This window comes from Uranotaenia lowii, chromosome 2 (assembly GCF_029784155.1).
Source record: "Uranotaenia lowii strain MFRU-FL chromosome 2, ASM2978415v1, whole genome shotgun sequence".
Classification (NCBI taxonomy): Eukaryota; Metazoa; Arthropoda; class Insecta; order Diptera; family Culicidae; genus Uranotaenia; species Uranotaenia lowii.
Genome location: NC_073692.1, coordinates 290,810,700 through 290,882,788, shown reverse-complemented (window position 1 = coordinate 290,882,788; position 72,089 = coordinate 290,810,700). Strand labels below are relative to the sequence as shown.

The 72,089-nt window shown below is 34.3% G+C and overlaps 1 protein-coding gene across 1 annotated transcript; it reads left to right on the top strand.

Annotated features, from left to right (window-relative positions):
• Positions 1-43,955: 43,955 nt before the first annotated feature.
• Positions 43,956-63,947, top strand: LOC129740928 (tubulin beta chain-like). The gene is made up of 3 exons (XM_055732573.1): positions 43,956-44,064; positions 61,449-61,693; positions 61,760-63,947. The coding sequence occupies exons 2-3, from the start codon at positions 61,517-61,519 to the stop codon at positions 62,711-62,713; spliced, it is 1,131 nt and encodes a 376-aa protein (XP_055588548.1). The 5' UTR covers positions 43,956-44,064; positions 61,449-61,516; the 3' UTR covers positions 62,714-63,947.
• The last annotated feature ends 8,142 nt before the right edge of the window (positions 63,948-72,089 follow it).

Sequence of the window (72,089 nt, the reverse complement as noted above, 5' to 3'; positions counted from 1 at the left end):
ACACCGGTGTGTGAGCTGCTCTAGGATTATTTGCGTTGCGTTGTTCTTCATGTTACATTGACGCTCTTTCGGGGGCACACGAAAAGTCTGTTTGTGTGTTATATTTACTTCGCATTTGGTTTAATTCGTTTCTTTTTTTCTGTTTCATTTTAGGTATGTTACTAACTGTTCATCGTCAGAATTCAGTGAACAAGCAGGCAGCAGTGCGCGTTAAAGAAAGAAAAAAAGTATTCTCTAAACAATGCAACGCCGAGAAGTAACAAACGGCAAACGAAGAAAACTATTTTAAGTATGAATCAACGAAGTTTGGAATATCCAACCGCTACATAGGGTAAGTAGCCCAATGGTTGGATTGATCTAGACTAAAGAAGCCAAATTCTAAGAACGATAGTTGCTCCTCACAAATTGTAGTAAGGAAACTTGATCTTTGCATATATTAAATCAGTTCCTTTTCAATGGAACTTGGTCAAATACTTAGGCCTGGCCATGCACTTTGGCGGTCAGCTACCGGTCTGGGAACCCTATATGGCAGCAGACGAATTCTAGGTCGACAAATTAAGATCTTTTATGCTCACGACCAGTTCCAAAATTGGTATACTGCGAGTATCGGTTCGGGCAACAAAGTTTTGGAACGAAACTCGAAGCCAGAAGTAAGTAATTAATTGAGCCAAATTAAATTAAACAGTTGCGCGTGCCCTGGTACGAACGTATGTTTTAATTTAATCTTTCTTTTTTTTCGAAACCGTTTGCCTTATCTTTGGCAGGATCCAGAGCTGAGCAATGTATTTTTTCTCATCTCAGCCAAGCTTGTAGAACAATTCACTGAGCCAACAGAGGAATGATTCAACCCAGATAAGTGGCTTTCGAGCAATGCAGCTATTTAGTTGAAGTAATTAAAATTGAATCATTAACAATGTGGTACCCGTGAGCGATTGAGCAATCGCAGAAGTTGGTATGATTCAGAGGTTTTCACTCCTTATGACTCGAGATAAGAGCGGTGTTTTCACGTTTTCTGGTACCTTTAAAAATTGTGTTTGATAAAGAATTGCGTAGAGAAATTTTGATTAAAACATTTCAGCCTCATACAGTTGCAGAAATTTTAAAATTGATGAGTAATGGTGAATGTTCCAAATTTTTCGGTGCTATTTTTTTTATCGAGAAAACCGGTTGAATCTTGATGACTATCATCTTGTTAGAACACGAACGATTTATTTTCGTAATCGCAGTTCCAAAGAAATGCTGGTCCAATTTTAGGATCCAACTCCCCTGTTTTTTTTTTTTTCAAAACGATAACGACGCCACACATTTAACTTGCGTGTACCCAGCTCCTGTTTTCGTGTTCCAAACCGAAAGTGACAAATACCGATCACGGTTTATCGCTTTTTTAGAGTTAAACACCGTGTTAGGAGCGAGCGGCGGTGCATTTTCTCCGCACTAAGGAAGGTTCTAAAAATAAGCAACCCCACAGAAGCTGCAGCATAAGCATCAACGGTAGCATTAGCAACAATCACTGCCAAGGCGGGAGTTGTCGGATGTTCTTGGAACCAAAAGTGCACGTTAGAGTTGTTCAAATTTTAATTTTGTCTAATTTAAAACTGATCACCGTCATAAAAAAAAATTAAAACGCTCGTTTGGTTAGACAATCATGCATTTTTTAAATTTTGGACCAAATTACTTGTAGGTTTTTTTAAATGAAAAACATTCATAAATCAGTTGAACCAGTCTTGTTGGTGCATAAAAGGTATCGGAAAAAAGTATGTTCGATACTAAGTGTCACTTCGAAGAAATTTCCTGCACAAGATCAAATGCCCAAGGTGATAAGTGACACGCCAGTGTGGTCTGTTCTAATTTAGAACTCTCTTACATTCGTGCTAACCTTTTTGAATATACCATGTTAGATTTCAAGACTATTTTATCGATAAGTTTTCAACTTGGTTTGAAGATTTCGTTTTGATAGATACTTTCTAGCTGTATAAAACTGAACTTAGAAGTTTTGAATGAGTTTATCAATTAATGAGAAAATTGATAGCTGGATTCAATAAACTTGTCACTGCAATTTTCCGCTAAAAAATCTGAAAAAAAACATCCAACTTCACAAATTGAAAATTAGCAGTCTTTATTCTTCTTTTCTATGAGAAATACATAGGTTAATGAAAAAAAAAAAAAAAACATTAACTGTTTTCGCCTGATTTGATTTGTTTTCGACTTCCTGATGAATATACTACAGAACTATATATATAAATTTATACCTCTTATAACTAATGATGTAATACCTAGAAATGCTTAATGGTATTGCCAAAATATTTGAACTATTTGAATGTTTAGATATTTTAGGTTTTTTTAAATAAAAATTCCATATTTAGTCTTTGACCTTACTTGGCACGCCTCTTTTCTTTCAGCGGGGAGATAGAAAGGGGAAAAGAGGACTCTTACAATTTTTTATATAGCTTGAAACAGGGCCGTAGGAAGAACTGCCACATAGGGGAGGGGAGAAGGGGGTGGCGGGGTTTGGTGACAAAATGTTTCCTAGAACATTTTTGCTTGAAAAATGCATACATAAAGTATAGTGAAAAAGTGATACTAAAAGTATGTATCTCATTATTCGGGTTTAAGTTCTTATTTATTATTAGTTCTTCATTTCAAATCATTACTTTCGAAAATAAGTCCTAAAAGTGATAAGATTTTTTTTTTGAATTTTGAAAAAATGAATGAAGGATCTTGAAGACTTTATTTGAAAATGAAATTTATTTGGGGTTCAAAACATCTTTATTTTTAACTCGATATATTCTGATTTGAGTTTTTTTTGTAGTATCTAGAAAATAAATAATGTTAAACAACGAACAAATAAAATATATTCGTGAACCCGAAGATGAAGAACAAGTTGTTTTATCAACATTAAATTACCATTAATAATTTATTTCATTATTGAAATGCTTTGAAATATTAAAACATAAATTTTTCAAGGAACGCAATTTAGAAAAATGAGTTCAGATCTTATTACTTTTTACCTGTTTTTTGTTTTGTTTTGGGAAATTTTGAATATTAAACCTGAATCTGAATTATGCATTTTGAACCTGCAAACAAATTTTGAATTCCTATCCCGACTGAAAGTTCCGAATGATGAAATGAAACTCTAATATTTTATTTCTGGATCACCATTATGGAATTTTGAAAGTTTCAATTCATGAGAGTCACGAGTAAAAATTTCAAATCCAAATTTTAAAAATGGTTTGTTATTTTGTATATTTTTTTAGTATTCCGGAATAATGAGTATCGAACATGTCAAATGAATCTTATTTTAGTTTTAAATTGCAAAACCAAGATTCGGATCATGATTGTGTTCCAATGATGAACCGAACTGAAAATCAAGAACTATCAACTGAATTCAGATTCCACAATCTGGACACGGGCAACAAATTTAGATTTATGAGAAAAAAAATGGTACCAGATTTATTCGCACTTATCCGGGCAGGAAAAATCTGGGCTATTTTATCTAAAAACCTCGCAAAATCCGGGCACACGATTTCAAAGTTTACAACCCAAAATCTGGGCAATATCCGGACAAATTTAGGAATTCTTCAATTAAAATCAAGAAGAAAAAACTCGAAAAGTAGTTTGTATTGTACCAGCTGTAAGCAGAATGTGTTTAAAAAATTTTATCGTGAGATATCAAATTATTTTATGATTCTATTCTGACAATGACAAGTTTAATGATTCATTTCAAATTATTTTCCAGACTGAAAAGTTCAACGTTAATCAAATCAATTACTCAAGATTAACTAGGTTTGAGCAAGGTTATTAAACTTTCAAGGCTTTTTTAAGTGTCAATCGGACTTTTTAAAAAATAAGGCCATTCTTGTGACATATGTTATATACCACAGATGCACAGATGTACAGGCTAAGCCTTGAAACGTGTGTAAAGTCCCAACGACCATTTTAAATCCATTTTATGATTTTAGGTTGAGCCACCGGATGTCTTCAAGGGCACCAGAGAGAACTGTCAAAAAGAAAATTCAGTGTGAACAAAATCAAATTCAAACATGTCAGTTTTGAACGGTCGTATGAGGTAATTGTAATAGTATTTTTTTTAACTGATATCCTTTACAAGTTTCGATAAAATTATTGATGAAGTTTTGAAACACATTTATGATTAAGCGAATGCAAACTAATATTTATTTATTAGTCCAAAACTTGTTCGCTTTTGCTTTCGAGCTTGCTGTACAATAAGAAAAACAGAAGTCACACATGAAAGTGGAAGATGCCTAGAATTGGTACTGCTACGTGGGAATGTTCGTCAGTAATGTTTCCATCGAATTGGACATAGCTAGGTTAGGTTTAAAGACCGATGACCGTTCGGAAATTATTCGAAGCTGTTTGTCATTGGAGCAGTCTATGTTGTGAGAAAAAATTATGATTGAATTCTCAGCTGAAAGTTATTCTTATTTTTAAAGTTTATAGCCAACAAACATAAAATTAGAAATGATAGATTCAGTCGTTAATAATGTCAATGCGAATTGCAATTCCTTCAAATTAAGTAAACGATCGTAAAAATAGATACTTAAAGTCGGTATAAATCGAATAAGATAAAAACGTCCGACATGTTTGCAAATTTGTTTTCCCGCGCGGGATTCAAGTGAGAAAACAATCTGTTGCCCTTTGCGATTTGCAGTGCAACCAGATAACCTGAAATCAGATAGTCCATTTGCAAGAATTGTCCTAGTCCTATGCAAGGTTGCCGAAATCACAGAAAAATCTGTAATATCACAGAATTTTGAGCAAAATTTCGTCACAGAATCTGTGTCACAGATCACAGAATTTTCAAAACTTTCACAGAATTCACAGATTTCCTAAATTGGGTTCATATTCCCAAAATTATATTTTTTTTTTGTCATTTTCGACTTTTTATTTCTGACTTCAATTCATTAAAAAAATGAAAACAAGGTAATGTCTATTGATTTTTTTCAATTAAAACTGTAAGAAATTTCCAATTTGTTGATGTTTGACATGATTTCTCTATGAACTTCATAGAAAAAGCGTCACAGAAACCGTCACAGAATTTTTGGTTCAAATCACAGAATTCGAGAATTTTTTTTGTCAAAAACACAGAATTTTTTTCGGCAACCTTGGTCCTATGGGAGATGCAGCAAATATTATCGCTGGCAACGGTTTACATGAATTGAGAGCAAAACTTGGGATCACTCACTTACTTTCAGGATGTACGAATTAGGTGTTGAATATCGTCCAATATGTACAGTTCTTATCGCTCTTGACAGATATTATAATATGTAGGGGAGAGTGGGGTATCGTGGGCCATGGGGAAACGTGGGCCACTTTTAATATCTCAGATGTGTGTTGAGATAAAAATCTCAAACCAACTGTCATCGTCGTCGCTTTGCGTGAGCATATATTCTCATATGTTGTTGACTGAAATACGCATCATATACTTCTTTTATTTATCAAGCTAAAAAAAGTTAGAAAAATTTACTTATATAATTAAAAAAACACCCGCTAATTTCATCGATGGGGAACCTAAAGTGCATAACAAAAATATGCTCATACGCTTATGATCTTAGTTTTGTCATGATCTTTCACGTGGAAAAGAAATTGTTTATGAAACATCAATAAGTCACACAAACGCAACCAATTTGCAAATCATAGCTTGTGGGGAATCGTGGGCCACACATCTTGAATCACCTATATTTTTATGTTTTTATGCACATAACTTAAAATACGTTTTATCTATCTGCAAAGTTTTCTTATGCCAAATGAAGAGTTATGGAAAATATTTTGTCCATCCTATATAAGAAATTTTGCCAAAACGTTCGCGAGCCAGGTTTTGAAATCTATGCGATCATACACAGCTCTCTTTTTTATTTCATCATCTGGAATTGCTTTTAAATAACGAGATGAATTATGGAATCACAGTTTTGGGTCAACTCATAAACTTTGCATGTTATTTGGTCCATTTGGATTTGGTGGCCCACGATTCCCCACCATTTTTCAAAATCCAAAAAATATTGCTTTTTTTCAAACAGTCAGAATTTGGGGGAAACAACTAATTGAAAAATTTAAAAAACTACCTTATGATACCTTGATAATGTAGAAAACCATACCATTTTTTATTTTCATTTTATCTTTTATAGTAAAAAAGTTATGGAAAAACGAAAAAAAGTAGCCCATGATTCCCTTCTCTCCCATATCTATGTATATTGCCTCCACTTTGGTAGGTAAATGCTGTTTTTCGCATTTTATACGATCATTCTATAATTGATATGGAACGCCCAAGGCCAAAAAATTTACATTTTTCCGAGGTGCTATGAATTTAAAACTTAGTTTTGACTTATTTGGGTGTCCTGAATATGCAATTTTTCTATCAGCTTTTGTTACTGAAATAACTTTTCAACTAGGTACTTTAAAATTATTTTAGAAAGCTCTACACTTTTTGACAAAACTTTAAAACAAAAACATACCATTTTGAAATAAAAGTTTCAAATCAATTATAAACTTTCCTCAAGACTTCAAGTAATTTTGAGCTCTGTGAAAAAAGCTATAGAAGTTTTCAATTTGTTTATTTTTTTTTCATTTAACGAATTTCTAAAGAAGTTTTTTATCCAAATTGAATTTTAAATACTTCTTAAAACATAAATATAATCGTTTGGAAAATTTCAACAAATTTCCAATGAATTCAAGTTATTTCATATTTTTCCAAATTTTTAAAAACAATTGAGCTTTACTTTTTTAAATCATGCATCATCATCATCAAAATATTATTCCTTAAATGAATGAACAAAATCAGAATCAGATTTTTTCCAAGTGTAGGTTTGATAGTTAATCAGTTATCAATAATTGATTTCACTTAGAACTGTCGCATTTTAAAACTCCTATCACCTAAACTAAATATATTAGTTCAAATCTGACATAGATTTGAGTAAAGGACGCTAAAAAATCTACAGCATCGAAATGCTTCTCTTTCAAGTTATCAATTAAATTCTATTAATAAGTTTTCATAATGGTAAGACGTGTTTATAGAATCAAAAAATCCTTCTTAGACGTTACAAAAATTGTGTTTTAAATCTTCAGATTTTATATTTATTTTCAATTGAATTTACCGAATTTCAGTTTTTTTTTCAATTTTTAATTAAATTTACCGAATTTTTAAGCCAAACTTTTTGAATTTTTAGGAATATTTTTGATAAGAATATCTATGCTTTACAATTCTGAATTTTTAGCGTTCTAAAAACATAAAGCTTTAATTTTTTTCATAATAAAAATTTACATTTCAAAACGCAATGATGACTACAGCGGAATTCTTCAATCAACCATTTAGTTGAAAATGAAGAAAAGAAATATAAATTGCCATCGGTTGAAAATTTCTCAATTAAAAAAATGCTGTAGAGCTAGAATAATAGTTTTGAGATAATTTAAGCTTTTAGGGCCAGATCTACCGGTTTTTTCTGGTTTTGTACGGTTAATATAAAATTTGGGAAAAAGCCCGGTGCGTGCCATTTGCTCGAATTTCATTGAAAAAGTCCGGTTTTTCCTGGATTTATTCACTTTATTTTCCAAATCAAACAAAAAACCAAATTGTGATGTTAAAAAATTTGTATTTCGGAGTGCAAAACGAAATTTTTTAAGCAGGTTTTGCAAAAATAATCATCTAAGGAAGCCTAAAATACGATTTAAAATCTGCTGTTAAGTTTAGAGGAAATACTTTTTTTCAAGTTTTCTTTCTTGATTTTTGTTGAGTTATTACTGGGTCCGGATATTGCATGAATTTTTGAAATCAAATGCTCGGATTTAGCTAGGTTTTTAGATAAAAAAAACCCGGGATTGTCCGGCCCGCGTATGTGATGGAAAAATTCTGGTATTTGTAGGGATGAGATGAAGAATATACAGAAAATAAATCAAATTTAATTAGGAATAAAATAAAATAATAGTTGTATTCGGCAACACTGTAGATGAATAAAATAAAATAAATTTCTATGAGAACATTTGGCAGCACTTGACAAACAAACAAAACAAAGTCAGTCATTGATCTATTCTTGCGAGCGACAGACGTGTTTAGGTGAATCTCTGAATTGAGATTCGTAAAATCACGACAATGGCGTGGTTGGTAGAATAAGCACAAATAGCGCAGATATTTAAGGCTGCTGCTGCTGATTGTTTTGATTTGGCCTTTCGGTGGAAATAAGACGGAATTGCCCCTAAAAAGTGCAGATATTTAAGGCTGCTGCTGCTGATTGTTTTGATTTGGCCTTCCGGTGGAAATAAAACGGAATTGCCCCTGAAAAGCGCAGATATTTAAGGCTGCTGCTGCTGATTGTTTTGATTTGGCCTTCCGGTGGAAATAAGACGGAATTGCCGTTAAAAGCGCAGATGTTTAAGGCTGCTGCTGCTGATTGTTTTGATTTGGCCTTCCGGTGGAAATAAGACGGAATTGTCCCTGAAAAGCGCAGATATTTAAGGCTGCTGCTGCTGATTGTTTTGATTTGGTCTTCCGGTGGAAATAAGACGGAATTGGCGTTAAAAGCGCAGATATTTAAGGCTGCTGCTGCTGATTGTTTGTTTTGAATAAGCCTTCTGGTTGGGCAGGCTGTTTCTTAGAATACTATCGAATTATTCCGGCTCTTGTAAACAGAGACAGAGTAACAAGGAAAGCACAGTTTGAGAAAGCTGTTGCTAAGAATGTTTTTTTGCGGATTGTTCCGGCTCTGGTAAATAAAAGCAGAGCGACAGAGAAAGCACAAATTGGGAAGGCTTTTGTAAAGAATATTTTCAGATGAAATGAAGAATATGCTAAAAAAAAAAGATTTGAAAAGCTTTTGCAGAGAATGGAATGTAGAATTGAGATGAGGGATATTTGGGATATAAAATTTTTAATTTAAAAAGAAACAAAAGTCGGTAAATTAAAGATTCTATTGAGAATAGGGTTGAGAAGGAATGTAGAAATGTGATGAAGGATAAGAAGAAATTAAATAAAATTTGTAGGATGGAGAATAAAGATGTGGAATATGGAATAAAAATTGAGGATATTTGGTAAATAAAACTTTGCACTAAAGAAAAAAAAAAACAAATGTTGATGTGTGAAAAGTTTTAATTAAGAATAGAGGTGAGAAGGAATGTAGGGATGAGATGAAGAATATACAGAAAATAAATCAAATTTAATTAGGAATAAAATAAAATAATAGTTGTATTCGGCAACACTGTAGATGAATAAAATAAAATAAATTTCTATGAGAACATTTGCTATTTTGGCAGCACTTGACAAACAAACAAAACAAAGTCATTCATTGATCTATTCTTGCGAGCGACAGACGTGTTTAGGTGAATCTCTGAATTGAGATTCGTAAAATCACGACAGTATTCTTAACTTATAGGTTCTTGAAAAGCAGTTGTCAACGTAATCTATTTAGTCCAGTTGTATTTACATTTCCATCAAGCTAAACATGCTTTCCCTCCGAAGCTATCTTGGATCAAGTTTAACCACAAATTATAATAAGTATCTACCTACTAATTGTTTCCATGCGGGGCTTCCTCGCCGCCGAAAATGTAGAACGCTTTCTAATTAGAACACCATTGACAAATCGATTCCTAGCTATTATTCTTTTCTCGAACGCCACGCCAAGTTAGCGGTAAAGACAGCTACAATTTTTTTGTCTGGCTCGCTCGATTGGAAACTTCGAAAAAAACAAACGTCCCATCACGCAATGTGGTTTTTCTGTTGTTGGAGGTATGGAAATAATTGGGTTATCAGACGAACACGGAATGCCTATACGACAATCGATTCTTCGATGGAAACCTCTATCCTCTGTTTCTAATTTGTCCCCCTACTAGCTAGACAGACAAAACGGTGATTGAAGTTTTTAGAATACTGGTTCGAGATGTTCTTTCTATTTTGTTTTGTATTCCCCATCACTGGAGTAGGTACGTGTGGTCAATGGTCCCTTGATTCGACAAATTGATAAATATTTTTCTAATAACAGAAATTATACCCACCATTTAAAGAACTCATCAATGAATCTAAATTGGTGATGGATTATTCACTGAAGAAATAAACATTGGAATTGAAATTAAGAATTCTTATCGTATTATTTACATTGAATCTATGTAAGTCTCACAAAATTCCTTAAAATTTGTCTTTTGTATTGAAAGACACAAGAAGAAATATCATACGAATAGCATCTTGGACCGAACTACCCACATTGGTGTTCACGGGTGTTATTAATTTTTCTCCGAAGAGACGCCATATAATCGTCTAACGGAAATGAAATTCGCTTCGGAATGTTTAAACACCGGCAACCGATTTGGGGTGGCTCAGCGGCAGGTTTCTGAAACCGGGAGTCCCGTAAACTATTGTTTTTAATTTCGTTGTGTATAACTCTGGCGAGTCAGATATTTGTGCATCAGATATTTGTCGATACATGAACATATGTATACGATGATGTTGGACACCGTGTCGTTTGACTTTGGAGATTTAGAGTCAACGGAAAGTGTTGCGTGTAGAGATAAAAATCTGTCTCCCATCTTACGACAATTATAATAATCGTCATACGAGCTGCGGTAGAGAATTTCTTCTGCTGTTTATGTGATTAATCTTTGAAGATATAGGAAGTTATTCGAATGTTCGTTTTGAGCAGATATTTGCTTGCATTGTACAGATTTTTTGAAATATGTATGGTAGTTTATTATTGGAAACGATAATTTAAACATGTTGTTGAAAGCAATATAAGTAGGGAAGAATGAGGATACTTAATATATAGCTCAAATCCGGAATGACTTACAAATATCAAATGTTCTTGAAAAATGTGCAAAACAGATAAAGACAACAATCGTATTATCTCAAAAAATTTTATAAATTTCATTTCGAGTTATTAAACTTTGTTTGAAAAATTTAACAAAATGTGATTTGAACATTTTCTTTATTACTTTAAAACGTTTTTCACATAAAAATAATTATAATAAATATACTTATTCCGATAAATCAGTTGTTAGGATGGTCAGTTGTTAGGATGAACTTCGTAATGCCAAATTTTAAAAGCAATAGTAAACTCTCATTTTCTTAAGAAAGACCTTTCGAAAATGTATTTTATGCGTTTAGTTGTTTAATTGATCTATAGAGTTCGAACAGATGTATTTTTTTTTATTGGATCGTAGTCATTGGTTATCATGAAATTACAAATAGGGTAAATGATCTTGAGCGGAACTAGTTGAAATCTGATCTTGAGCGGAACCATTTACTTTTCCTAAGATCTAGGCAATGATTGTTTATGAATCTTATCAAAATGTTGAAAAAACACTTTTTCAAGATCTTTTCCTACAAGCATTACCATTTTTGCTAAAAATTTTTAACTTAAATAATGTTATTAGAAGATTTTAAAACATACGCATTTCTGCTGCAATTTTCATCAATCTACGCTGATTTGAACGTCAATTTATGTCACCCTTGACCGTTATAAACTTTTTCTTAATGAATAAAATGGTAGAAAAACTCATAAAAAGCATTATTAGGGTTTTTGTAACAAGATTCCTATTAAAATATCATTTAATCGCGTAGTTTTTAAAAGTAAAATATGATCTTGAGTGGAACTACTAGCTTCCGAAATAAACCGCTAGGTGCGCTGCCTTATGCCTAATGTCTCACATGCGGTTTTTTACCCCTGAATGTATGCAGCACCTTTGTATATTTCTTATTATTTTAGGGAAAGAAAAGATGTAAAATTAAGTTCGAATAGAACGAAAATTAATTAATTTGTGTCACAGCGCACCAATCTACGCACACAAAAAACTTAATTTTTGGAGGTACAAGAAATGTGTTTTTGATTTTTTCTTTCAGAGGGACAACGGATAGGAAGAGGATGGCTTTCATACATATTTTTTGACATAATTCAAGAACTAATGAAGTTAATAAAGTTAAGTCATTATTTCAGAATAAGAATCAATATATTCGTACTTTAAGAAGTAGCTTTCATTTAAAGGGGTTGTTTTGGATGTTCAAATTTCAATTGAAAACGATATACTACCTAATAAACAAAAATTCAAATTGTTTTTTTACACACGTTCCTTCAGTTTTACAAAGTGTAGCAAAACACACCGGGTTAGCTATTTAATAATACTCCACGATTCAATTGGTGGCCTGGTATTGAAATCCTATCCGATTTCCTTGTGTTTGATTTTACACTTGAGCTCTAACTCGAAATCGGTTTGAGAAATAATTGTTTTATCGATTGTGCTAAATAATTAATGTTTTCATAGATTTTTTATTTAAATAAATTTTATCGTGATTAATTAGAAACTGGAATTTTCTTATAAACTTTATTCTATGAATGAGTTGCTTAGAGCAAGAAAAATCCGTTATTTCACAGAATTTTGAGGAAACTTTTATCACAGCATCTGTGTCACAGAACACACATTTTTGAAATATTAACAGATTTCACAGAATTTTCTAATTTCGATTGGATTTCTATGATAATAATTTTTTTGATCACTATAAAATTAAGATTTCTTACTTTGAATTAGAGAACTATTAAAAGATTTTCAACGTAAACTGATTTTTCCCAACTATAATATAAAAATGAGATTTTTTTCTCAAAAACATTGATTTAGAGCAATGTACAGTTTTTTTTTGCAATAAACAACTTTTGTATAACTGACTTAGTCGTTACCTTCACAAGTTGTTCGGGGCAATATGACCCTAAACACACACAGTAAAATAATAAATCAAATATACTAACAAATTTTATTTTTGAGATAAAAAAAACTAAAATTTGAGTTTAGAGAATCGATTCTTTCAAAATAGGATAAAGTGAATCAAAGTGAAGATTGGACTTTTCTAAGCAAGAAATAAATTTGAACGGCTATTTTGAGAACAACTCTTGAACGCTAAGTTTTTTTTTAAATGGAAAAACATAAATTTTTTAACTTTAAAATCTTCAAAGATGAAATTTAATTAAAGTTTTCACAGTTACACAAGCTCTGTAACTGTGAAATAAGAGCTATAAAAGATGTCGACAGCAGAAAATGGTTCCGCTCAAGATCATATTTTAGTTCCGCTCAAGATCAGCGTGGTTCCGCTCAAGATCAGAATTCTTACTTCAGTAAAACAGCTCTAAAGTTATCAGAATTTACTCTAAAATATTCTAAAAATCATCATTAGAAAGCAGAAACCAAGATCTATCCGCTGAACTGGAAAAAAATTTGTTCGGATATAACCCATAGCAATACCGCTTGATCAACTGTTCAGAGTTGCGTCGAATTGAGCCATTTAGTTCCGCTCAAGATCATTTACCCTATTCGTTTAATAAATGATGGTTATCCAGTATTTATTTGTTAAAAAGGACTCAATACACTGTATTTATCTAAAATTTAGAAAATTACGCCTTGAAGTATGCAATAACGTTGGCGTAGTAGTAAAACTTTTAGAATTTTCTTTGGATCTACTTATACGGCAAAAAATAGTCAACGGACCTTATATCTTCAGATTTTGCATGATTTTTGCCTATGGTCAGGGCACTCTTTGTTAAGGCGCAAGTCAGCTTTAGTAAAAATCTCCATCCCATCTCTCTCCTAGTCTCCATTAACTTAAAAAAAAATATCACATTTTTTTCGTCTCACGAAAATGCTTCTAGTTTATCTATGGGTACATGTATCGTTCTCACTTTTGGAGCATATAATTTTGAAGTTGCACGCTTCAGATCCATTAACCACAATACAGATTTTTTTTTTAAAGAAGAACCGCAAACTGGAGGATCCACCGGGAATTCGGGTAATACTGATAACATTGATAAACTTACAAAAAAACAACACTCTCGTTGGTTACAATTTATGTTGCTGAAATTTTTTGTTCATGTTCAATCGTTGAGCTTTGCGTGATAGGATTGTTCGATCTTCAGGAAAAATCCGAACCCAAAATCGATTCGAATGGATGGGCTCATGATCGATCCATCTAAAAAGCGGAGGTTGAGGATCGGTCTCTGATAGATCGATCTGTTTCATTTTTTAGAAAAAGCAACTTTTTGTAAAAAAAAGCTCAAAAGGAAACGAGGTTTTAAAAATAAATTAACCTAAGGTTGAAAAATACTTCGCAATTGCTTTAAAGAAGGCACCGAAAAATTATACATGATACTAGGTATACCATCCTTGTGGTACCTGATTTTAAGGTTGAACAATCGCTCAACAGTGAAGAGTGTGAAAACCTTTAAAAATCATCAAAAAGGATGCAAGATTTTCATTAAGGATATTTTGTTTTGGTATCTAGGTGAATTATTTAAAATTTGAGCTTAAATGTAAAAGGAAATTTAATTTTGAAGAAAAGAAGGAGACTTTTTTCATAATAAATCCTCATGAACCGCATGAATGCTCACTACTTCCGGTTATTCTGATCAAATGTATAAACAAGATTATTGTTTATGCAAAATAACTGCTTTTACATTCTGAACAGCCGGCAGGATGCTAGTTGGTGCAATGAGCGATGAGAAATTTTATAACATTTTTAAAAACAAACAATAATCGCTCTGTTTGCGACATTAAACTCTTTTCTCTAAATTTGTATCACTTTGATGGTCTTGACAATTTTTTATCCAGGATTTTTCCTATTAAATGACTTTATTGACATATGAAGTGAGACTAATATTAAAGATGAGACAAGTGTTTGAAAAAATCTAAAAAAACAATGTTTTATACCTCTTGATGGATTTTTTTTCAAATTTCGGCTCAAATAAAAGAGAAAAACCCCAGCTTTCGAATGGTGCAAAAATTAGCGATGATTATTTTTGAAAAAAATAAAAAAATTCTTTCGAAGACACCGTGCATATAAAGTGGAAATATCTCAGTTATATGTGGAACAATTTTAACAAAAATATATTAAAACAAAGCGATGAGTCTGTCTTAACATGTTTCAAAATGAAGGAAAAAATGGTAGAAGTGTTTGAAAAACTACAACCGAAAATGTAAAATGAAAGTCAAATTCGTTTGCCCTGTGAATATGGGTTTTTTTTTTTAAATTGACAATTTTTTTTCTTATCTATACAGTTTTTCGATAAACAAAAGTTGATTTTAATCATATAACTTAGCTTCTGTGATTTCTAGAAGGTTAAAATAATAAAAGTGGTTAAACGCGAAGTGCATTTTTAAGAATTTTCACCAGAAAAAAAAATGTTATCAAGATTTTTAGAGACTCAAACAATCACCGGTTTTATCTTTCAACACCCAAAGGTACATCAGTTAACACCGTGCTTGATCCAAATATGGCCTGTGCGTAAGCCACCGATTTATGGGCCCATTCCTCGGCAGCTTTAATTTGTATTTTTATTGAAATTGCTTGCATTCCAGGGTGCTCTAAATTAAATTAGCGGCCTCAAAGAAAAATGGGTCCACCTCGGAAGCCCCCTTCTTTGCTTTGTCGACAGACGGAAATAGCTTGTCTTGTTGCGTTTGAAAGTATTTTATGCGTTTTTTTTCTTACATTTCCCGAACAGAGATCGTTCCGACTGAGACGACGACTGAGGTTCGCTCGCCCTTGGGATACTTTCGCGAGCCCCGATTGATTTGGAACCCAGTCGTGTATGCAGAATGTTGATTGGTTTATTTTTTCCTTGTTTGTGTTTCGACAAATTGTCTTAAAAATCACGGCACCAGTTGGTATAACGATTATGGTGGGAAATTGGAGCACTTTTTAAAGCGTGAATCACGAGAGTGGGTTATGGATTTTTCTTTTCAACAATGACTGATCGTTTTAATTGAAAATAACGTCGTACAAGGTAATGAGCAAATTTCACATGGGATTGTAGCTTTCTTGTTATTTAAATTAGTTTTCAGTTGAACATACCATTAAAACTTAATCCACTTAAATATGAGGAATGTTAGTTCTTTTTTCGTTTAGATTGTAGTCGTCTTAACATCTTCATGGCTTTCGTGACTTTATTTTAACGTTGCAGTTGGCGGACAACTATTGAAAAAACTTATTCGGTATAACTGTGTTCGATGTGTTCGATCTTACGAACATCGGCTCAGGAATTTTTTTAGAATAAATCCTGGGTTTCGATCAACTTTGCCCGAATAGCAATGGTGTAGCAATCCACAAATAATATACACATGTGTCCTTCTAGGACCAATAAATTTCCAGATTTATTGTGAAAAGGCATTTATTCGCGACTTATATCAACGATGCAGTTGGCGGACAGTCTTGAAAAAAATATCCGATACATACAGCTGTGATCGATGTCTACTCTTGGGCTCGAACTCACGGACATCGGCTTAGAAAGCAACAGACTTGCCAACTAAGTTATATCACAAACCCTTAGGTATTTTATATATATTCAACTTACATTATACAATTAGGCGCCGGAACAAATTTCAAATCCTTCTTTTGTCAGTCGGAGTTGGAACATCGCGAGGGGGGGGGGGGGGGGGGGACAGTAAAAAATAATGCGATAAACAAATAAATTGGAATAAATTGCACGGAAGCTTGTATGCAACAAAATTGCATACTATATCGTTTCACACAACCTATAAATCAAGTATTTTTTATCGTATAATTCAATCAAATCAAGAAAACAAAAAGGGGAAATAACTTCCATCTTCTTAAATTTGTTTTTTGGTCTTATTATCTTTCACATTTTGGAATTTTCTAGCGAAATTTACATAAAATACTTCAAACTTTATTTATTTCCCCCTTCGGGTTTTTAGAAATTTCGAAGGGAGGGGGGGGGGGGGTGACAAAAGAAGAAATTTATATTTGTTCCAGCCTTATTGAAATTTAATTAATTTTTATTTGATGCTTTGATCAATTTAATATCATGACAAATGATACAAAACAGTGTCTAGGATCTCGTAGGGATGATTCATCATCATGGGATGAAAATGTCGGAAAAAGAGTTCCAATGTAAGGCGGAAGAAACTTAACTTTCAAGTTGCACTCAGAAAAATCTGGCTTTCAGCTTCCACACAAAATTTAGAAATCAACCTAAACTTATTCCGACTATTTTTGCCCTTGGAGTTAGGCACCACAAATAACATCTTTTTCGAATAAAAACGTGGGCGATTATCAAGAATTGGGAAAAAAAAATTCTGCAAAGCTAAAATTAAAGCACTGTTTGAACGCATTTTGTTGTTATACTATACATTGTTTTACAGTGAAACAGGTTCTTCAGTTTACGATTTTCTCAATTACTGAGCCACTGTTCCTCTTCATCCCCTTCGGTTGGTGAACAAAAAGTAGGAAGGCGGTGCAGAAAATACCCTGGGAAATTTTAGGACAATAAAACTGTTCAGTGAAATAATTTGCCCTCTCAATTTATAAGACCCTTTTTCATTAGAGTTCTCCAAAGATCTGTTTTAAGTAGTGTTATTCTAAGTTCTATGAGGTAATCTCATCAACATGGATATAATTCCTTTTACTGATGTAAAACCAATCCATTCTATCCGAAGTTTTAAATGTTCATGTTATTTCTGTCCTTTGTATTCTGGGTTTTCCCTCTATCTCTCGCTCCCTTCAAATTGGAACACCTTAATGCTCATCGAGATCAGCCTGGATCGTTTGGATGTTCGTTACACGACGAGCAACAACTGAAAACAGCTGGTAATTAGACTAAAAGCAGCCAAACATCATCAAACAGTTGCAACACATCGGGAAAAACTATGCTACCGGCACACTTTCCCCATCGCATCGGCCGGATTGGATCACTAAAACGCTGAGTTTGTTGTATTTAAGTTAAGACTGGGCGGCGGCAGCGACAGCGCGGAAACTTTTGGACATCGTGTCGCTACCTATCCCTAAAGCAATGTGATGAGATTCATCTTGTATTTGGGGGTACTCTGGCTGCATGCATGCCGCTAGCCAGGCGCTTCTGGGCCCGTGGGTGAAATTCACCTCCATCACTGTTTGGTGCATCACACAGATTCGAAAAGGCACCACTGCGTCGCCAGTCTTGGAGTGTATATTTTTGGAAACAACATTTATGGCCCCACGTGGAAATGTTCCTTCTGCTACCTATTTAACTAACTGAAAAACCATCCGAAACTGCTGAGATGTTTTGATTTTTTGACCGGACTCTCTAGGTAGCGACTTGTATTGCAATCTTTCCTCAGGTCCCTTGTCGAACCCATGTAGTAAGGGGCTGTTCACAAATTACGTAAGCACATAGGGGGGGTGGGGGGGTTTCCTATTTGCTTACGATCTCTTACTAGGGGGGTAGGGGGGGCATCCAAAAATCTTACGTAAGAAATGTTACATTTAAAATTCATCACAGCCACAGCCATACAAAACCATATTACTCAGGTTTTGCGTTGTGCACCACGATTTGAATCCATCACATTTCGAAAATGACTTCATCCAGAAAAAAATCTTTAGAAATCAATATAAGGCGCTTTAAATAATGAATTTCTAGACACTTTTTCCAGTGGTAGACTCTAACAACTCTAAATTCTACAAACGATTTACCAAAAAAATCTCAAAACTTTATCGTTTACCGCTGAATGAGTCTGACCTTTCAGATTAGTTGACAATGTGATTGTCGTTAAACATTTTTCCCAAATTCCAGTAGTATAGAATGATATTTTTTCAAGATTTTTATGATTCTCAGGTAAAAAAATATAACAATTTTTTAAGGTACCTTGTGCTAATCTGATATCTCTGTTTTAAATCGGAATTTAGATTTTATATTGTTTATTCGATTGTGAAATTTATTCAAAATCATTGTTACCCCAAACATGCTACGTCTTGAATAATGTTTTCTTTTATTATTTATGGTATTGTTATGTATAGATTGTGTTCTTCAAATACAGTTTTTTAATTTTACTTAAAAGCAGGTGCTTTGTTCTGAAGCATGTCAGATATTTAATAATTTCGAGCTATTTTTGAAAAAAAAAACGTATCAATTTCCCAAAGAATAAACGTAAGATCTTACTAGGGGGGGAGGGGGGTTTTGAAAAATCTTACTTTGTCTTACCAGGGGGGGAGGGAGGGTTGAAAATTTCCAAAATCGTGCTTACGTAATTAGTGAACGGCCCCTAAGATTTGACAGCTATGAGCGCGTTTACACGCGGTTTTTCGGTTCCGCGGTCCGAGTCAGTACGAAAAAAGAGGTGAACGTACTGCCAGGTTTCCCCATGAGTGGCTGCCCGGCGCGGCTTCGCGTAGTTTACCCTGGCCATATAGCCTCACAGCCAGGGCAATCGGCCGACTTCTTCCTCCTGGATCGGAGCCAGCACCAGCAGCCAGAAACATGATATTTAATTATAATTCTTCAACCGTGTGATGCGCTACGGTTTCTTCCCGCAACCACCAGTAGGTAACAACTTCTCACACTCACATATGAGGTGGTACATATGTATAAGATGTCTTGGTTCTTAAGTTTGGACTGTGCTGCGACTCCACAAAAAAAAAAACAGTAGAAATAATGGGAGACACCGGACAAACTGTCAACTTCTCGAGGTGTTCTCCCTTGCGGTTGGCCACGCCACGCTGAGTGAGGGACGTCATGTCAGGCCGAATCCGGCAGAGTGACGGGTGATCTGTGTTTTCCTCTACTTATGCCTTCGATCGATTGATGGGCGGTTGTCCCGTAGTACAGGTAGCACGAGAGTTCGAAATTCAAACAATATTGACAGAAACGATCCGGAACTTGTGTTTTGGTGTCAAAACTGCAATTGGCATAACTTCTATTTTAAATGATTTTCAATGAAATGTGGAAGATCCCTAATTTTAAAGCTTTTCGCAGGATCTTGTACCATAATAACTGTTCGAAAACATGAAAATATTCCTCAACAAAAGCAATACTACGTGATAAATATATTTTAAACTATATAAAAAAGCCAGAATATAGAATAATCAAGTGCATCCGCTCGCCAAAATAAGAATTAAAAAGTAAAATGCCATAATGTTAACACCCATATAAAAAAAACACCTACACCTTCAAACACATCGGAAAAAAAATGTCAAAATCTTTAAGAAAAAATCTAAACCAGATTTGAACAGAAAAAGCATTTAAATAGTTTGGTACAATCATATACAACTCGTATAAATGATAATATTTAATTTCTCTTCTTCGTTTTGATAAGCATGCTACATCTTGAGGGCCAAATATCAATCTAGCTAAGACAGAACTCTCAACAAATGTTCCTCACTTGCCACGGTTTTATGTTAGCGATTAGCTGTAGACGCTCTTAACTATGGAACGCTTGATATTGATGATTTTATTAGTGATCGCTTACATTTTTACTCATCAATGCACAGTGGTTCAGAACGGAACTTTATCGTGACAAAATCAATTACGAAGATACTATAAGAGATAGACAAATGGTGTCTTCAGCAGAAATGCTCATCAAACCATGTACTTTAATAATCTAAAATCAAATATTAGGGTGTAATATGTTCGCATGATTTAAACATACAAACTTTTTCCAGTGAACAGATGGAGCCAAAATGCCTTCTATAAAGTTATAACCAAAAGTTTTTGAGGCAACTTTACCCAAGATACTCCATACAAATGATGTTTCGTAAGCGAGTTATGATTTTTTTAAATATTAAAATGTTATGGGGTGTCGAAAAAAAACTGTATTTTGGCTCTAACTTTTGTGAATGAACTCATACAATAAAAATGTATTCAAGACATTTGTATGAAATAAAAATATACACATTTTTCTCTCAGAGCGCATACTTGTATCTAGAGGCTTTATACAAGAGATTTTATAGCAAAAACTTGTACTTTTTAAACTGTCGTATATCGGATTTGTGCAAACCAAGTAATTATTTCATGACGGCATTATTTAGTTCAAATATCAAATATTGAATTGTGAAGTTTTGAAAGACCCAACTTGCAACTTTTATATTGAAGGGGTGCGATTTTATGTCACAAAAAGGCTTGTTAAGGAACTTTTTGGAAATTCAAGTCCATGGAAGGCTATTTGAGGCCCTATTTGTAACTTTAACACTGAGTGATGCGATTGACCTGTCACAAAAAGGCTATTTGAGGAACATTTTGTAACTTTCATGCTCGCATTCGAGAAAATTCGGTACCAATTCCTTTTGGAACCTTTGTTCAACAAAATTCGAACTTCGTAGGCACGCGTTTAAGTAGATATGGGACTTTTGGTTGCTTGGGTAGTTACTGCGAATTACTGAATGCAGATTTCTAAACTATGCAGTAAATCCGTCTCCCGCAGGCAAAAATTCTTGCCTGACTAATAGAAACCCAGCAAATAAGTAATAGTGAGCAGTTCCATGGATCGCAATCTGTGTATCTGCGTTTTACGCAATGTGACAGATGTTTTTTGATGGACAAAAAATTTGTTTCAAAACCGAATTTAAGAGGTGAAATTACTCAGGAGATGTCTGCTCATGAAAAGGTTCCAACCATATTACAATTGGTTTTAACAAGTGAATTTGTATTAAATATCATGATTTTGCAAAAGTTCTGCTTCTGTGGTAAAAACATTAGATCAATACATGATGTATGATGAAGCAAAAGTTTTTTTGTAATCAACCATAATTGTTTTTACATTTTTCTATTCAATGTCATATTAAAACCTTCAATTCTTTCATAGAAAGTTTTTCGATCAAATAAATGGTTTGTAAAATACCGACGTTTTGAACTGCCCGTATTCTAAATGATCATAGCCTTACTACCACAGTATTGTCTAATAATGAATAAATTATGGGGTCTCTAGTTGAATTAAAAAATCTCTTTCTAAATATGAATTCAATAAATTCCTCACGGACTGAATTATTAAATTTTAGGCGCGAAAAATATCTCCATCTGATCTATTCCAACTAGCTCATTTCGAACCTGTTGTCTCTGTTTCTTGTCTCAGCTCAACCCCATTTTTCTAACAGCAAAATCACACACTTTTTTCGATTTTTGATCCAAACTGGTCCTCCAAAAATACCGAACGTACCCGGTTGATTAATACATAGAGCACCGGATCGGAAACATTCCGTTCAGGTTCAAGCAAAGCCGCTGATGCCGGTTCATTCACACTTCTTTTCTTTTGCAGGTGCCGGAATTTTTGATTCACCGGTAAATCTCAAATGGGCTAAAGCATGATGGAAAAAATAAACTAAAACGCCATTGACGGTCGGTTAGATGATAAAAAAGCGAACATTTTGTTCTTTTCTTTTTTTTAAATGAATGATTTTCATGCCAACGTTTAGCTTCCATATCGGTGGGTGGAAATTGATTTTTCCTTTCTGCTTCGGTTTATTATGTGTTAATGATCTATCAATTGATGGGTCATAAAATTTTCGCTGGTTTTTAAGGATCAATGTTCATCAATAGATATGCAATTGAATGGAATGGGAAAACGGGAACTCAGAACTTTGAGACTATTTTTTCTTTGTTGAGTGCTTGAAAAATAAAATTTTTACTGCTAGAAACATATAGTTGCCTACCTGATTGAATGAAAACATATTAAGAAATGATTTTTGATTAACCCTAACGAAATTCTGAACGTAGAGGCTCTCGAAATCTTATCGCAAAGCTTGTCTCAAGTTAATTTTTTTTCCTCGAATTTATCCTACCACCGATACCAAACCAGAAAGAGTTGATATTGTTGATAATCATACTACTTATGTGACAAGTTTAAAGGCATGTCACTAATAAAGGAAAAAAAAGTTTAAAGGCTTATGGAACATCAAATCGACATAGTCAGAAAAACTATTGGTTTCCTCAGTTATTTTTATTTTTACAAAAACATGCGATTTGCACCCTACTAAGAAAAAGTGGTAAGTTGCATCAAACTTTCTTTTTAAGAAACAATCAAATGAAATCGTCTGATAATTTTTAGTTTTAAATATATTTGTGATGACATAACGATTAAAGCACCAATTGCAGTAATTTTTAGTTTTGTTCGGGGTGTAAGGGTGCTGCATACATTTAGGGGTCAAAAATACTTCAAAAAATCTACTAGTTGAAATCATTAAAATTAATGTTTGGATGGATGAAATATTGAAATTATCATACATGCATAACAATCATATTCCAGCATATGGAAACGAGATTTAAAAGGTGAATCTTTGATTTGCATTCTGTAAGCGAATAAAATGAGAAAAATCGTATTTGGTCCGTAATGTGTTAAGAAATGATTTTAGTAGTGAGTTTAACTTCCATGCTCCAACAAAAAAGGGAATCATGAATAATTTTTCCCAGCGCTTAAGTAAATAAATGATTAGGATCGGATTTGATTGATTGTTCAGCGAAATAAATTGCAAACTTCGATCAAAATCGCTTCCCATCAACAGCTGCAAAATTGCGGAAGGAGAAATTTTTGGCACTATTCGATTGCTTCAAGAGACGAAAAACAAGCATTTCTACTCATTCGTAAATGAGCAACTTCATCAGCGCAACCAAAACATCGGAACAGGTGATAATTGGTTCGATTTTCCGTCCCGCTGTGTTTGTTTTGATTGGAAATTTTGAGTGAAAGAAAAAAATAAATAAAAATAAGCCAGAAACACTCGAAAGCTGAAGATGCTAACTTACGAGAGAGTACTCAAGAGTCAAGTGGATTGGATACAACTCTTGAACTCGGCGGTGATTTCGTCTAAATACGTTGATTGTTTGATGTTTCAATTATGGAAAACCGAGAAAATTTGGAGCAAATAATCTGGCATTGATCAATCAAACGTGTGTTGCAATTTGATACTTGTTTGATTTTTGCAGCAAGAGTTCGGGAAACAAAATCTTGCGCTAAGCACGGTTGGGATAAGAGTCCAAATTTTTGAGTAATCGCTTTCATCACACAACGGGTAGCATTTATCATCAGCAACTTGGGTGTATTTTTTTCCGGATGCTTTTTTTCTCTCTCACTGAATGCAGATGAAATTGCAGTCCAAAATTAGACGGTCGCCTTGTTTTTTACTCTTGGGGTCTGGGAAATTCGACACGCGCTATGCTTAAAATGAAAAGAAAACAAAACACCGGTAGGGAGAGCAAAAAAAAACACAACATCTTCTTAAATAGGGTACCACTTTCCGTTTGTTGTTTAGTTTTTGCTCGTCTCCCCACCGGCTTGTTCCAAATTAAAACACAAGAAGCCAAGTGCAGCAAGCAGCTCTTCGCGGACAGTTTCCGGTAAGGGGGGATGATGATGGTGATCATCATTTGTATGGAGAGTGATTTATGAACGGCGAACCCACAAAATTTGAATACCGACGTCGTCGTCGTTGGGTTTTAGACAGAAAATTACACGTTGCATATGATTGTAGCTGTCCATTTTTCAGCTTGATTTGTAATAAATTTCTAACTCTTTATTTTATTTTCTCTTTTTTTATTACAGGTAAACTGACGCCCTCTAGGAAACTTTCAACTAGATAATTGGGTTTAAAGTATCAATTTGTAAGAACTATGTTAGTTCGTTTGTTGATCCTAACAGCTAAGCTAAGATTGCCAGATTGCACAGTGGCTTAAAACTCGAAAAACGTGGTCATGGGTTTTTAGGAGGCTTAAATGTCAGAATAGCTTTAAGATATGTTCTACAATGTTTCATTTTTTGAAATACGCATAATTTATTGTAAACTATTTCCTGATCAATTCACATATAAGTGAGATATTTTTTTTTATATTTTGTATCATTTTATCACTCTGAAGTCTTTTAAAAAGTTGATGATCATCAAATTTAAAAAAAATTGTTGAAGACGTCAAAGCTCTATATTTTTAAACATGTTTAATAAATGTTTTTCCAAACACCAACCTCAAAAAACGAAAAATTCGTTCAACTATTTTCGAAACAAGGTTTGAGACCAACTTTGTATGAGAGAGTTTTGGCATAGTGATAAAATAGTAAATACAAAAAGTTAAAAATTTATCGCACTTATATGTGAATTGATCAGGAAATGATTTACAATAAATTTTGCGTATTTAAAAATATTGAAACATTGTAGAACACATCTTAAAGCTTTTTTACATTTAAGCCTTCAAAAAGCTCATGATCACGTTTTTGAGTTTTAAACCACTGTGAATGGCCCGGATTTTCCCGGATACTTCATACAAAAGTTGGGAAAAGTCCAATTGAAAAAGGCCGGGATTTTGCCCGGATTTATTAACTTTAAATGCCAAGTAATACAAAAAAAATTGTGTTGTAATAAGTTCCCAGACAACATTCGGTGAGTATTTCGAATTTGCAACACAAATATACGTGCAAACATATTGTATATAATGCAGCAAAACCAGTATATACGTATCATTTTGGAGGCCATATAGGAACATTAGCACACATATTCTTGATTTTGATTGTATTGAGTTACGATTTGCACGATTAGTCATGAGAATTATTTACGACTACCCTGATTCTTTTTTGAATATACTATGACAATTTACATCATCATATAGATCAGGGGTGAGCAACCCGCGGCCCGCGGGCCGCATGCGACCCTCGAGACATGTTTGTGCGGCCCGCGAAGCTTATCTCAAATTTCATTTATTTTACGATTTTTTCTGTAACAGATTGTTAATTATCATAAAATAGCAGTCCCTACTAAACCAAAAACATAATATATCATAACTTGGCTATCGCTTCTAGTTCCTTTTTTTTCTCTTTTTGATAGGAGTTTAAACCGTTAGGGTCATTCTTCCTCGCGCTTCTAGTTTCGGTAATATGAAGTATGGAAATTTTTAAATTAATCAATTTTGGGTAAAATCGATCTTTCCTGAATAATAAAACAATAAACCTACATAACAATCAAAGCTGATTTTCAATCAATTTACTACTCTTTTTTCAATCAAGGACTCAGATATTGTCAAGATATTCTTGTTTCACAGATTCAATTAAATTCTACAATTTATAGAAATTAAAAAAAATAAGACTACAACTTCTTTTAACCTCCTTAAAAAATGTTATTGAATATTGAAGATTTTATTTTTTCAGCAAGTTTGTTGAAGACTGCGAAATCATTTGACTTACGATTTTGAAAAAAATCTAAGATTCAATTAAGTTTGATTTTTCTTTATAATTTCGTATAAATTCCCGGTTTTTGCAGGTTTGGATAACAAAAAGAAATTTTCCAAATCTTTTTATCGCAGAATTCAAAGATACTCGTGGTTATTTGAAAGTTGATAATTGAGTCAATAAGTCTTTGTATTTAACAGTTTTGTCAAATTAAAAAGGATGTAAATTGAAAAGCAAATTTTTTACCAATTTTTTTAAGTTATCTCGAGAACTAGAGCTGACAAAAAAACTAATTGAATACGTATTTGGATTCAGCGCACCTGAATAATTCAAAATCAGTTCAGAGATTCCTTGCACCTCGGAAAAATGTGAATTTTTTTAACTTGTGTTATTTGTGATGCTATTTTCAGATTTTTTTTTTTTTATTTGATTGCTTATATATTACACGACTTATGCCTAAGACCACTATGGTCCAACTTGGCAAATTTTCAGATATTTCATTAGCAAATCATGCAAAATTTAGATTAAAAAGAGTCATTTTACTTAAAAATTTGACATCCACATTTCCAAAGTCATAACATTTTCATGATTCATCCTAAGAAAGCCTATCCCAGAGGTATCCAAATTTACTAATGAAATCTGTAACATTGACAAATCTGGTTGAAAATTTTTTTTTTGATAAATTTGAAACTTTGCTCAACATCTCAATGCAATTATTTTATACGAAACTTCAAATTAAGAAAATCACCATTATAGAAAAAAATTGAGCCTCATTTCCAAATCCAAATGAGTTGTGATAATAACTTTCCGAAAATGGGCACAGAAAAAATTCGTTATGGTTAAGCTCCATGAAAATTTTAAATTCAAGTGATCACGAAAAAAGCCATCGCATCGGTTCGAACAAAAAAGGGGTTTTCTCAGAAAACACTCCAAATCTTTTAAGGAAGCATAGAAAGACTTACAAAATTTTTCGATTTTAATAAATAAAAGGGAAGCAAATGATATTTCCTTTTTGTTAAAAAATATATTCGCTATCCATTCCAAATCACTCAAAACATTCAAATTATTGAAAATTAACATGATTTATTGATAAACTTAATCAATTTTGGCTGGTTTATAAATCAGCTTTATTTGAATAAAAAATGTTCATGCAAACACATGAATATGTGATTTATCTTCTTTGATTTTTTTAATCAAAAATTTGTCGTTATAAAGAACAACGTAAAGCTCTGCAAACTATTATTACTTAAACTTTATCTTGATGCAGTCCGCCGAAAGAATTTTACATTAAAAGTGGCCCGTTGCTTCAAAAGGTTGCTCACCCTGCTATAGATGATTAAGATTGTAATTTTGTAGGTCTTCGCTCAATATGCGATAGGGAATATCATTATATACGTCATTTTTCGCAACAATATGGAAAGTTTGACGACTTATTTGGTCGTCTTCTGCGACTTGAGTGCGAACTCTCATTTTCCGTCAGCTGAATAAAAATAAGATTATTTCAAAGAAATGCGTTTTTTGCTGACAAATTCAAGTTTTTATCGTACAATATATTATTTATATATTATGAAGTTATTGTAGTATCTGGACTTGATCCCCTGACGATATAATAAATTCAAGGAGATTTGCTACAAAGGCATTAAACCAATAGTAAATAGTATATTTCTAAAACTAAAATCTTTTAAATCATAGAACACGTCATCGATGATCTAAAAATAGACCAAAATTTTGAAACCTCCTTTAATACGATTCCAATCATCGATGCTTCATTATCATAAACGATTTTAATGAACTTATTTCTATTCTTTTACGATTGCCAGCAAATACGTTTTACAAAAATCAGACATGAGAATTAATTTGCATAGATATACGGTATAATTTGCATAAGCACCTGTTTGTTATGATAATATAAATCGTATTCCATATTTAAAAAAAATCATAATTTCAATTTATTCCATGCATAGCACGATAAAATCCATCAATCACTGCTGATCATCGTATCGGTCGTTTCACGGTTTTTTTTTTTGCGAATTGTCGTACACAAAGGTCGAGTTCATATGTACACACATATTTATCTTCTTGTCGTAATAAAATTATGCAATGCATTTAAATACGATAAAGAATTTGCATGGGCCGCATATTGGTGGTGCAAATATACGAAAATGAGTTTAAATAACATTCTTTATAATATAATCTGTTAAATACAATACGACTTCTGGATGTCTGGGTTTTTAGTCATGCGTTCAAAACAAAATGTTTGAAGCAAGTTTTATAAAAATAATTATAAAGGTTTTTTGGAGGCCTAACCTACGATTAAGAATCTGCCGATTAGTGTTCATAATTTTTTTAAATTTTGATTTTTGTTGAGTCATCACTAGATTTTGATAAAATTTGTCCAGATATTGCCCGAATTTCTGGGCGACAATTGCGAAATCAAATGTCCGGATTTGACAGGTTTTTAGATAAAATTGCCCAGATTTATCCGGCTCGAATACGTACTGAGAAAATTCTGGAAACCTTATGATAAGCTCATATTCAACAAGTTCAACTCTGTTTACTTCTTTTTTTTTAATTTAAAATATTTGACGGATTCCGCGCCAACTCGACACAGTTTCTTGCATGAACCTTTCAGAATTGAATGAAACTTTGTGTAGTCCTCATGTAGTAAAGGCACTTGGCATACTTAGTTTACCAAAAAAAGATCTAGACTAACATTTGAAAAGGGCCAAATTTTCCAGGCCAATTTTTTAAGGAACATTTTTTGCTCTAAAATTATAATTCCTACACAATTGTGAACAACGGAAGAGTTTCAGAAAAATGATCTAATTTGTAAAAAAAAAAAATATTGACAAAAAAATTAAATTCCACACTGAGAAAAATGCATTTTAAAAAAAAACTCAATTTCCCAAATATGTCATCTTAAAATTAAAAGAGACGAACCAGCCCGAGGCTGAAAGTCTCTATAATAAAGATAAAAAAAAAAATCTTAAAATTAGATGAATTTATTTTTTAAGATGGGTCGCTGCCTACAAGTCGTCCATACATTGCAACTTGTTCACTTTTTCATGATTTTTTTTTTAAATCGTGTAATTTATTTTTTTCAGTGTAAATTTCCCATTTTTATTCAAAAACTGTTTCGTTGAATTTATTGTTCTGATTCTGATTTCAAACAAATAAGAGCTTCGATTGTAATAATTGATGGTCCTCCTCTTATTTAATTTTTGGCATTTCGAGTTGTGAAAATTCAAGGTAGAATATTTAGAAAGAACATGAAAGTATTATAGGTACACCACGATGCATTTGGCAAAAAAGTAAGGCATCGGATGGATAATATGCGAAACAAAAAGTAGCAACCATCCGATGTACCTAAAAAAGTAGCACGCATCGATAGAATTGGCTTAGCAATAGAACAGCACTTGTGAGCGCTGCTTGGGTGATTTTTTGCCCGGTCGGACACAATCTCATGTGTTCGACCCGTCCGTGTTTCAATGTGGGTAGGAATGCGTTCGGTTTCTTCATCGCTTCCTATCAACATTGAAACGGCGCGCGGCAAAGAATCAAGCAAGTAGTTCAAAAGCTGTTCACTAAACAAAAGCCCTGCTCACATTTTCACCAACTATTCAATTTCTTCTACCCAAAGCGCTCTAGCTTTGATCTTTCCACCTATAATACCTTCATGTTCTTTCTAAATATTCTACCTTGAATTTTCACAACTCGCCGAAATGCCAAAAATCAAATAAAAAAATATCCCGGCGGCGATTAAAATAAGATAACAATAATTGATGGTGTAAAAGAAAGTGGAAAAAATTCAAACTAAAAACTTAAAATCGTTTAAAAAAATGGCCATCTCAGAATTTATTTTATTTTTTTTTTATTATATTTTATTACATGTCTGATAGCAGAGCATTATAAAAATGTAAAGAACTTTGCCAGCTTATGTAACTTTAAAGAAAAGTTTAGGTTTGATGCTGAATGATGCACTTCTTTGCCACTTCACACGGAAAAGGTTCTTGTGACGCTTTTGGTGGTATGCTTAAAAGAATGGCAAAACGAGCAAGTCTCATGATTATGTAAGTACTATTACAACTCCACTAGAAGACCCCCCCTATTTACAATTATTGGGATTATTTGTTTTATGTTAGTTCTTGTTTTAAAATATGCCCAGAGTCAATGGATTACTATAATGATCTGCTTCTAATCAGGATTTATCATTATACACCCAAATCATTTGTTTTTCGTTTTTCATAAAAAACATTAAAAAGTTTTTTTTCCTTAAGAGGCTTACTTAGCGATATTCAGAAGGGTTGTAGACAACTTTATTCCCCACAACAAAAAAAAAAAAAAACATCGAATGAGATGGCCAATATTTTCAATCGACTTTAAGTTACTAGTTTGCATTTTTTTCAGTGTAGGAATTCCACTTACTTTTACCAACAATTATTACAATCAAAGCTCTCATTTCTTCGAAATAAGTCCAACCAATTCAACGAAGCAGTTTTTTTTAACTAAAGGTTGGAAATCTACATTGGAAAAATAAATTACATGATTGAAAAAAAATCTCGAAAACGTTTTTGTTAGAAAAACTTTTTTCCCTTAAATACGCACAAGTTCCGATGTATGGACGACTTGTATGCCTTATTTTTACCCGGCCAAGAAAATAACTTCATCAAATTTTAGGATTGCATTATTTGGGAAATTGAGTTTTAGTTTTCAAATGCATTTTTCTCAGTGTAGAATTTCAAAAAATAAAAATTCAATATTTCTTTCTACACATCATTTTTCCATAACTTTCTCATATTTGTGTAGGAATTGTAATTTTCGAACATAAAATGTTTATTAAATTTTTACTGAAAAGTTTGGCCCATTTCAGATGTAAGTCTAGATAATTTTTAGAAAAACTAAGTATGCCAAGTTTTTTTACTAGGTAAAATCTTGATGCCCACAAAGTTTCATCAAATTCTGAGAGGGTCATGCCACTTCGTGTCGATTTGACGTGAAATCCGTCATTCGTTTCTTTCAAAATTTTCGGTGCTGCCTAATATTTTTCAACGGTAGTGTTTCTACAGTATACTCACCATTTGGAACCGCGATTGTACCTACTTAATAACCTAAGCCATCTTGTACCGGGGCGCGAAACTTGAGGGTGCGCTCCGCTGACTCGCGATAATGTGCTTTAAATTGGACCCAAAACCTGAATGTTCCATGACGAATCGGCAAGGGACTTGGAGTGTTGATTCAAAGAGTCGGAACGAAGATCCATCCAGGACAGCAACAACAATACTGTATCACAAAAAAAAAAAATAGCAACCAACAACTTTTGGCTCGATTTAACATGAGCTGCGCGCACGGTTGAAACGCGCTGATTTTCTCGCGAAACTGATGAGCTACATTGTAATGAAAATTAAAAAAAAAATGAGGGGAGAGTTTGTATTGCAAAGTCAGCGACTTTGACAAATTCCCGAAAAGGGAATTAATGGATTGACACACATGTCTGATTTCTGGTGTAGGTTTGATGTTTGCTTCCGTCCGTGTCCGTTAACTTTTCGCAGCTGATGATCAATCAAATTGATGGAAGAGATAGCAGCGAAACGAGCGACGACGACGTTTGATTCATTAGAGCCGGAACCTCGGCAATTTTAATTGTTTGCAGAATTAAAGACGCAATCAAAAATTAGAATTGGAGCGGAACGTTCTTTAGATTTCTAGATCTACTAGTCAATTTCTGAGATTTAGATAACATTTTAAAAGCGTAATGGATATTTCGAACTAGTAAAAGCTTTTATATAAATATAAAAAACAACAGACAAATTTCACAGAAATAATCGAAATCTGTCTCTTGAATAACAACTACATAACTCAAACTTGAGATTTAAAAAATTATATTTAACGCCTTAATGTTGGCAATACATATTGATCACATAAATTACGATTCCATTCGTCATCGGTGAGAGCCATTTTCCTACTTCAACATGTGTTTAGCTTTGACAGAACCCAGCAGATTTTTCTCGCTAGATAACCATCTGCGCTTCCAAGAATCAGAGCTACTCTAAGTTTAAACGAACAAGCTGATGACACCAACCGAAATGTCATCGTTTAGATCTTGGAAACGTCACGATATCATCTTTGGGTTTATTTTTCGTCCATAGAATTTATTCGCCGACTATTATTATTCCTACCAACATTTCGGCCCCCGGTGAAAATTAGAGACTGGGATCAACCGTTCAATTGGCCCATTGTGTCGTTCCTTTACTTTTTTCTTCAATTTTGTTCCCAAATTTGCCCCTGAAAAAATGATTGACATCTTTCTCCATTGCAAGTGACCACCACACCACGAATTGGCCGGCTCGCGCGATCGCGATCGTTCTGCTACAGTTGTAGCGTTGTTGGATCCACTTCGGCACGTATTTCGTGACAAACTGGGGCCCTAGCGTTGCTGATTGGCACCGGAAAGGCTCAGCATTTTTTTCTTCTCCTCTAGCTGAATTACGAGTCGAACGTTTTGTTCTTCCTCACGGTTGGTCTATTTCCGAGAAACGCATATTTAAGATATGACGCCTTGCATGACAGTGTTGTGCTAGATGATATTAGATTTTTTTCAAACAAATCGATCTTGGTTTGTTTGAAATCAGGTTCTTCATATTTGATAAGTGTGGAGATGTTAGCATAAATTAGGAACAAATTTGAAATCCTTTTTTTTACTTGGAGTTTAGACATCATGAAGGGGATGGAAAATAACCCAAATAAAAATTTCAATAAACTGGAAAATATTGAACAAAATATTGTATGCAACAAACTTCCATACAATCTATATTATACAAAATTGAAAAATCTAGTTAATTTTGATCGAAAATCTCGAATTACAAAGGTGATACAATTTGCATCTTCTCCAGTTTGACATTGCTCTTTCAACTGTTTGAATTTCCGAAGAATTTGTCAAATTTTAGTTTTTCTCTCCTTCGCGATTTTTGAGATAAAAAATGGTGGGTAGGAGGGGTGATAAAAGAAAAATTTTATATTTGTTCCGGCCATATTTGAATCCGTAGCGGAAAACTGTACAAAACGCACCAGTTAAGCTGCGCTACCGATAATTTAAGATCCAAATTGAACGTTTACGACGATTCCGGCAGCCGATTTCCGTCTTACTGAGAAGGAAAAGAAGCTCGATTTTCATTATATTTTCGAAAAAAAACTTAAACTGCTAGAAATCACACCGTTGGGTAAAACGCCGACACTAGTGGACATATCGCACCATACCGAAAGGGTTGTCAGAAATAAAACAATGATTACATATACGAAATATAATTATTAAAACATCAATTGTTCAGTTAAATGTTCATCGTTTTTGTATACATTGGCAGAAAATCATTTGTTATTGCTAAACTTAGCGGAAATTTTGCTTTTTAGAATACACTTTCTGATATCCTTACTGACTAAAACGCCTTCAGGTAGGCAACGAAATTTAATTTCTTGGCTGATATGATGATTTTTTTCGAATCAAATATTGGTGCACCTTTTAAACTTGAACATGGACAAAATTCGATATTATTATTATGCATTCTTATCATAATTTGGAAGTCAACAAATAGAAAGAAAGACATTTCGTTTTGACATTCGGGTTTTCTCATAAGTTAATAATCAAAATTCTACCGTAAAACACGTGTTCGTGCGCGCATTCTGCCCGAATTTGGATAAGATTATTTTTAGATAAAATTTGTGGGAAGTATGTGAAATATTTATAGTCATCAGAAAGTGCATACGACTAGGAATATGAGAAGCTGCAGTTTTATCAGACTACGCAAGCTGGATTACCATGAAATCGACCGAACCGACCAGACCGAACTAAACTCCAATTTGTAAAAAAATGAGTTATCTATTGCAGCGGATGCGAAACACGATAAATTACCTGAATTACCTATCAAATGAAAATCAGAACATTTTTCCTATTTTTTCTGATTTGATTAGAAAATTTTAATGTTGCAAACAGGAATGTTCCAGGAAATGTAAATGGTAAAAGCGCGTTGCGCCAAAGTGAACTGAGAGCCATCTTAGAGGTAAAGATGCAAACCATGTTTTGTCTTGAAACCTGGTTCTGTTCGAAATAATCTTATATGTGTTGGTTTTTTTCAATTTAAAACAGTTCTTCGGCTCGTCAAGAACTAATATCTGATAAATTAAATGATAAAAAACGTTCCCGTGGCTAAAAACTTCATGTTGCAGATTGATAGCATTTGTTAAAATCTCGTTCAGCCAGACTGAACCGAAATCCTTGAGTTTGTTTTTTTACAATTTACCTAAGGGAATGCTAGGATTTTAAACATTTAACGATAAAAGATGCTTTATTTTATTGCTTGCTGTCGTTCAGAACGCAACAGGCAAGTAACAATCGAAGATATTCCGCATTTCAAAAGTGCGAAATTTGTACGGCTCGGTTCATTCTGGCTCAACGAAAAAAAAACATTTTTCAAGCATCAGTCATACTCGTTGGGTGCTGCTCGTAGAGCGCCTATAAGTAGGCACCTACGTTTAGAACAAATTGCCCCGTTAAATGGCAATTTTTTAAACATTTTTGTTCGACCAGAATGAACTGGGTGCAAACATATTGCTATTTAAATTCAGTGTTTGGTTATTGTGTAATGAGAAATCGACCAGTATAGCCTCGACGGCTTTATAAGAGTCTAAATGAGATGGTTAAATGATAAAATGAGGTATCTAATGAAATGTTAAATCAATTGGTAGGGCTGTGAACTTTGAACTCGATTTTGTCGAAATCAAGTTCATGGCGTTCAGTTCGATCTGGCCTAGTCCCGACCAATGTTAACCATAAACAATTACAATTTTCACACAGATTCGATTAATATTTCTGTTCCTAAGAATTAAAGTCTTTGCAACTAAGAAAAAATGAAAATAATTTCCCTAGCATCAGTAAAAAACTGTTAGATCATTCCATTTGGAACCACTTTGCGTTGTTCAAAATAAAAACAACAACATCTCAGTGTTGATTTTTGAAGAGGCGCATTTCTCAATATCAGCATAAGGAAATTGCAGTTCATGTGCGCTCTTTTCAAAAATCGATGTTAAACATTCATGGATCGGATTTACGTCTTACTCAAAAGAAAAGTAATGATAAAAATACAATTTTGTTGATATTTTTGTAAAAAAATCTTAATCAGTTAGAAAACAAACCTTGGGATAGAATGCCAAAACTAGTAGACAGAAAGAATTATACTGACAAGCACATTCAATGTGCTTTATTGTTGATGACTGTTCCAGAAAACGCTACCAAATCGCAAAACACCGAACCCGAAATCATTGACCTGTTCTTTATGATGTGGTGGTACCTGCATCACTTGTCCAGAACTGATTCCCGAAAAATGAATTAACCGACAACAGCAACAAAAAAGCGCAACACAAGCCACAGCAAGAATAGCTCATGTGTGACATTACCGACCATTAAAAGAGACTAACTGTGCCATCACGAAGAGGGGGGATCGTAGTAAGAAAAATTAAACCCACTTCCTGCGCGTTTTCGCTGCTGCATGTCCGCCCTCTACATTCGGTAGACATTTTTCCTCAGCCGAAAAACTCAGGTGAAGAAGAACACAAGCAGTGAATCATATATTTTGTAAGGTTTCTTTGGCGTTTTGGTTTTCTCTGAATGTGCATGCTACCTTTCCAAAATTTGCTTTCGAGAAAGCCTGCTGAAGGAGCTAATTAAAATTTTATTATTGCTATTAGATGGTGTGGAAGAAAGTTGTCGGGCGGGCACTAAACAGTGGAGTAGGTTGGAAACAGGAAAATGGTGGCGGTCCACCGCGGTGGTGCCGAAAATTCACCTAGAGAACATGGAACAATAATCGTTGAACATCCGCTCGGACCATTCACCTGAAGACAACAGCAACAACAAAACCAAAAACTAAACGACTCCAAAAAAGTGCTCATGTTTGTCTTTCGAATCATCAAATTATGGGGTTAACACGACTTTAGCCTCGTTATGCTGCTGACTAGCGGCGGCTCCCTTAAAACTTCCGAAGTGTTTTGTCTTAGCTTAAGCTTAGTTTGGACGTAAAAACTGAATTATGAGTATGGCTTCTGGAGTTATTTTCCGGCACGACACAGAGGTCGTCTTAACGGTGCGTGTGCAGTGGGTAATTAGACTGGGGCGAGTTTGTAAAGCCTAGTCCACACTAGGAGACGGTTCGTCTCGAGACGGTCTCAGCGTCTCCCATTTTATTCGGGAGACACTGAGACCGTCTCAGGTTTCCAACAACAACAACAGACAACAAAGTTCGTCTCATAACAAAAATCGCAGTTCATGTTGCCTAGTGTGGACTAGGCTTAAGACAATATCATTTGAATACCGTAATCCGAGGCAATATTGATCACTTTTTTTCAATATTTTTCGATTATTTTTCCTGTTAAAGGGAATCTGGCATGTTTCATTTTTTTTACCAGTACTTGACTCCTATGAACGTAAAACATGGTTACAGAAATTTATTGAACTAGTTTAAGTTTGATTTAAAAATCGATTTCGTCGCTGTTCAGGAATTGATGCTTTGGGGTTTTAACGGTTTTAACGAGTTTTCTTGATCATAAGACACCTTCATAATTGTTTGAAAATTCTAATTTATCAATTTTACCTTGCTTTCTAACGTTTTCTTTTGAAAACATTTATAATCGAAAAAAAAACAAAGATGCTGCATACATCTAGGAGCAAAAATTATAATATTTGCTAAATTGTTTTAGCTTCAAAATTCAAATGAAATTTTACCTTCACACATTCCCCTACGTCCTCTCACTATTTCCATTTTCTTTTTTTTCTTTAAAGTTAATCATTTTATAGGATTCCTATCCATTTGTCCAATAAGTTTTTACTCTTGGAAAATGTCCTTAAAAGTTAAAATTAAAAATTATGAAAAATTTATCATTAAATGACTATAAAAATAGCACTATAACTGTACATATACAAAGAATAAAAGTTGTTCTTTCATATTCAACCACCCACCCGTTTCCTTCTAACTAAATACTTTTTGGTATCATCAGGAGGGCTGTTTTTTTGGGAGCCTTGAAAAATATAGTTATTTTAAGATTTTGAAATTACATTTTTACTAACAGAAAATAATTTCAAATACAAACCAAATGTTGTATATTTGATACTCTATTAAAAGACTTTCAATCGTAGAAAACAGTTCTCAAATACTCAAACTATTGACTAAGTTATTAATGATAATGTGGAAAAGTTTATTGATGGTCAAAGTTACCCCGGTGCTCAAAGTTACCCCGTTTTACGGTACCAACCTTTCGGTTGCATAGGATGCGTTACAATGAATTTGAAGTCAACGGAGATTAATTGACAAAATTTTCCGTAAAATGAGAGTATTACCACGTAAAATCTCCACAATGACACATGTCATATCGCAATTTTACATTCCAATATTTGTTAACATTCAGTTCAGAGGTGAATTGGACCCACGAAGCCCTAGATGCATCAAGATTGGACCAACACCTTCACAAATTAACATCAGAGTCTTGCAATCAAGTGAGATATGTATATAGAAAGAGACGAGAACTGTCTTCCAATTGTTATACCGTAAACTGGGGAACTTTGATCACCGGGGTAATTTTGATCAACATGATTTTTTTTCACATAATCATCAATAACTCAGTTTATAGTGAAAATATCTGAAAACTGGTTTCTACTTTTGAAAGCCTATAAATTTAGTTTCAAGTTAACAAAATTTGGTTTCTTTTTACAAATTTTTGCTGTTAGTAAAAATATAATTTCAAAACCAGAAAATATCAATTTCTGCGAGGTCTCGAAAACAAACACCTCTCCTGATGAAACCAAAGCATTTTTAAACAAGCGGGTTGTTTTATGAGAAATTTTAACTTTTTTTCCTTTGTGTATGTGTAGTTATAGAGCATTTTTTTAAAGTAATTTAGTGAAAAATTTCCGATATTTCAAAAATAAGGACATTTTTCTAGACTAGGCCCGCATAGGAGAAGTGGCCAGGAACCCTATCAAATGGTTTACTTTGAAGAAAAAAATTAAAATGGAATAGTGGGAGGGCCTGGGGGATTTTATAAAGGTACAATTTTATTTGTATTTCGTAGCTAAAAAATATTTATCAATGTTTATAATCTTTGCCCCTAAATGTATGCAGCATCATTGTTCATTTTTCGATTGTAATGATTGTAATTGTTTTTTTAAACAAAACGTAAAAAGGCAGTTTGGTATCTACAAAAGTGGATGTTTCGACGCCTTCTTTTCAAAACGGCACCAAAACAATAAAATTTAAGATGTTGGAATACGTATAAACCATGCTGATCAAAGTTACACTCGAACATGAAATCAGGTTTTGTGATAAACATTTGATTGAAGCGACTACTGTTGTTTAAACATTCTGCAATCAATCATCATGTTTTATACTCCTTTCCTTAGTAAGTGTTTTCAAACTTTTGGATGTTACGAAGAGGCTATCTTTTCCAAAATATTCAATAATGAATGAAAAAAGTGATCAAGCTTACCCCAGTTTACGGTAATCCATATGAAAAATGAATGTTCGGTAAAAAGTAACGAAAGTTAAAAAAAAAGTTGAACGAAACTTTAGTAAAACTTACCGAGGGCTCGGTCAAAAAAAATGCTCAATGAATTTTGTGTTTTTATTATGCCTCCGAGACTGTTTTCAGATTGAAAGTTTTCTCGGTAAAATTTTTAAAATTGTATCGATTAGCCGTTTTTATTACCGAGCGTTTGGTAAATTCAACTTTTATTTCCTTTACTTTTTCCGAGTATTCGTTAATTTTTACCGAACCTTCAATATTCATTGGGAAGAAATAACTTGGATGTCATTCTTAATTTACAATTGAGGCAGCCAAATTTAGATTCCTTTACGAGAATGCATATAGAAATGTACAGCTGACACATTTGCATAGTTACAGGCAACTATGGTTACGGACCTCTTTTGTACTGCTTTGGGAAGTGGTGATGCTATTTCTTTTAAGGGGGGGTAGGGTCTAACACTTTCAAAAAATCGATTTTTTTTTATTTTTTTATTTTCTTATTGTAAAACATTTCAAGAATGTTGTGTCAAATTTTCAAGTCAATTGAAGCAAAACTGTAGAAATTATAGGCCTTTATCTCCTCCTATCTAATACTGCAAGAAAGCAAGAGCAGAAACTTCAAACGCGTTTTTCTCGAATCCACATTTTTAAAGTCCGTGGACATCGTCATTTGAAAACTACTTATCCGATTCTTTTCAAATTTGGTACATATTTTCTACACATAAAATACCAGACCCCAACGTTCTTCTTTTTTGTTTTTTTCACTTTGGGGAGATTTTACAGGTGAAAAATTGGGGATTTTTTCGTGAAAAATCGTAGTTTTTACTTCAAACAGCCACAAAAATTTCATAAAAATTTTTTTATGTTAAATAAAAACGTTGGGGTCCAGAAAAACATCTATTAAAAATATTTTGCTCGGATGTTTTGACTTCAGATGATTCTGTGCTGAGATACAGTGTCCACCGCAAATCCCGTTTTTTAAAAGGCATCCTCGAAAGTGCTCCGTCGCCGGCTCATTTTTCAATATTTTTCTACAAAAAAATTACTAAATGTTCTTTTAACAATGCTTTGTATAATGCAAAAAATTTGAATACATTTGTTTGAACGATAGCTCTAGAAAAAAATCGTGAAAATGGTGTTTTTTTATACCCGTTAGACCCTACCCCCCCCCCCCCCCCCCCTTAATAAAAATGTATATGATACAACTTTTTACTGCTTCATCCATTCATTACGAAGATCAAAGCTTTTTCTATTGAGACATATCGTCGTTTGTTGCTATGGTCAGTATTTTGGAGCACCATATTTCTATTTTGGACCACCCTCGGGACCTATTTTGGGCCACCTTTAAACTAAATAAAATATTTTTTCGTATTTTGCTACAAACTTAGAAAAATTGTCATAATTTTACATGTTACTGCATGGGTAGACAGGAACCGGATATTTAGCAATATTAATACTGCTCGTTACATGTAAATCTCCGGAAATCATTTCCAATGTTAACTGTAGAACAACATTTTCAGACTGGTTTTATGATACTTTCAAGCAAGAAATGATCAAAAATCAACTGTCATTACTGTATCAATAATCGTTTCAAAGTTATGACTATTAAAAAAAAATATCATCAGTTTTCAGTTTTTTCAACATAACTATTTTGCGAGTGATTTTTCATATGAAATATGTTCTAAAGAGCTTTGGAGACAGTAGTTTGGACGAGGTCGGATACATATTTTACAGTTTTGAAATCAGAAAAGTATCAAATTTCAAATAATATACAGCTCAAAGTGGCCAATTGTGATATTCGTAGAGAATTTTCAATAGAAGTGAGCCAAATGTGGCTAATAGGCGCCACTCGTGTTTTGAAGAATCTGTAACATTTTAAACAGGAAAACATTACCAATTTGTTTTGAATGCTGTTATTGGCCATGGCAAGTATGAATTTTTCCTTAAAATATCCTTCGTAAAAATTTCACAATTTAGTTTTTTTTTTTCTCAAGGTTTCACAATTTAGGTTTGTCTTCAAGACAATACTTTCTTACACATCGATAGAGGTGAATCTAAACTATGATTTAATGCTAAAAGCTCATACCGAACTCGCTAAGATATGCTTTTAAGGGGTATATTTTTTCACGGTCCATGCGCTCGTTATAACGCGCCAATCGTAAATATGCCGAAAAAGCATTAATTTTTCAAAACGGCCAATTTTCATTGAAAATGAACAAAAAGTTGAAAACCGTTTTTGAGCGTTAATCTAGCCCAAAAAAACAACTTTTAAGTTTTTCTTTATTTCCATTTAGATTTTTTTCTAGTCCAAGTGTCTGTAAGTATTAGTGTGTTTCCGGTCATCGGCTGCTTTTGGGTGTGCTAGGAACCTTTGAATGTACAGCGGCGCGTATTTACAGCAATAAAATAAATAGGTAGCAAGAATCGAACTTACAGCAACATCTCATCTCGGCTTGCCCAGTGCACCATCAATCACCAAGTTTATTGCCATAGTCCTTTTGCCATCGCCGATCACCAAAAACGCACTGCATTGGCCGTCTGTTTTAAATACACACGCACAGCTCATCTTGGCTTGTAGTTTGCTTGCCATCGGTTGAAAACAAAGAATTTTCTTTCTAATGCCAATTTAGATACACAAACAGCACTCAGTACATCTTTCGACAATATCCTTGCTGGATGATTGTTTGAATCCTGCTTTTTCTCGTGATAGGATATGGGATATGTTTTATTTGGGTTTTTTTTCAGAGATATTCAATGAGGTTGTGCCAAGAGGACAATGCCTGTTATAAGAAAGCTTGTTAATGCCGATCCGGCATAGAATCTTAAACCAATAATTCCATCTCCAAAGAAGTTCATTATTGGAGTACAGTCTGATTTGTGGGTGTAGGAATATGATCAGGGACTGTAATTTATTTTTTTAATGCTTACATCGTTTTATGAATCAGTTCACCAATTATAAAAATGACATTTGTCTTTCAATTGCTGGAATCATACCTACTACGTAAATACTTACAATTCTGTGATCGATGTTTAACGTATGGTATGTCCATTTTTATATGAATCTTTTTAATTCCAACGATACTGGTAACACACATTTCAAAAGCAATCATTTACGCCTTGTAACATATTTTAAAGCAATATTCCTCAGGTTCAAACTTATGTCGTGTCGATTGATCTTGCGCTTTGGGCACCAGAGGTGACAAATTAAATTAGAAAGTGCCCATACACTTCCTGCAAAGCCGCATGCAACTTGCTCGTTCATGAAAGATGACTTTGGAGTGCCGTTTGTTGGTTAGGCACTACTAGCACCCGAAGCATTCGCGGAAGCCAATGACACTCAGTATTTTTAGAACGCATTATAAAATATGCGACGCATGGCAAACGCCGCGCCGCTCTTGCCGTGCTGCAGTGCTGCGAGTGATTTATTGCCTCTTTTTCGACGTCCGCCGTCGTCGTCTGTAAAAAAGCAAGAAGCAAGAGTTTTAGGTTCGAAAAGAAATTCTTAGTTGTTGAATGATTAACAGGAGAAATTGTACCTTGTTTGTCTTAAATCTTTCATGAATCGTTAATTTAGTTACACTCAAAAGTATGATTCACATTCAAGATAGTTTAGTTTAATGTCGTTGCTTTTATCAATGGTTTCCGCTGTTCAATTGCTGTGCACTGTTATCAGTTCCTTTTTAGAATACTTCTACATCTTTAAAAGCGTTGTAAATTAATATCAATAAATTAACAATGCAAGCGCACGCTTTCGGCCCGCAATAAACAACTGCACTCGTAAAAGTGATTTTAATTTTTATGATCTTACTCGCGCAGCCACTCTCAAGTCAGTTAGTCAGTAACCTTTTCAGTAGAAAACTTCTAATCGAATGGAGCCATTCCTAGCCTAACCTATGACTATTCCATGATCTAAGCAGTACCAGTACCATGTGTATGGGAAATAAAACTCATAAAGCGGCCAAAAGATATGCGCCATTTGTCTCCGACCCATCATCCCTGGATTGTTGATCTCTCTCTCTCTTCTGATTATGGATTGCATCTGTCAGTTTTGTTCTGTTGTGGTTCACGGGAGACGGGCGGGTGACAGTTTATGGGCCCGAGCTTTTCCCGGATGCACTCTAAACAGTTAGTTTGGTAGCTCTAACTAGCTCTAGCCATACGCATCGCGATACTTTTGAAGCATCCAAACGTGTTTCGGCGTAACTGGTTTGCTGACTTCTTTATGGACCGGGCAGGATTAAGGTGACTTAATGGGATTTATTTTATGGTATATTTATCTATTCCTTGGATTTACTTTGATAGTCAAGTTTGCCATAATTTTCTGTCTAACGTTAGTTCGGGGCGGTTCAAATGTGAGAAAATTGGACATATTTTTGTATAATGGCTTTAATTGAATTAAAATTATTTCAGAAAATTCAATGATTTTTTTTTTCAAAGAAATAATTGAAAAATAAAAGGGGCAGTTTTGAAATGATAGAGTATTTTTTTATTCATATTCAAACCTCGGATTTGAAAACTTTTCCCTAAGCTTAATCTTTTCAAAATTCGGGAGTTTCAAAAGATCACATAAACGAATGCGCCTGTTCTTATATTATTATTTCGCCTAGAAATTTCATACATAGCTGGCGCCATAAAACATCTGTAAATTAATAAATAATCAGGGTTAGATCAATGAATATGCTATAAAAAAACCTATGAATTATTAATAGGTATTTTTATAGCGTTTTCATTGATCTTACCCTTCACAAAATTGGTGTGAAGAAAAATATTTTTTTATGATTTCAAAAATATACCGAAGCCAATCTTTTATTGTTGGTAATGGAACAAAATATGGAAAATATTTCAATATAGAACACCTACAAAAGAAGACTCAAAAAATTGTTTAAAAAATCTTTTCTCGTAGGGTCTTGAAAAAATAGAAACGAAACAAGAGAATAAGCAAAGCTCAAAACCAAAACATTTCTCCAAATTGAAACACGTGCGATCGGGTCCACGTGCTCCATACTAATTCGGTACGCAAACATCCATTTCTTTGCCCTAGAGAGGTTTCGGAAGCTGGATCTTCGGTTTGTTTTGACACGAACAATTCATTCTGGAGTGGTGTGAATGAGTTTTTGTTTTTCTTTCCCATTTCCCGAAGGCGGTGTTGTACGAGTGGGTAGAAAAATTAATAAAAAGGTTCCCTAACGGTGTGTTTCTTCAACACCAGAACGCATAATAATGAAGTTAGGGAAAATCAAAACGCTCGGGTATCATGGCAGCAACAACTTAATTCACGATGAATTGATTACAATCTATTTTATTATTTGAAAAAGTAAGTTATCATTTTTAGTCATTGTTGCTCGTGGAATCTGATGCCTGCACCTGTTCAAGTTCTAGTAGATATTTTAAATTCCATTTATCGCCCGGGCATCACATCGACAGACTTCGAGCCAATTCACACATTAACAGCTACTGTTTTTTTTTCATTTAGAACTTTCATACTAAATATCCTTCTTCTTTTTATACTCTTACAGTTCTGGGAAATCATCTCCGAGGAACACGGAATCGATAACACCGGTATCTACCATGGAGAATCGGATTTGCAGCTGGAGCGCGTCAGTGTTTACTACAATGAAGCCTCAGGTGAGTTTGATTTTCGTTCGATCAACAAAAATTAGGATAGAGTTCACTCATATTTTGCCGAGGAAGCGTATTTTATGTGATTTTGTAAGAACTGATTCGCTGCAACTAAATTAAAACATACCAAACACATTCATTTGAGCGCCTGTAGATAGGCCATTGAATAGGAATAAACATGATTCAGTTCAATTCAAAATGTTTAAATACAATTGAATACAGTTTGGATTTGATTACTTTTTATTTCACATTTATAAAGAAACACACAACTGGTTGGAACATATCTGGTTTACATTTTGAAGATTTTGAGAGATTATTTAGACGAAATTTGCAAATGTTTTGCAGAATTGCAGATTTTTAAGATCCATATACGCGTCTTGCGTATGCAAAAACTTCAATTTAGTAGATAAAGCAAATGTAAAATTTCTAAGCATGTTATCGTTGGAAATTTTGGGTGTAAAGGCAGTTGTGAGTGGTAGAGAAGCTGTTTATGTTCCATATTACGGTTCAATCACTACAAATTACAAGAAGTATGTGCATTAGACCGCTGCAAACTTTGTATGGAAACTTCAAATTTTTAAATTTTTACACCTCCCATAACTTTTTTGAGTGGTTTTTACTGCCAGAAAAAGCAATAACAATTTTGGAAGCGGTTTGTTCAGTCCTGAATTAACGCAACGAGATTAATTTCGTATGAAAATTTGTATGGGATAACAAAATTTTTCATTCAAAAATCACCAGAAATGTACTGAAAGTTCCAAAAAACATAACTTTGGGTTTTAAACTTTTCTTCATTGTTGCAGTACGTTTCATGTGCACAAACCATAAACCCAACTGCCGAGTCCGGAGGATTCATTTCTGTTCGAGCGTTCGGAAATCCTTCCTCAGTCGCTTACGTTCGAACTTTTCGTCGACGCAATACTCTATTATCTGACTCAATAATCGATTTCGTTCGGGGATCGAGAATATTTTTGCGCTCCGATTGCACACACACAGTCAGACGTTCATTTCGTTAAGTTCCATTCCTTCGATCATTCGATCCCATTTCTAGAAACGCTCTCGTCTCTCCCACGTTGCATTTAGCGATTTCTTTTTTTCCAAGATAATGATAGTGAGGTCACTGATTCAAGAGAGACCTCTACTGATCTGGATTAGCTTCTGATTTCACAGACAACATACGTCTTCGCTGTGAAGTCTATCAACAGTTTGTAAGTTGATAAGTTATTTAGACTCATGTTTTTCAGTACTTTTATTTCACTTTGTTCCTATTATCACTACACCAACTAGGTATTACCCCAGAATGATAGTCGATGTTAAACAAAAACAAAATTTTTGAAAATTAATATTTTGAATTTTAGCGTTTTCACTGAAATTTTAAAGCTGCCTAACCGTAGGATGAAAATAAAAAATCGTCAAAAATTTGCTTTTTTTAGCCAACAAATTTGTTTATTTATAGAATCATTGAAAAAAAATAATCATGAAATGATTGTAAGCTCTAGCGAGCAAAGTCCACCATTTTGAAAGACATTTCAATGGATTTAGATTTTTTATTTTAAAATGGTCATAACTTTTTTCATGAAAAATTTAGCAAAAATTGAGGCTCAAGAATAACCAAAACCATTAGTTAAAGACAAACTTCGTTAGCGGTTTATTTGAATTCCCTGTACGATTTAATATGCAAACATTTCTTCTTCCATACATTATGTTCATATACAATTGTGTTCGATATTTACTCTTGGTATTGAACTTACAAACATTGGCTCAGGAGGCAACTGCCCTGCCAATTCACCTATATCACAAGCCCAAAAAGTTCGGGACGCTCTTGCAACAACGCATGTCCAATAAGATGAAATTCCTTGAACAGGGTGTCGACTCATATCTGGTAATGAAATTCCCTGATTTTCCCTGATTTTCCAGTCGTTTTTCCAGAAAATTCCAGGTTTGAAAAACAACCTGAGGAAGCAACTTAAAGTTATAAAAAATATATTTCCCCCGAAAATAAACGCACAGAAAGCTTTGAGACGAGAATATTAATTTATTACGATAATTTTAATGGAAGTATTATCTGTGATATTAAACATTTTAAAATAAGTCAACCAGTTCGGATCCACTTGTAGAAATTCTGATGATTTCAGCATAACAATTTTCTCTTGCAAGATATCAGCCATCTTCTGTGCGTCTTCCAAAATTTTCCTCCGTTTCACCTCATGCGATTTTTCTTCCGCTTCTCGATGACGCTTCATCAGCTTTGTTTGATCTGATTCAAATGCTTCCTTTTTGCGGCGATCTTTTTCTTCCAAATATAGAGCATGTGAATTTCGAACTCTCTGAGTAAGTTTGTTGGAAATTTGGACTGATTTTATCCCACCAGCATAAAAAACCGCATCATAGATTTGTCGTTTAGCCACCACTGTTTCTTCACGCATATTTTCGAAGAGACATTCGGAATTTACTGAAAAACCACGTTCAACATTCGCGTTGCCATGTGAAAGACAGCAGATCATTTTGACGATGTTGAAGAATTCTGGACACTTGGCATTTGCTAGCACTCCACTCCACAAATGATCCAGTCTGCCTTTGCTACGGTAATAATTATCAAATTTATCGCCTCTGGCAATCACTCCGGAATTCTGCTGTACTGCTAAATCTCAATATAGTCAAAGTCTTCTCAAGTCGTTTTTTGGCCAATTTGGCATCGCTGCAGATAACTGCCGGATCAAGGCAAGAGGCGTCCTTGGTCAGAGGATAAGTTAATGGCGATCGCTTCATAACCTTAAGTACAATTGCCTTCAGCATTCCCTTGCATTCGATACGAAATTGCAGAACTTGCTTTTCGCTGAGGTTAGGATGTTTTTTCATTGCATTCTTAGTGTCATATCCGAGAACAATGTCTTTCGATGGTAGATGATTTTTTATTTCATTCACTTCATCCACTGTAACTTAAATTAATTTACAAAAATGTGTAAGTTTGAGTTTTTCCATTATCGCTGGAAACTGAGGTAAGATTGGTCAACATTTATCATTGAAGTGCAAGTTATGGGCGAGTTTCAAGTTATGCTCAGAAATCAAAACTGTACCAAACGATGAGCTATGATTAGAAGATGTTAACAAAGAATAAGGAAGCTAAGGTTTTCAATGGAAGAAATTTGGAAGAAGAATTGGCTTGAGAATTGAAAGTAATTCTATTCGCATTAGTCAGCTTAAATTCAAGGTTAAATCTTATAATCAAATAGGCAAAATCTAATACTATGACAAGTTCCCTAACTGCGTAAAATCGTTTTGAATGTTTAGGTAAGGCCAATCTTGTTTTAATGTCAAACATGTAGAAAATCAGATGTTTTGGAAAGAAAAGAAAAACAATCTCACCTCGGATTACGGTATTACAGAAATAATAATAATATATGTTAAACGAACCTGGTTAATATTCTTCAGCTGCTCAACCTTCACAAATCTTTCCATTATTCCTCGAACTATTTGACTCAACGAATTGTACAGAAAAGGTACCATCGGGCTGTCCGACTGAAATTCTCGTAAGAAAGGTTCCATTTCGCCTCCAACGGATACGAAGAAAGCCAATTTGACCAGAAGAAGCGGATCCTTGAGGCATGCAAAAACGTCTCGATATGAATCGGATATCGACTCTATCTTGACATTTTGAACACCTTCAACAAACTTTTTCATGTGTGGAGTGATTACTATTGCTCGCTGAGCAACGCTCACGTTTTCTAACCAACGGTGAGCGCAAAACTTTAACGGAAACACGGTACTTTTAGAATACTGTGTATACAGTGAGCAACGTACACTGAAGTAAATTTTTAAGCAGATATAAACTATGACATTTCAATTTCGTCAAATAAAATCAGGATCATTATTTTTTCCCTGATTGGTGTAAAAATTCCCTGATTTTCCCTGATGCAAATTGAATTCCCTGATTTTCCCTGATTTTCCAGGTAGTCGACACCCTGTTGAATTTGGTGGATAAGAGGTTTTGAACCCAAGAAATACAACGCTATTTTTTTCAGGGCTGCGTTATAATATAGGAAATTTGACAAAATATTTGACCGCATTTTTCATGAAATTTAAAGCTCAGAATTTTTCTGTGTGTTTAATCCACGTCTTTCGGTGAACTTACACGAAAAAATGAAAAAAGGAAACATTTACCGAAAAGCAAAGGTGTTTTTTCCACCCATCTTTATCAGTAAATTACCTTTTTTTATTCACCTAGCAAAAAGGTAAAATTAACCTTTTTCGCATTCACCTAGCATAATAGTAAATAACTCCGTTTTCCCATTTACTGATTTCAAAGGTAAATTCTACCTGGTTTGGCTGGTTTCTTGAATAGAAATAAAACAAAATTCTTTTAAGAATTGATATGAATTTAAGATAAATAAGAACTTTTACTTTACAATTATTATCGAAACAGTTAAAAAAAATTGTTGAGGCAAGATCAGGTTAACTTTGGTGCTCTAGGCTCGTGGCCATCTAAATCGGAGATCAACGTTTTGTATCGTTGCCGGATAAATACTTCTGCTTTCTTGTTCTTCTTCGCGTTCTCCCGAGTTACCATAGTTGCTGAATCCATGTGTATTGTTTTACACATTCATGCCCTTCTCCGTTCGACTAATCCGGTCAGTGTCGTAACCGGTCGACTTTCCATGCCGAAACCTCCAGTTTTCTTTGACGTTCTTTTTCACTTCACTCTTTAATTTTTCTCACCTAAAACTCGAAACTCCGCGAAAGATCCGTCTATTTCAAGCTTGCTCTATAAACTGACTCCTCTCATGTACCCATTCTTTCGAGCTACAGGATATTCTCGCACTCTCTCATCAAAGCGTTGACTGTTGAGTATTTCCCACGATACTCTCTCTTGCATGTTTTCTTTTTTGACAGAAACATCGATGTTCTTGAAATCGATCAACCAATTAAACAGGGTAGTTCACACAAACTGTTAATACTCTTAATTAATTTATTCCAATGAAATTAATATTTATTCAATCTTTTACCAATATTCTCTACAGTCAGGTCTAGCTTTTCCGGAAAGATATCTGGAGGATGTTCCGGACTAGTTCAGGAAAATAGAAATTCGTTGCAGCATTTTTGCAGCATTTTTTACTTTTCGATAGAAAAATGAGCACCTTCTGAATAGATTTGTAATCGTTTATGATGAAAATTCGTGCTGGAACCAAACAAAATCAACAAAAGCTATTGTTTCATAGATGCGGCATGCTCAGTTTGGTGAAACTTGTGAACTTATGCAATGCAAAACTCTTTTTTTTTTTTTTAAAGTTTTTAGAATGATCATTCTAAAGAAATAATATTTGGTACCTGCTCACTGGTCGGTGATTTAGTCAGATCAATTTTACACTTGAGCGCTTTTTTGGTTTTTTCTTCTATTTTCCACCCCTGGGTTCCGGAATGACGTGGAAAAAAGCTCTGTAGGCTATTCTGTAACATAAGCAAAGTATTATGACGAGAAGCTGCACAACTAAATTAATTTCAAAGAAACATTTAGCGTTTTGTCCCAATTGTACCGTTTTTTTTAGCTCAATCCAGGTCTACTTCACCTCGCTACGAAGTAAATGTACTTTTTTTTAATTTACCTTTTTCTCGGTGAATACCTTTTTTTCCAGCTCGATTCAGGCAAAATTTACCTCGCTGTAAGGTGAGTTTCACCTCGAAGTGGTAGAAATTACCTTTTTGGTTCCGACACGAGGAAGATCAACAAGAAATGTCATAAGTGATGTAACCGTCGCTGATGTTGACAAGAACTTCGCCAGCAAACATGAAATCGCATTAAAAATGATAAATCAAGTCATTAAAAACGTTACTGCGAATCGTAATTCCAACTAACGCAAATAAAAGGTCGTACAAATCGCTCCTCAAACTCGGATTAAATGGTTTAAATCGGATAGCTTAGCTTAGCTTGATTGACTACTCACATCCACCCTTAAACATTGAGCCCGAAATGCTTTATTATAAATTTTTAGTTATAAGTTAATATTGAACAATTCCGTAGAATTTCCTTAATATGCTTTTCAACTCTTTATTGGTACAACAATGATATTGAATCAAATGCATTTCGAATCCCATGGTCGCAGGCGTGGCTCAGTAGAGAATTCTACATCGCCAATGGTTGCTACTCCGTGATTGACCGAGGCCACCAATTTTGTTCAAAGGTCAAATGAATGGTGTCTGGGACTGACAACACATTCACAATGCCCAAAACTGATGCTCTCTCTTTTATCATCAATAACGGCGCCGGCCACGTCCTAGTAGTCAATAGATAGTTTGAAAAGAGGAGAAAGGGATGAAAGAAATAATTCGTGCCTTAGGACCGAGGTCACCTCTGCATCCTAGCAAATAATTTGGTTCTGGGGAGTGGGTAAAAGGATATAATCTGGAGACACTTTTGACTAGTGTGATCTGATTATTAGCATAATATTCTGCTATTCTCCTTTTTTCCTAAAGACAAAATAACTTACTGTTACAATTCAAGTTACTTAAAAGTGAATTTGAAAAATAACCTAACTTATATCCTTCATTAACAAACTCGTATCCTATACTAGAATTTCTATCTTGTCAATGAGTGGGCTCTTCATTTCAAGTAACCTCAAACAACAGAAAACCAACCTGTTACTTTTCTTTCAAAATTTAAAACAGAGCAGTTGAAAATAAATAACTGTCAAGCATGCATCTTTTTATTCAAATATGCCTATTCATACACCACGTTCGCATATCCATGTCGTATCAAAAACTGTCATGCTGATTTTCAAAGATTCATGAAGAAAAATGTTGAGCTTTGAAAGATAAATTACTAATGTTCTTTGGAACAGTAATACAAAATTTCTTCAATCTATATTATTGAGCTGAAAGCTAATCTATTTTCGATACTCTACCATAGTTTCGCTCATTTGTGTAGCATCCTAATATCTGTTCACTCTAAAATACTTGACAATACATTTATTTGTGTGCCCTTTGATGATCTTTAACACGGGCTACATAGAAAAATGGCTGCAAAACAAATAAAAAAAATGCTTGAGTCTTTTTAAAGAAAAAAAAGTAGTAATACCATTTTGAACGATTTGTTAATGATAAACACAATCAGGCGATATTTAGAAAATTAATTTGTTTGACTGTATAAATTATGAGAACTCTACGAAAGCAAAATTGAATTTATGCATGCTTCACTAGTTTTTCATTGTAAACAATTGCACCATTGAAAACCATTAATGATTCATTAAAACAAGGTTAAACAAAGCAATTTAATCCAGATCAACCAAATAAAATCATATCAAAATCATAAGTATCTGTATATATCTGAAGCTTGGAAATTTCAATATCAATTATTTTTTTGAATGAGAAGGTTTTTTATACAAATACTTAGCTTAGATCGGTGTTGTTTTGATGTTTCCGTAGAAAATCTCTCTTCGGTCGCCGGTAGGTCGTTTCAATTGCGCAGAAAAAAAAACGGTCCAAACCACTTGCTGCTCTTACAATCAACCACCTAACTCGTTCAAAACACTTCCGGTGGTAAGTCTTCCAGTAGACATCCCGTCTCTCAAACTAAGGAACGTGTTTTCGATTATTTAAACAATAAAAGTTCTATCAAAAACAATAAAATCAGAAAAATTTTCGCGGACCCGAAAAAAAAGACACTTGCGTTGCCATCCTTAAATGGTATAAATCGGATATGATCAAAAGTCCGCCATGTTTGCAGATTATGAAGACGATTTCGTTCCTTTTTTTCTCCCGCGTGGGTCAAGTGAGAGAATAGCTTTGATGTACTCTCTGCCTCTGCAACCAGCAGTGCAACCAGATTGATAAAAATCAGATAGTGTATTTGCGAGAATTGCTCATTGACAGAAGCAGCAAATTTTGTCGCTGGCAACGGTTCGCATGCGCTGAGAGAAAAAACTTGTACTCTCTTGCATTCTGCAATGCTGTTTTTTCGAGTTTCATACGATCATTCTGTAATGTAGGGGAGAATGAGGATACTTGATCCCTGGGGATACTTGATTCCTTAGCTATATCTCGAAACTGGAATGTCTTACTAAGATCAAATGTTCTAGAAAAATGTGCCAAAATGAGCAAAATAACAAAGCTTGTAGTTTTAAAAATTTTAACAAAATAATTGTTTGAGTAATTGAACTTTGTTTGAAAAACTTCACAAAATCTAACTTGAAGATCTTTTAGCATCACTTTAAAATGTTCCTTACATGAGAAAATTATGAAAAAAATATTTGTTCCAATGTATCAATCGTTCGAGCGTAAAATGAACTTCATAATGCCATATTTTCAAAGTAATGGAAAATTCTCAACTTTTTTCAGATTTTTTTTTTCTAAAATGTTGATTATGGGTACAATTGATCCCCTAGAGTTGGGTACAATTGATCCCCCTTCCAAACGGCATATTCTTCGTCTGAATTGATCGTTATGATTGCTGATTACGAGATTACTAATATTTATCCAAAAACTAATTTTTATTAAACAATTGTCTGAAGAAAAGGGCAAAAATAATTAATTTTCTCTATAAAAAATAGCGCCTTTAAGTATGCAATGTTATTAGCGTTGAGACAAAGTTATAGAATTTTCTACTTATGGTTGCTATAAGTTGTGAAATGAGAACAAACATGACCAAAATAGTCAATTAACATTCTATCTTGGGTTTTGTTTGATTTTCATACAAGGATTAGGGCTTCCTGAATAAAAGATCAAGTCTCCTTCAATAGGGGATCAAGTCTCCCCTAACTTCAGAAGAATCGCAATTTTTTTACTCCCACGAAAATGCATCTAGTTCATCAAGGGGTTCAAGTATCGTTCTAATTTTTGGAGCGTAGAAACTTGAAGTTACAAGCTATCAGAAAATGTCAAAGACAGCGAGTTGCTAAATTTTTCCAAAATGATATGGTGAAAATAAGATAAGAGGATCAAGTATCCCCACTCTCCCCTATATGTAACGTATAACAAAGTTGTTGAGAAATATAGGGGAACATGCTTATTATGCGCCACCTAAGCGAATCGCAGATCTTCTATGTATTCCACGTACAAATTGTGTTAAAAATAGGTGTAATCGTTGAAGAAAAGTGTTATCTACAAAAGCCTATGATTTTTTGTTACTCAAATTGCTATAGTTGCTTCAAAAACCTGATTTTTAAAAACCTTATTCAAAGCCTCAAAACAGAACTGTGTTGCAAATACGCGCCGCTGTGTATTCAATTCGCGCCTAGAAGCCGAAAGCAGCCGAAGACCGAAAAGACACCAATACTTACAAACACTTTGACTGAAAAGAATATTAAAATGGACTAATCAAAATTTAAATGAAAATTTAAAGGAGATTTTTCGGGCTGAATTAATAGACTGAGCCGATTTGGGGTTATTTTTGAATTTATCAAACCCTGGGGTCTTAAAAGCTTCCTTGTGATCCAAAACTCATCCATGATTTTTTGCAGAATTTTTAAGTAACGTTTACATGAGTAAATTTGAACTTTTAGGTTTGTATGGGAAAATTGAATATTTTGTACTGAAAAATCAACATTATTTTTGTTTCTTCTGTGGAACCGAGCTTGCTAATGGTTTTTGTGCCAATTTATAAATTCCTTCAAGGAAATTTTCCGCTGATAAACTTTGTTGAATATCATAACTTCGTATCTTTTTAGACAAATGCGTTATTAGCTGTTTAACATGTGTATGTCTTTTTGGATTTATAAATCATGAATTCAATTGACACCATAAAATCATAGTTTAGATTCTCCTCTATCGATGGCCAGAAAATATTGTCTTATTCGTTTTTCTCTGCTTGGTGATACCTTATTGAAAGTGTTTTGATATTTAGATCGAAATGAAGAAAAACCTAAATTTTGAAATTATCACGACACAGGGGCATTTTAAGGAAAAATTCATACTTGCCATGACCAATCACAGCATTTAAAACAAATTGGTAATATTTCGCAGGCTTAAAATGTTTCAGATTCATCAAAATAAGGGTGGCGCGTATTAGCCACATGAGGCGTTATATGAACTTTTCCCCTACCTACAAAAATGTTTGCTGGGTCGGTTCGGGGGCTCAGCAACAATAGCATAACAATACATCGCTGCAATTAAAATATGGCTCGGATTAAGCGGAAGCTCGGATAACTGGAGCTCAGATAAGCGGGGTTCTGCTGCAATTTATTTCTTTGATTTTAACATTCTCGATTTCCCGTGTTAGAGTACATGTTTGTATTATTGCTTCTATATTGTCTAACTTCAGGTGTTTTAACCAAAACGGTCTTTTCAATAAGCTTTGATGATGTAGAATTTGAGAGTAAGCGTCACTAGGATCACTATCCCGACCTTCGTTATGGTCTAGTAAAACTTGCTAACTTGTTTTTAAGTTTTTATTTATTTATTTCTTTATTTATTCAATTATTTATTTATTGTGTTTCGGGAGATATGAAAAGAAAAAAGGAAGATTGACGGGATCGTTTCACGGTAGATTGCGGAGAGTGAAGCGTATGAATTTTCGTTGAATCTTTTCGATACGATCGATTGATTTGTTTAATGAGGATTCCACACTACCGAGCAGTACTCTAAGTTAGATCGGACTAGTGCACAGAATAGAACTTTAAGGCATTGAATGTCTCTGAAATGCTTGGTTATTCTAAAAAGGAAACCGAGACATCTTGAAGCTTTAGTAGCAATGTATGCGATATGGTCTTTAAATGAAAGTTGTTGGTCGAAGCACCTGAGTCTTTAAATACGCTAACACGTGTGAGAGGTGTTTGTTGAATGTGGTAGTCGTAGAAAAATGTTGAGTGTTTCCTCGTAAATGAAATGATTGAACATTTTGTAGAATTTAGGACCATACGGTTCTCACGACACCAATTCAAAAAGGCGTCCAACTGAAGTTGTAAAAACTCTGCATCTTTGGGGGCACGGATGGTAAAGTAGAGTTTGAAATCGGCAGCGTAGGAAATATGCATACATACATCTCAGTGCGAGGTTTACGTCGTTCAGATACAATGAAAATATTAAGGGCCCTAAGTGAGATCCTTGAGGGACACCAGATGTTACGCGGAAAGGTTTAGAGGTATGGTCTCCAATTTCAACAGAAATGCTTCGACCTGAAAGGTAGGTTTCGAGCCACCGGAGTATAGGCCCACAGATGCCTAGGCGAGAGAACTTAGAAATTGCTTTTCTATGATTGATTTTGTCAAAGGCAGCGGTATAGATAGCATCGACTTGGTCGCGGGCTTGAAGCGCATTAAAAATGTATGTAGAATAGACTACTAAATTGGTGCTAGTGGATCTCTTTGGCATGAAGCCGTGTTGAGTGTCGGATATATATGACGAGCAGTTGTGGGTGAAGTATTCCAGAACAACGAGTTCGAACAATTTAGACGCTGCGCAAAGGGCAGCGATTCCGCGGTAGTTTGATATGTCAGACTTGTTTCCTTTCTTTTTGACGGGGAATAGGAGAACATGCCCTATTATACGCCACCTAAGCGAATCGCTGATTTTCTATGTATGTATGTATGTATATGTATGTATGTAGGTAATCCACCATGGGTGCACGGATTCACCGCAGTTTCGCCAACGTATGCGATTATTTGCATTCTTTAGATCAATTGTTCGGCCTATCTACAATGCAAACAACCACATACCCGACACCATGGCTTCGTATGAACTGTTATGTAATGAGTGATACGTGTATATGTATGTGTTATTTGTAGAACGATACAATCACTTTCGCAACCGTATAGAATTCATAACATTCTAGTGTTATGAATCTTCGACAGGTATTCCGCATACGTGTAGATACCTGTCCAGCTGGCAACTGAGTGACCGTTCAAAAATAATTTATAAAATAAATGAAATTGTTGAAAAATTATGAAATCTTACCACTCCGTGAACTCTTACCTTTTCATACTCAACCTTAGATCTTACCAGTTGTGTTAAAGCTATAGCTCTATTTACCGACTTATAATCCGTTTCTAAAAATATTAATGAAAAAATCATATTATATTGTGAATGATCAGTTAGGATACTCAACTGCACTTACAAATTTTAAGCTATTGAAAGCAATTAAACTTTATAATTCCAAGCTAAATGATGATAATTTTATTCTATTTGGTAAAAAATTTCTATTTAACGGTAATTCTGGTTGTTCTTATATTTGTATATACATTTAAAAAAATTCAATGAACCTTACCATTTTATGAAACCCAAATCTTATCATTTACTGCATCTACCTTATCTAACCTTTACACATCTCAAATCACAACGCAGCTTTAAACTCAACCCCATTTGTTGACCATACTCCAACCTTTTTGGAATTTTTTTTTTAATATAATGAAAATTCCAAATATTATGTTGAGTTAGGGGGCAAAACAGTTGTCATGGCTTCTGTAAAGAACCTCCAACTATGATGTTTAATTGTTAATTTAGGTTTTCTGATGACATTTTGGAATTTATCAATTGACGTGACGATTACTTTTTTCCAAATTGATCAAATACTTCAATAAAGGAAATTTACAAAAAAAAAACTCACATATTTCATAATATTGCAACATTTAAAATATAACAAATCTTAATCGAACAATGCGATAAATAGGCAACAAATGTCGGTTTAACATATATGGTTCCAAAACAAAATCACTGAGGAGCAGTGTCTTTGCTGCCAATATGTTTTAAAAAGTCATTTTGCAGTATTTCGGTTTCCTGAATACGTAGCATTTGTCAGATTTAGCATAAAGTCACTTTGAGTGATATATCGAAAAAAAATCTGTCTACCTTAGCACCAATATTTGAGTAACAATTTACTCTACAATCTTAAAAAAATATTTTTCTCTTATGATATGGAGAGCATAATAGCTCACTTTATCTTTGCATACTAGCTAAATTTTCAATTGTTAAAACATTTTTATATCTTAACCCTGTTAAAAACTAGCTGATCCCGTACGAACTCCGTTTCGTTTTTAATTTCAAATATATGATAAGTGTGTGTAAATGGTAATTGGGATGCATTTTCAATACTATATTGCATAAAATATTAAACAGTTTTTTTTGAAAGACAATATCGCGATAACAGTAAATAATTCATATGGATGACCCCTTTTTCCGATCCCTGAACCGAAATTGGGAACCTGAAATAAATTTCCTGTCTTTCAAACCTCCCGTGTACAAAATTTGATCTCAATGTGATGCGTAATCACGGCAATATAGCAAAAATAGTGAACTTTTAATATGGACGACCCCTTTTGCCGATCCTCGATCCAAAATTTTAAACTTGAAAACAATTAGTTGTCCCTTAAAACTCCCATGTGAAAATTTTTCACCTCAATCTATTGTGTATTAGCCTCAACATCGCAAAGATAGTGAAAAATTCATATGGACGACCCCTTTGGTCGATGCCTCAAAAATCTATTGCTCGTTCTTCAAAACACCCATGTGCAGATTTTCATCTCAATCCTATGCATAATGACGACAATATCGCGAAAACAGAGAAAAACTAATATGGACGACCCCTTTTTTGAACCACGATCCAAAACTTGATACCTGTAATCAATTACTTTTACTGTAAAACTCCCATGTGCTAATTTTCATTACAATCCTACGCACAATTCAGACAATATTACAAAACCTGTGAACAATAATATGGACGACCCCTTACACTGACCCCTATCAAAATTTGAAACCTGAAAACAGTAGAGCGTCCCTCAAAACTCATATGTGATAATTTTCATCTCAATCCAATGTAGAATAACGTCAATATTGCAAAAACATTAATAGGTTGATATGGACGACCCCTTTGGGCGACCCCTGATCCTAAACTATAAACCTGGAATTGATTGCTCGTCCCTCAAAACACTCATGTGCTAATTTTGCAATTGTTTATTGTTTATTATATTGGTATCATCTGACAAAGGTGGGTGTCTGAATGAATAAAACTTAAATCTAGGTTTACATAAATCGTTTTCTAGTTTCTTAGTCGTTCACTCATGCTATGCTCAATCCGTTGTTTTCATCACAATTCGATGTATAATACCGCCAATATCGCAAAAACATTCAACAGTTGATATGGACGACCCCTTTGGCCGACCTCTGACCTAAAATTCAATATCTGAAATCGATTGCTCGTCACTCAAAACTTCTATGTGGAAATTTGGTGCTAATGAACGTCCATGCCAAATTTAAGCTCTCTAGCTCTTAAGACGGCTGTGTCTATAGAGGACAAACAAACAAACAAACAAACAAACATACAGAAAATTGCTTTTTATTTATATAGATGATGATGTTTTATAGTGCTTCAGTATGGTGTTCGATTATTTACACACGAAAATAAATTATATTTTGGAATTTTTCCTAAAAAATCTTTAAAATTATTTTACATTTATACGCCTGCAATTAATTGACAAAAAAAATGTGGAAATAAGTTTTATACCAGGCGGAATTGGGCGGAATCACCCTAGCACGAAGTGAACAATTACTCAATCCGAATGTCAAATTTGGAACTCGCAGTATCTATTCGAAGTCGTAGTAATTATCCAACAGCACCTATTACGTGTCTTTTAAGCAAATTTAGTTCAAATGATTCCTAACAGCAACGTTCTATCGGGCACATGAAACCATTAGCAACCGGACATTTAGCTAAATGAACAAAGTACCCACCCGAATAAAATGGGAAAGAACAGTAAAGAAAAAAACCCACTAGGTATAACTGGTGATGAATTTTTAAAAATCATTGATTGCTGCGATCAAACCATCGTGTGGGTGGAGTAAAGAAAAATAAAACATTGAGCGTTTAATTGGAAGGTAGCTCTTTCCGTATTCTTCGTTAAAATATTTCGTGTCCTTCTATACAAATCTTTAGAAAACACTTTTTTAGAAGCTCGAATAAGGAAATGAAAAGTGGAAAATTCCAATAGTATTAAGGAACGAGCTCACCGGATTCTCTGTTTTGTTGAATTCCGCCGCTCGCGCGCTTTTGGCTGCTGATTTGCTTGCAATCGATTGGCTTCATCATCCGATTTCTTCACAATTTTTGCACACATTTCAACACAACTTTGTTTCTTTAATTACTATGCTTCTCAAATAGATTAGAAGAATAGCAATATCTTCATTTAGCACATGATGAACATAGTTTATGCTTTCTTTTCCCATTCTGTTGTACTTTATTTCAATTTCACATGAGAAGCAACCATAAACGACCGAGAAAGACACAATTCCAGCCACAAATCACACGAGTACTTTTAAATTCACTAGTACCAATTCTTCAATTTTTTTAATTTTATCCTTGAAACATTACCCAAATCACCAAGTATATCAATGAGAAAGAAAAAATGCAGCGCACGAGAAACCCGAAAAAAAAACGCGTCGGCACCTGAACAAGGCCTACTTGGAACTGGGCTGATTTTCTATGTATTCCACGTACAAATTGTGTTAGAAATGGGTGTAATCGTTGAAGAAAAGTGTTTTCTATAAATGCCTATGATTTTTCATTACTCAAATTGCTATAGTTTCTTCAAAAACTTGATTTTTAAAAACCATATTCAAAGCCACAGAACAAAACTGTGTTGCGAATATGCCCCGCTGTGTATTCAATACGCGCCTAGCAGCCGAACACACCCGAGAGCAGCCGAAGACCGAAAACACACCAATACTTACAGACACTTTGACTGAAAAGAAAATCAAAATGGACTAATATAAATTTAACAAAACTGAAAAGTAGATTTTTTGAGCTGAATTATCGCCCAAAATATGGTTTTAGACTTTTTGTTCATTTTCAATGAAAATTGGCCTTTTTCATAAATTAATGCTATTTTCAGCCTACTACGATTGGCGCGTTATAACGAGCGCATGGGCCGTGATAGAACGTACCCATGAAAAGCATACCTTAGCGAGTTCAGTATGATTTTTTAGCATAAAATCATTATTTAGATTCTACTCTATCGATGTGTCAGAAAATATTGTCTTATTCGTTTTCCTCTGCTTGGTGACACCTTATTAAAAGTGTTTTGAAATTTAGATCGAAATGAAGAAAAACCTGAATTGTGAAATTATTACGACACAGGGGCATTTTAAAGAAAAATTCATACTTGCCATGACTAATCACAGCATTTAAAACAAATTGGTTATATTTTGCAGGCTTAAAATGTTTCAGATTCTTCAAAACAAGGGTGGCGCGTATTAGCCACATGGGGCGATATATGAACTTTTCCCCTACATAGGATTCCTTTCAAACGTCTGGGAACACGCCGGAGTGAAAGGTGAAAAATATGGGCTAAGGCAGGTGGTACCACTGTTGTGCATGTTTTGTGCATCCGGGCCATTTTTTGTTCTTTAATAAAGTTACGTCAATTAACTTTATAGTTGAACATGTTGAATATGACTTTCCAGCCTAAATATGTCGGCATTGAAACATTAAATTCACCCGCTACTGGAGGTTCACCCCATGGGTCGTAATAACGACCCTATGAAAACAATACGGTAGTGAGTTTTGAAATGGGCGAATACGCCAAATGCAAACAAATGGAGTTATCAGCTGGGTGTAAAAGTATGTTTGGAGACCTATAGTTTGATTGTAAAAAGTTATCTGAAGGATATTCGATTTTCAAGAAATAAAGAAAACAAAATAATATTTTTTTCTGGGAGCTTATGGAGCTGTAGTACTTTGATTCTCCAAACCGGTGATGCTGGCGCATTCGCCGTATTCAAAATTCGCTACCGAATTCATTACCATGAAAACATTGTTGAACATTATAGATTCGTTTTGACTCGTTTGAAAAAAAATGTCATTTAAAAAATCCCAGCTGGAAAGGAGGAGGATGAAGGATACTAAAAAAATTGAAACGAGTGCACTTATTTTTCACCTTTAATTTGCCATGAAGCGTGGAAAAATCACATAATTTAAATCGGAGATCCGTGATCTTTAAAATGCATTTCGGGTCGCAATTACGACTCACAGCTGTTACGAGGTTAACATGAATGACTTCCATGTACCTACCTAATAGAAATCTCTTTTTCAAGTTGGATTTTCGAAAAGCTAAATGTCACCGTGTCCTCAGAGGCTCTTCTGATTTTGCTCTTACAAAACTAAATCAGCATAACCATAACCACGTGTTTTTTAAATCCTCGTTCGAACTTTTACTACGCATTGTTTCATCACATTTGAACTTTATTTACAGTGGTAACTGGCAACAAAAAATTGTAAGAAAATTGACGTTTAATTTTAATCCAAAAAATTTATGTTGTAAAAATCATATAAAGGTGCACTGTGCACGAATTGAATAAGCAATACAAATTTCAATGAAATCAAGTTGACAACTTGTTGAGCATATTTCATGTAATGAGTATTTTCAACACTGGACTTATGATTAATTTTTTCCCTTCTCGATTACTTCCGTTTGCAGCCGTGTCTCGTTCGTCAGGAGGCAAGTATGTACCACGTGCCGTTCTGTTGGATCTGGAACCCGGTACTATGGAGGCGGTCCGTTCCGGGCCGTACGGAAAGCTGTTCCGTCCCGATAACTTCGTTTTCGGACAGTCCGGTGCCGGCAACAACTGGGCCAAGGGTCACTACACCGAGGGTGCCGAGCTGGTCGATGCGGTGCTAGATGTGGTGCGCAAGGAGTCCGAGAACTGTGACTGTTTGCAGGTGAGATTGAGACAAATTTGTTTCAAGGAGGAATTGCTTTACTGAAGGTTGATCGCTTTTTTATAGGGATTCCAATTGACCCACTCGCTTGGAGGTGGTACTGGATCCGGTATGGGAACGCTGCTGATTTCGAAGATCCGTGAGGAATATCCTGATAGAATCATGAACACTTACTCGGTTGTGCCTTCGCCTAAGGTGTCGGATACAGTTGTGGAACCTTACAACGCTACGCTGTCGATTCATCAGCTGGTGGAAAACACCGATGAGACCTACTGTATCGACAACGAAGCCCTGTACGATATCTGCTTCCGTACCTTGAAGGTGCCGAACCCAAGCTACGGCGATCTGAACCATCTGGTCTCGTTGACCATGTCCGGTGTGACCACTTGTCTACGTTTCCCTGGACAATTGAATGCCGATCTGCGCAAGTTGGCCGTCAACATGGTTCCATTCCCACGTCTGCACTTCTTCATGCCCGGATTTGCTCCGTTGACTTCTCGTGGATCGCAACAGTACCGCGCCCTGACAGTCCCAGAACTGACCCAGCAGATGTTCGATGCTAAGAACATGATGGCAGCCTGTGATCCACGTCATGGACGTTACCTGACTGTTGCCGCCGTATTCCGAGGCCGCATGTCGATGAAGGAAGTCGACGAACAGATGCTGGCCGTTCAGAACAAGAACAGCAGCTACTTCGTCGAATGGATCCCTAACAACGTCAAGACTGCCGTCTGTGATATTCCTCCAAAGGGTCTGAAGATGTCCTCCACCTTCATCGGAAACACCACTGCCATCCAGGAACTGTTCAAGCGTATCTCCGAGCAGTTCTCCGCTATGTTCCGCCGAAAGGCTTTCTTGCATTGGTACACTGGCGAAGGTATGGATGAGATGGAATTCACCGAAGCTGAGAGCAACATGAACGATCTGGTGTCCGAATATCAGCAGTACCAGGAAGCGACGGCCGATGACGAATTCGAACAGGAAGAAGTCGCTGACGAAATGGAAGGCGAATGCGTCTAAACCACGGATGCTCCAAATCGAACGCTGGTTGTCGAGAAGCATTTTACTATTTATTATTTTAGTTAGAACAAATCGAATGCCGATGTTTTATTAGAAAACAAGCCGAAGAAATAGTCTCAACAGGAAGTTAACTGCATCCCTTTAACAACATTTACCACACAGTCAGATCTCAACACCCCTACTAATTGAATGATATCTTTCGGAATACAATGCTTATCAAAAACATTTCTAAAACAGTAAATTCACCTTTTCTCTTAAACTACAATCATCAAATGAAGAAAAACTAACTATAGTTGTGTAAGAATAGAATCTGCGAGAACGAGTGTGAGATTTAGTGTTAACATTTAAATTTTGGGCCCAAGTCGCAGTATTTTTACGAGCCTAGACCCGGTTTTTTCTACACCGAAACAACGAAAAACTCTGTATTGGACCTGCAGGAAAAATGCAACCACTTTGAAGCAATATTTCTAAGGGAAAGAAATACCTCTTACAAAGCTGACTCACGAGCGCCTTTTTCCTTCTACACAAGTTCCAACCTGTAAAACTCGAAGAAGTCGTGAACAGGTCAAGGAAAAATACTGTTCTTTAGGCCCAACATATTATAAAGAGTCTAAGCAGAAGAGAGGAACTCAACTTATATAAGAGCTGCCAATTGATGAAGGTTCTGATAGTGGATAGATGGAAAAGTACGTTAATTACTCACTCATTTAGCAATATACCCAAAGATTTGAACGAAACAAAACACGTTTGGCCCCATTGGAGTATTTAAAGAATAAAATCGGTTTCAAAATTAGCCAACCGAAACAGTGCATAAGTAGTGTATCTTTTGTATCTATAACTTTAGAGGCAATGATGTGTTGCAATACAAAAATTTTTGCAGGAAAACAAATCTATCGTTTTGAAACGTATCGCTTTCTGTCTTCTGATATTTATTGCAAAACGTTTGATTATTTAAAGAAGGTATACCTTTAGAGACGTGACGATACGCGTACCAGTGATCAATCGAGAAGCAAAAACAGGGATCCGATTGTTTTGTGTTAGAGCTGGCTGAAATCGTTGAATCATCTTCCTTTAAATCGTAAGTTAGCGATACACAACGTAAGCAAATTACCTACTACCTACTAATAACTTTGACAGTGGACCAAACAAGAAATATCAGAAATCAGAGAGACCAGACTAGAACGTTAAGACCAAAATGAGAAACGATAAACATGTATTTTGTATTTATTTGTAAGTGTTTGGTTTTATTTTTTGCTCGATGACAATCCTTGTATGGCAATTTAAATATTGTAGAATGGTCTGGAAAATTATTGTTTTCCAAAATTCAAACCTCGGGGCTGAAACTGTTCCTTGCCCTGCCAGAAAACATCAACTCAATATTCAACTTATTTAGCCAATCTATCGGGTTGGTGTGGGGCTTCTCAAAATTTATTTTTGGCCTGAATTTTTAAGCATGTACATTAGCCTAGCTTAATTTGAACGTTTTTTCCAAGATCAAAGGAGATGTCATGTGCGGTTTTTGATCTGATATTTATCTGTCCCATAGCAAGGGAAGAATGGGAATACTTGATTCCTTTTTTTTTATTTTGTTCATATCTATTTAGAAGATGAAAATCCCGTACAAAAGAAAAGTGGGTCTAAAAATTGTGGTATTTTGAAAGATAAAGGAGACTAATTCCTTTTATCAGGGTGCCCTAAGCTTTGACAAAAATCTAAAGATAAAAGTTCCGTTGACTGTTTTTGCCATATTAGTTTTCATTTCACATTTTATAAGTGTCAGACAAAAAGAAATCTAAAACTTTGTCTACTACCCTATATTCATTGCATACTTAAAGGCGCAATTTTCAAATTTTCAAATAAATGCACTTTTTTGAGCTCTTTTTATCTGGAAGTTATTCGATAAATATAAGTAATTGATTAAATATTTATGATTGCGTGCTTAGTCATGATAAACATCTATTCAGGAGAAAAATATATCCTTATGATCTCGAGAGATCAAGTTAACTCATGACATACATTTTGGAAAATCTTTTCTTAAAAAAATGTGCTTTGCTTTGAAAATTTGGCATTAAGAAGTTCATGTTATACTCTAACGATTGACATATGTGAATAAATATTTTTATTATATTTTTTTTCGTATGGGAACCATTTGAAAGTGAGAAGAAAAAAAAATCGAGTCCCATTTTGTTAGATTTGTCAAACAGGTTATTTGTTTTGTCCTATTTGCCTTATTTTTTTTTTTGAAAATTTGATCTATGTGTGTGGGTCAAGAACGGACGTGTAGGTGTATAGACACATTATCCCGAAGCAACGGGTCAGTCTCAACGCAGCAGCCTGCCAGGCGGGCCACCGCGTCCGTCATTTGATTGAATGTGGCTTGGTGGGTGATCTCAAGTGCTAGTCTAAGTTGCACACTATGTAAGACATTCCAGTTTCGAAATATAGGAATCAAGTTTACCTAAAACACAGCTTTAAATTCAAATTTCAAGAAAAACTGACATATAAGAAGATGCTCAGAGCAGAACTCTTATCAGGCACAACTTCTAAATGCGTTTAAAACAATCTATTGAGCCCGGTTATGATGAAGTAAAAAATATAAAATTGAAAAAGGAGAAAATGGGTCCATTGTAAATGTATCATCGTAATTTGAACTTTTGGGAAAAGATCGATGAATTTAATGTGAAAAACATGAGAACTTCTCTTGTCGTAGAATGTAATACATGGGCCCTAGAGTGACGCAAGGTTTGGATTCGAATTCCACTGGGGTACGGCGAATGTTTTTTTGCATGCTTTCCAACTTTCATGAGCATCTGTTCTGTTTCCAAAAATTTCGAATTAGATACGATAATACATAGATTCAACACTTAATTTTGATTGAATGAATGTTTGAGTCAATCATTCTCAGTGAGAATTTCTCACATGATTTAATCGAAAAAGGAAAAATAATCCTATTCAGCAAGACTTTAACTCCGGGGGATTTTTCATCCCTAATACAGTGAACCTCTGATTCAAAAAATAAGAGTTGATTGAAAATAAACTTATCGCAAATTTGGATTCAGAGCACCGCTCAAGTCAGAATCAGTTCTGAAAATAGCTGCTTCTTGCTACCGCGAAAAGAGGTAAATTTTGTAAGTTTAAATTTTAATATATTTTTTATAGTTAGATATAATTATTGCATTTTTCAAGAAAACAACAACAAACTCAACCATCATCACATTTCCTTGCTATCAGGAATTCGGACACCATATAAATGAAAGCAATTTTTAATATCCTGTTAAAAATGTTTACACAATCTCTGCTACCATGGTCAAAACTATTTTATAGGATAAACTCATGTTTCGTACATTTTTTCCAAAATTTTTTTCCTAAAACCTCATTGCAATAAGTCTTTATAGAACTGGCAGTGCTGTTCGAATGCTTCATTTGTTGCATACCCAAAGGCGATTTATTATGAAGGTGTTCTTATGATATGAAATTTATTGCATACCTTTCAGGCGCTTTTCGCTCCCCTCCGTCTGTTGGAAAAACGCAAATGACACATTCCTCCGTGACGTGAAATCGCTATTCCGGACTTTTCTGAACTGTTATCAAGCTAGAAGTCAATCAATTTACTTGAAAATGAAAAAATAGGAAAAAACGGTTGCAAATTGAGTTTCCTTCAAAATAAATATAATATGGTCATTAATAAAACTAAGTTATTTGTGTTGTGGTTGTGATCGATGACTTTAGTGACGTGAATTTGCTTGTATACCATTTACCCGAAAACCATTGCCCAGAATGAATTTTTCCCAGAATGACAAACACCCGAAATCAAACCCCAGAATGAACCATTTCCCAGAAAAAAAATTCTCCAGAATGCACCATTTCCCAGAATGGAACATTTCCCAGAATGGCACAAATCCCAGATTTTTTCCTCTATTTTTTTTTATTTGCTTTTTTTCCTAATGAATTCTTGTAAATTTCATATGATTCGAAATTCATTTTTTCAAAATGATTTTATAAATGAAACTACAACTTTGAAATTTTCCAACTAAATTTATTTTACAACCAATATTGTGCTTTGTTTATGGTTTGGTACTTTAATTGATTCAATGCTAGCCATGGTCCTTTGAAAAAAAAAAACCGTTTTGGTTTTCGACTCCTCACGCTGCGCGTTCGAACTTGAAAGACGTTTTGTCCTTCACGCTATAGTGTGGCGGACGGGGCTAAGGGATCACCCCTAGCTTTCACGTAGACCTAGGAAGCCCCGGCAGATCTAGACCAATGTCTTAGGGCCGCCGCTTCCGACGGCGGGTCGGCGGCCACCTCGGATTTGGGAGCTTCGGCGGCTTTGTGCCACCTCTGTCCCTTCATCCTCGTTGGTTGCGGCTTTGCCGCGAAAGAATAGTATTATGAGAATCCAATTTTTGTGGAAAAATCTATTTTAATTTTATGAATTTCAGGTTAGATAAATATATTAAATTTTCTGGGAAATGGCAATTCTGGCGAAAATTTTTCTGGGAAATGGTTCATTCTGGTAATGTTTTTTCTGGGAAATGGTTCATTCTAGGAAAAAAAAACTCTGGTAAATGGTGCATTCTGGGCAAAAAAAATCTGGGGAAGTGGATTTCTGGTGATTTTTCATTCTGGGCAATGGTTTTCGGGGAAATGGAGTACAACTCGTGAATTTACGCTAGAATTGACCATTTTTGACTTCAGTGCCTACATATCACCTTGATTTCCTATTCTCTGTGGAAATGAATATAAGGTTTTCGAATGAGTTGTAGAAAAAACAATTTTCCACAATTTGAAGTGTTTGTGAAGTGTCCACAATTCCATATTTTGTAGTATTTTTTATCCCTCAATGTATGCATCAGATTTACGCTTTTTCCTTAAAAACATATGTAAAATTTCATTCGAACAAAATTTAAAATTACTGCAATTGGGGCTTTATGTGTAATGACATCCGAAATGAATAAAAAACTATAAATTTATGAACATTTTCATTTGATTTTTCATTGATAACAGAGTTTGTTGCAACTTACCCCTTTTTCTTAGTAGGGTGAAAATCGCATGTTTTTGTAAATTTAAAAATAACTGGTGAAACCAATAATTTTTCTGACTACGTCAATTTGGTGTCCCATCAACCTTAAAACCTTTGATGGACAAGAGGTATGATTATCTGTGGACATAAACATTTAAGAAGCCATAGAAGTTGAAAAATGTTGCATGTTGCCCCAGTTGACGGTATCTTTTCCTAACCTTTTCCATATTTCGACTGGCACTTTGACAGCAACATATTGAGGAATTATACGTTAAAATTACTACTATCTCTCACAGTTTTGAAAAATAAGCCAAAAACATTTTTTTCCATTATTTTTTTTTTCATTTGAATATTGCAAATTATTTTTTATCAACTAAATTATGTTCGATTTGAAAAAAATCCGACCATCTGAAGGGTCAAAACAGCTTTCAGAGCATATTTCCATTAAAAAAAATTACAAAAAGAGAAATCAAATTTCGTGACGTAAATTCACTCATTCGCGCTGCTGTAACTTAGCTGGATTCCAACCAGAATCGTCTCATCATTTTCAATGAACATTTTATAAAATGTCTAAGTTCTCCCGTAAAATATAAAAAAGTTTCCTTTTTTTGTGACATGAATGCCTTCATTTGAGACTGTTTTTGTTCGCTTTTTAGAAAAAAATCTTTTTTCAACACAATGAAGTAGTATTTGTTGGCTTTAAACGTATTCAAAATATTTCCAAAACAAATCAATCCATATATTTTAATTTATTAATTTCATAGGTTGTCAACCTTTACACCTTTGCTGACAAAAAAAAATGTCAAATATATGTAAAACATGCATATTTTTTTTCTTTTTCTTAGTTAGTTTTGTGTGATTTGAATTATCAAAATTATCGACAAGCTCGAGATTTTTTGATACGCAAACGGATAAAATCACTTGTGAGCGGTACAAGCGCGTGGAATGTGTCAAATGACCCATTACAGCGTTGCGTCACATAATTTGGAAAAACTTTTTTTTAATAATTTTGGTAATAACATTAAAATGTTGAAATTTCACCAGATAAACTTTATATCACCGTACTTTGCACAAGTTAACCATTCACTTGCAGTCAACAAAAACAGTGATTTTCAAGATAAAGCCATTTTCAAGATAATAAAGATTTCTGCTCTGTTAGATGACGAGGTTTAACAAGATTTTGTGTAATGATCTTAAATATATAAAAATGGAGGCATAGATATGTGCAAACACGAATAACTATTGAAGGGTTAACCCGATTTGCATACAATTTTTTTGTTATATTCGTCTTTGCGCGAAGAAAAACACAACGGAGAGATAATTTCGAAAATGTGTTTCTCGAACTTGATAATTAATTTTTATTTTTCATTCGCGTCAAATAAAAGTCATGACACCCAATTTCGATAATTTTTTTTCTTTCAAAACACCCAGAGTAGGAAGGCGCCAAAAGCAATTAAGGCTTACTGATGCTCATCTATCTCTATGTAGCAACTTTTGTCGCCCATTTTCATTGTCACTGTACTCTTCACGTGGCATCAGTAAAATGGATGTGATTGTTAAGCTTTCTTATGGGATGAAAAAAAAACGCTTTTAGCCAGGAAGGAGAATATTGCCGAAAATAGTTATTTTTTATCAAGAATCAAGGCAAATTAAGTATTTTTTAAGCTGATCTACCCCAAGCTTGCCAGATTGCCCGGATATTATTGAAAAAAAAAAAGAACGGATTTATCCACTTTTTTGCAAAATCAAACAAAAAACTCTATTTCAACAAAGAGTTAAGATCGGTTTCCGGATGCTTAAAATACGATATTTTGAAATCAAATGACCGGATATTGTCAGGATTTTGATAAAATAACTCGGATTAGCACGGTAGGATAAGTTTTGCGGTCACATTATAGAATTGAATACTTACTCAAGGACTGAAGGACTAACATGCTCCTAACAATTAAACAGATAACGATGAAATATTCCATTACATATTTATGGTAACACAAAGAGAACGTCTCATTTGTACTTTATTAGTATGAGGAAACCATAAATAGATTTTAAACAATTTTTAAATTCAATAATCAACCAATCAGGAATTTAAAAAAAAATCATTCGAAGATCTATTCGTAGAGGTAAAAAAGGTTCATTTTATTTCAGGATTTCAAAAAGAGACAAAATTATATAAGGAATCAAGAGAAAAAAAATCTGATTTCCCCTTATTTATTTACAGACTCTGAAAACGTGTGTTTAATTCTAAAAAGTAAAAGGAAGAAAAAAAATGCTATAATTCTCTCTCCCCTTTTGTAATAAAATAATTTCATTACCCTATGATTTTAAGTTGCTGCAAATCGGAATTCGATGATTTTTTTTTCAATGTTTTCATTTTTATTTAAAAAAAACTTAAGTATTTACCTACTTTTTGATAAATATTTTAAAATATAAATAGTAGATGATCATATAATTCAAAATAGAAAATCCAATGCATCCCAGGTAACATATTACGAGAAACAGAATTAAACATAGAAATGTTTCTAAAAAAGAAAAGGAAATCATTTGAAGCATTAAAAAATGCGGAAGCTCATACCATGAAAAGTGCTTTTTTTTATTCTAACCATGAAAAGTGTTGTTGTACTGCACTGCAAAAAGTTATGCGCCATGTCTGCAAATTTTATATACGGTGAAGAATACTTTTGAAATTATTTTGGAGAAAAAAAGAAAAAGACTTTTGCGCAATTTTCTTGGGGTTGATCGAAAATGGACATAACTGTGTTTAGGAATAAAAAAATTTAAAATAATAAATTATTACGACATTTTTTTGCCCCTAGATGCAGGCACTACAATTAAAATTTTTTCGAATATATATGTAAAGGTGGTTACAGGGAGAAGGAATAAAGAGGGATGAGTTATCCCAGAGGATGAAAATCCCGTAAAAAAAGAAAAGGATTAAATAAAGAATATCTGCGAAGCGAAAAATGACGCAATGATCCACGATTAATCTGGTGGAAGATCAAATGAACGTATTCCTCGATTAATAAGCCCGTATGCCTACTCACCTCACTTGACTGGGGAAAAAAAAACAATCTGTTCGAAATTGATAGTAATATAACCGATTTACTTCCAGTTTCATGAACATTATTAATGATTTACCGTCTACTTACATGAACATTATTTTTATGAAAATTCAAAGGCTCAACAAAGTTTGCCGGGTCAGCTAGTTTATTATAAATTGACAAAAACTTGTGGTTTTTGGTTTTTAATTTAGTGCGTTTTGAAACTTTAGGAGCGTTCTACATTCGAATGCGTCACACCACACATTTTTTATGAAGTAATTTTTTTCATTTAACACTACACAGTAGTATAACTTCAAGAAAAGCGCGAAGAGCTTTTCACTTATTCGTGTTATTTGTTTGTTTTTTTGTCTTATAGATGAATCGATGCCTGGCAAAAAAAAAACGGTTGAGAGAACGCCAAAGTACAAATTAAAATTTTTAGAATTTGTAATCTTTTGAGAATTTTCAGCGTACTGCATCTTTAAAAATCAAAACCAAAATTTTACCTGCTCTCAAGACATATTTTACAATTCTCATTTATCTTCAAAATGAGTTACATTAAAAAAAATAAAACGGGCTCATCGGTTCAACTCGGAACGAAGTCTTCTGTATCTGGCCACCTGTTGCTTGCGAAACGAAAATAAATTTTTGCAAATGAACCGCGCAAAATCACCCATGTAGGCAGAACGACTTCAACATTGGCGTGCTGAGAAACCCGAGTATCAGGATACGTTTTCCAACAGCCAGTTTTAGGACTGTGAATAATTTTATGGGAGTGTTCTTTTTTATTTTAGAATTTTTGAGTTTTTCGATTGAATTTAAGCAGCGGTAATACAATTTCATCTTTGGGTACGCAATCAGTATTTTTTCATTTGTTGGGTAATGTTTTTAAAGGTGAATTTTTTTGTTCATCTCCTCTTTTTTCTTCTTCCTATTTACCAACACAGCCTAAACTTGTAAGCATCCTGGAAAATGAAAGATTTGCAATTTACATTTTTTTTTTTTTTACTTTATTTAAGTGACAAACCGAAGAAGTTTTATAAAAACTGTTGACGGTCCCTATATGGTGTTACAACTTCAGTGATTGTGTGTTTGCTTTAACTTAGCTGCTATCTAACTTTAGAATATTGAGTTTCGATGCTGCCTTTGAGGATGAAGGAAGGGATAGGAAGAAAAGGATTGGAACTGATGGTGGAAAGTGGTAGAAGATTAGGGTTAGGATGCGGATGGGGAGGATAGTTTTTAAAGATCCCACACCAGGTTGCACACGGTTGTGAAGACCATTTCCTGTCCTCTCCTCCCAAGAGCCCATAGT

Excerpts from the sequence above, each read along its gene's own strand:
- LOC129740928 (XM_055732573.1), top strand. The coding sequence starts at position 61,517 with ATGGAGGCGGTCCGTTCCGGGCCGTACGGAAAGCTGTTCCGTCCCGAT. Across the intron at positions 61,694-61,759 it reads AGAACTGTGACTGTTTGCAG|GGATTCCAATTGACCCACTC; the intron begins GTGAGATTGAGA and ends GCTTTTTTATAG.